The sequence below is a fragment of the Lepus europaeus genome, chromosome 9, assembly GCF_033115175.1.
Source record: "Lepus europaeus isolate LE1 chromosome 9, mLepTim1.pri, whole genome shotgun sequence".
Taxonomy (NCBI): Eukaryota; Metazoa; Chordata; class Mammalia; order Lagomorpha; family Leporidae; genus Lepus; species Lepus europaeus.
Genome location: NC_084835.1, coordinates 44,966,721 through 45,038,809, shown reverse-complemented (window position 1 = coordinate 45,038,809; position 72,089 = coordinate 44,966,721). Strand labels below are relative to the sequence as shown.

At 37.3% G+C, this 72,089-nt stretch overlaps 1 pseudogene; it reads right to left on the bottom strand.

The window, feature by feature from the left end:
• Positions 1-52,270: 52,270 nt before the first annotated feature.
• LOC133766524 (large ribosomal subunit protein uL30-like) lies at positions 52,271-53,007 on the bottom strand (annotated as a pseudogene).
• Between the last annotated feature and the right edge of the window lie 19,082 nt (positions 53,008-72,089).

The following is a 72,089-nucleotide window of genomic DNA, read 5'->3' as shown; positions in this document are numbered from 1 at the left end:
ATGTGACAGAGAATCTACGATCCGGGATAAGGCCAGTGTCAACTAACTGTGACATCCCATCAAATAGAGCATCCTTAATGTCACGGAGAGTTACTCTGTGCATGGGTGATAAAGTGTCGGTGTGCTGACAGGCTCCTGCTTAACTGTACTCATTGGCCTTGGTGTGTTCATGCCAATTCATTGTTTTATAACGGATTGGCTCACATGGAAAATGAGGATTCAATTTGAAATTTTATTGTTAACCTTTAAGGTCCTTGGAGGCATTGTTGGGCTCCTCTGCCGACAGGAGCTAACTGAAGTTTATGCTCCCATTTGTAGGTGTCTATCAACCATGATTTTACATTGACACATCTACATCCATCTTCCACTCTTTTCCAACAATGCTTTACATTAAAATTACTTATTTTCATATTTGAATAAAATTTGGGCCCTGGAATCCCATACTTGCTGTACTTTCTAATGGAGTTCATTTTTTGGATATCAAACCTATTTGACTTTCTTTTTATGCCCGATGACATTTTTCCCATTTCTTACTGTGACTTGCATCTGAACAGAAGCACAGCAAGGTCTTATGAAGGGTGACTTAGAATACCACTCCCAAGCCAATCATGGAAATAGCTGCCAAATTTCTTTTTTAGCATTAAAACCTACCAGTTCTGAGCTCCTTTGAATTTGTTAAAAATAAATGATTTCTGCACGTTTGAAATGAATCTCAGGAGAGAAGCGTAAGAAGAAGTAGGGTATACTTGATTTGAAGGAACATTATGAGCCATTGAACGTTGGACATGACCAGACTGTACCTATAACTGAAGCATTTATTTTAGGTCCAGAATTGCTTGCAATTTACTAGGCAACAATAGCATCAAGGCACCTCAGGAATGATAACAACTATTCCAGCCATATTTCAGAAACTCTGTAAAAGTTAAATTGGATGACACATGCAAAGCACTCTCAGTTTTTTGATGGAATGTTTTCTTTTGCTTTTTTAAAGTACTATAATGGGTACATGAGGTTCACTGGATAATTCCATTTTGCTTTATTTGTATTCTTTTTAGTGCAAGTAGATGGGCAAGGAAAGAGGACATTTTCCTATAAATGAGTGAACTCCTGAATAATAGTCTTGATGGTGTAAAAACCAATTCTGGTTACAGATTTTTTAAAAAAAATCTAAATGCAAATATTTTTAGTTTTTCATGTGTACAGTCTACATTTTTTAAGGCTTGGGCTGTTATCCAGGATAGCATCATGTATGCAAGGAGGTCTATTGTAGTCCATATTGGCAAAATCTTACTAAAGTGAAGATAAAAGGACGATGTCATGGAGCCAAATCTAGTGTCAATTCCCCAGCTTATTTCTGTTCCTCCTTTGGATTCCAACTACCTCCCAATCCCCATTTCTTGTATAAAGAACAAAACAAACGGCCTCTATTAGGAGTTTTAATTTTTTTTTTTTTTTTTTAGTATTGCTTGCTATAATGAGCAGTATCAATGATCATGATAGCCCAACATGCTCAGACTCTAAAATGCCACTTTTCACCAGAAGGCTGCATTTCATTACTGTGCAATCAAAAAGGTCAAGTACATAAAGTGTCAGAAACTTCACAACAGTGGCCCGGTGATGGGGTGCAGCAGGATAAGCTGCCACCTGAGACGCTGGCTTCACATATTGGAGCACTGGCTGTACTGCTTCTATTATTATTATTATTTATTTGAAAGTCAGAGTTACACAGAGACAGAAGGAGAGGCAGAGAGACAGAGATACCCGTTGGTTCACTCCCCAATTGGCCGTAACCGCCAGAGCTGCACCAATCTGAAGCCAGGAGCCAGGAGCTTCTTCCAGGTCTCTAATGCGGGTGCAGGGGCCCAAGGACTTGGGTCATCTTGTACTGCTTTCCCAGGCCGTAGCAGAGAGCTGGATTGGAAGTGGAGCAGCCAGGAATCAAACCTGTACCCATATGGGATGCCCGCACTGCAGGCGGTGGCTTTACCTGCTAGGCCACAGTGCCTGCCCCACTCTACCTCTGATCCAGCTCCCTGCTAATACACCTGAGAAAGCAGTGAAAGACAGTCCTGACACTTATTTGGCAGGCCCAGATGGAGTTTTTGGGGGAAGAACCAGTGGACAGAAGATCTCTTTCTGTGTCTCTCCCTCTCTGATACTCAGCTTTTCAAATCAATAAAATAAATCTAAAAAAAAGAAACTTCCTGGGTCAGCGTTGTGGCACAGTAAGTTAAGCTACTACCTGCAATGCCAGCACCCCGTATGGGAGCCAGTTTGGGTTCCAGCTGCTCCACTTCCAATCCAGCTTCCCGCTGATGGCCTGGGAAAGCAGTGAAAGATGGTCCAAGTGCTTGGGCCCCTTCACCTGTCTGGGAGATCTGGAAGAAGCTCCTGGCTCACGGTTTCAGATCAGCCCAGCTCTGGACCTTGTGGCCACTTGGGGAGTAAGCCAGTGGGTGGAAGACCTCTGTCTCTCCCTCTCTTTCTCTGTAACTCTGCCTCTCAAATAAATAAATAAATCTTAAAAAAAGAGAAGAAATAGAAAAGGAAACTTTACAACAATATACCTGCAAGTTTGGTATTATGATTACTTGCTGTATTACTAGGCTTTCAGTTGGCTTTTAGTCAGTGGGAAACAATAATGTGTCTGTTGATTAGCAGAAAGCGTACACTTTAAGTGTCTTTGAGCAACACAACAAGTTGATACATTCCAATCATCTCACAGCAGAGCAGAAAATTTTATTTTTGGGGGAAATCTCTAAAAATATTATGGACTGCCTCTCTGTAACTCTGCCTTTCAAATAAATAAATAAATCTTTTAAAAAATGGCATGTGTCTGAAATCTTCCATTTCTTTCTCCAGATTCACTCTTCATGCTTCTTCATGTGTTCTAGGAGGCTGAGTTGTTGACTTTTGATTAGATTCAATGAATGGAGTTTAGTGGAAGCGAGGAAAATGAAATCATATATTTATTTCCTGATTCCCTCCTTGTGAGTCACGTTGAGGTAGCCATATACCTTCTCAGAAGTTACTGCTTTTTCCATAGTGGTTGATTCTATACTATTCTCAACCTACATGTTTTGGTAATCACTTTTTCTACCGTTACTTCAGGGTTAGAGAAGGACTTGCTTAGATACTACCAGCCCTCATTATGGTTCTTCCCACACTCACATCTTAGAAAATTTCCTTTGTAAATAAACTTTTTTTAAATTATCCTATGTTGAGTACTCATCTGTTTCCTATCTGTACATGTTTGATGATACATGAAACAATACGAAATTGGAAAGATGGTAAACGTATATCAGAGAAATCAGAAATAATATGATCAGAAGTGAACCTACTCCAAGAATGACTTGGGGGGGGGGCGAGGGTGAGGAGTAGGTGCAAGTACAACTGGTACCATTACAAGTACAACTTGATCATTAGATAAAATAAAATAAAACTAAGAAAAGATAATAAGTATCTTCAAATATCTGAGGGGCTTTTATATGGACTACAGATTACATAAGGTTATTTCATAAATGGGGGGACTGTCAGAATATAGGTGGGAATGAGGAAGCTAGATTTTGATTCAACATAATAAAGCATGTATAAGTTTCTAAGAAATGAAGCCGTCTGTCTCACAGGGAATGCATATTTTACTATACAGCCTATTCAAGTGGTGGTTGGGGATTCTATTTTGAGATGGCAAAGAATAAATTCATGCCTTGGTAGAGATACTGGACTGAATATTTTTATGATTGTTACCAACTCTAATATTTGGTATTGTTATGGTCTTAAAGTAACCCAAAGAAAATATAGGGCTTCCTATGGCTCAGTTTGGGACAACACTAAAGAAATAGAGATAGGCTGGTGCTGCAGCTCACTTGGTTAATCCTCCGCCTGTGGCGCCGGCACACCGGGTTCTAGTCCCGGTTGGGGCACCAGAGTCTGTCCCGGTTGCTCCTCTTCCAGTCCAGCTCTCTGCTGTGGCCCGAGAAGGCAGTGGAGGATGGCCCAAGTGCTCGGGCCCTGCACCCACATGGGAGACCAGGAGGAATCACCTGGCTCCTGGCTTCGGATTGGCACAGTGTACCGGCCATGGTGGCCATTTGGGTGGTGAACCAATGGAAAGGAAGACCTTTCTCTCTGTCTCTGTCTCTCTCACTGTCTAACTCTGCCTGTCAAAAAAAAAAAAAAAAAGAAAAAAGAAAAAAAGAAATCATAAATTGCAACAACCCAAGTTAAAAGCAACTATAATCATTTTTTTAAAAATTACTTAAGGAATCATAATAAGAGATTTAATCAATTACCTACAGTAAAGATTACTTAAATTCTCCATTCTCCACATCTTTGTTTTCTTTTCTCTCTGTCAAAGCTGTTACTATTCATTCTCTTCTTTTCTCTCAACTATTTCCTTCAGTATTTTCCTAGCTACCACGTTTACTAAAGTATTGTCTTCCAACTCCCAGGCTCAACTTTTGCTCTGCATTTTTTCTTACCTACTGAGAGATTATTTCCTACACCTTCTTGATTTTTCTCTCTACTGACTACTCATAGATACACAATGAGGATGATATAGTGATGAAAAGTGCCATGTTGGCAATGTGTAGATGGTCAGGAAGAGGGTGGTAGTATTTGATAGACAGGAAGGACAGGAAGTTTGAGTCATTAATAATTTTTTTCTTATCACATAATCGCATTTGAAGCAAGTGCATCACCTAGAATATAAACATAGAACTTTTAACATATCATGCTTATGTAAGAATATGTTTAGGCAGATTTTTGAACATAAGATTATTGATAAAACTGGAATGTACACAGATTCTGGTTGAATGGTGGCAACTTCATATGAACAGACATCCTATCATTTTATATACTGTTTTATATCATTTTATATACTATTGAGCAACTCAATTTTTCCCTATTTCTAAATTCCCCTATCTAAATAATAGTGATAATAATAGTATCTATTTCAAGGGACATTTCATGAAGTTTAAATTATATACAAGAGTACTTCAAAAAGTTAATAGGAAATGGAATTAAAAGATAAGTTTAGGGGCTAGCATTGTGGTAAAGCAGGTTAAGTTGATGCCTGTGATAACAGCATCCCATCAGAGCATTGGTTCAAGTCCAGATTGCTGCACTTCCAATATAGCTCCTTGCTAATGTGCCTGGGAAAGCAGCAGATGATGGCCCAAGTACTTGGACCCCTGCCATCCATGTGGAAGACCCAGATAAAGCTCTAGGCTTCTGGTTTGGACTGGCCTAACCCTGGCCATTGTGGCCATTTTTGGGGAATGAACCCATGGATAGAAGATTCTCTCTGTCTCTGATTCTCCCTCTCTGTAATTATGCCTTTAAAATAAATAAATAAATAATTTTAAAAAGATAAGTTTATTTTGGAACAGTTATTGAAATCCATGTATACTTCTTTTTTTAAATATGAGACTGGCTGACTCTTTTTTCTTTTTAAAGATTTATTTGTTTATTTGAACCGAGTTACAGAGAGGCCAAGGCAGAGACGGAGAGAAGTCTTCCATCTATTGGTTCACTCTCCAAATGGCTGCAATGATCGGAGTTGCACCAATCTGAAGCAGAAGCCAGGAGCTTCTTCCAGTTCTCCCATGTGGTGTAGAGTCCCAATAACTTGGGCCATCTTCTACTGCCTTCTCAGGCCATAGCAGATAGCTAGATAGGAAGTGGAGATCCAGGTCTCAAACTGGTGCCCATACAAGATGCTGGCACTGCAGGTGGCGGCTTTACCTTCTACGCCCCAGTGCTGGCCCCCAAGCATACTTTTTAAAAGCATACTTTTCAAGAGCTATTTGAAGACACTTTTATACATTGATTCAAAACATTTTTGCAACAGTATAAACTTATTTTTTAATTTCATCTTTCCATGAACTTTTTCATGTACTCTTATATCTATACATGGCTCTTAGCACACTGTGTTGCATACAGTAATCAAGGTTCACCATTATTATTGTTATTACTATTCTAATTTTTATTGTAGTATATATTACTCTAAAGATACATATTATATAGATACTAATTTTTAGCTCAAAAATTTTGAGAGAAACAAGGTTAATGCAAGATTTTACTACATTTATGGTAAAGACTGGCTATGTGGACATCCAGCTAATTTTTTCTTCCTAGACTGTATTTTCCAGTTTCACATAAGTTAGGTATGGCCATACATCTGTCCAGTGGAATGAGACTGGAAATTATATGTAGTGCTTCCAGGGATGACATGCAAAAATCGATGACTGCCATCCTTCTATGACATAATGAACCTACGATGGCAGCCTTGGAAGTCATGTCTTAAAGATGACAGAACCACAAAATGGAAGGATCATTAGGTCCTCGAGTCATTACTTGGAAAAAAGTCTCTTGCTAATCTCAGATTCCCTGAATTTCACATGAGCATGAAATAGATTTCTATCATATTCGCATCCATTTTTTTATCTGTTTGTTTGCTGTAACAAATAAGGTTACCTAGCTAATACAATAACATGCTGAGCAGACTGAGTATTCTGTCTGCTATAAATATCTTGTGACACTTCTCACCAAAATAATCTTATTGGAGTAAAATGTTCCTGAAATGATTCAATTAAAAAGTCAGGAGCAGGCATTTGGCCTAGCTGTTAAGCATCCAGTTGCTTGTCTTCATCCTTAATTGGAGAGCTTGGGTTTAAGTCCCAGCTCTGCTGCTGACTCCAGCTTCTTGCTAATGTGCGCCCTAGAAGGCAGCAGGTCATGGTTCAGGTAGTCTTGTTCCTGATGTGGGAGACCCAGACTGAGTTTTCATCCCCTGGTTTTGGTGTGCCTCAGCCCTGGCTTTTGCAGGTATTGGGGGAATGAACCAGTATACTGGAGCACTCTTTCCCTCTCTGTTGATCTTCTTTTCTCTTTCTGTGTGTTCTCTCTCTCTCAAAACAAAAACCAAACAAATGCTTTTTTTGGTTTTCAATCATATGTTTTCTTTATATCTTAAATATTTCTTTTAACAAAATTTTCCAAGTTTCCTGTTTTTTTTTTCCAAATATGTTAACCCTTTGTTTGAATAATGTGTCAGTATTTTACTTCTACAAGACCTACAGCTGTTGTCTTTCTTTTTTCTTTTCCTTTCTGTATAAATCCTTGCAGATGGTAGTTGTATTTGCTGTTCAATGTAAAGTCTTAGAGATAATTATCAAATAAATTTTGTTACTAATAATGAAAAGGAGAAAGTAAGTGGAAAATAATCACAGAAAATTTGCCACAAAGTCTATAAACTCAGTGGGAAGCACTAGTGAAAACTGTTTTGGTATTATATAGATGGAAAGACTGTGCTTTGATGAAATTTTTTTCATTTCATTTTGACAGAATTTTATATATTTAATTCCTCTTTTCCAGTGCTGAGTTAGAATCCAAGAAAGAGTATCTAATCAAATCAGCATAGTAATGATATGACTGTCTCTGAAAGCAAACCTGCTATAGATGAAGAGAAATCAGGGCAATGATAATATTCATTAGGCTGTCTGGGAACATGGAAGGACCTTCTTATGCAGATAAAATTCCTTTAATTGCCGAGTAGTTTGGTGGAGATGCTAAGAAAGGGTGAAGAAAAAAAGATGGTAGGTGGCATTGTATTGGTGAATTTGTACTTTTGGTTATAAATGCATATTTCCATGTTGAATACCAGTAATAACATCATCAACAACAATAGCAAGAATGCTTCCATGACATATTAGAGTTGGGAAAATAATTTCACATTAGCTTACTTAATAATGTAGTACTTATACCATTTTATGAACATGGTTCATATTGTTAGTTGTCTCGGCTTTTGTGTTTAAAGAACTCTCATTTTGGGGCTGGCGCTGTGGTGTAGCAGGTGAAGCCACCACCTGTGGTGCCAGTATCCCTAATGGGCACCAGTTTGAGTCCTCACTGCTTCACTTCCAATCCAGCTCTCTGCTGTGGCCTGGGAGAGCACCATTTCATCCTTCCTGGAATGGACACTTAGCCTAGATACAAGTTTGCCTTCCCTGACTCAATGCTTCTGCCACTGCTATGATCTGTGAATTCACAAAATGCCTTATCCACCATCATGAAATTCCACATGGCATTGCTTCTGACCAGGGAACTCAATAGATAAGTGAGGCAGTAGGCACATGCTCATGAAATTCACTGGTGTTACCATGTTTCCCAACATTCCAAAGCAGCTGCCCTGACAGCATTAAGGGACAGCCTTTTGAAGACTCAATTACGGTGCCTGCTGTATGGTAGTACCTTGCATGGCCTGCAAAAGGGTCTGTAGAGGCTGTATATTTTCTGAATCACTGTCCAATATATGGTACTATTTCTCTAGGAGAGAAGAGGGTGGAAATGAATGTGGTATCACTAGTAACTACTGATAATAACCCCAAGTACAATGTCTGTTTCTTGTTCTCTTGACTTTATCCTCTGCTAGCTGAGGGGTCTTTAATAAGAGGGAGAAGTGCTTCTACCAGGAGATTCAACAATGATTCTACTGAACTGGAAGTTAGGACTACTATTCAGTCACTTTGGAATCCTTGTGTCTCTGAGTGAACAGATCAAGAAAGGAGTTATGTTGTTGACTGGGGTGACTGATCCAGATTACTAAGAAGAAACTGGACCACTACTCCATAATGGAGGATTGTTTCTGAAATACAGGAGATTCCCTTAAGGCATCTCTTAATGTTACTATGCCTTATGATTAAGGTCAGTGGAAAACTATAATAACTCAATCCATACAGGATCATGAAAGGTTCAGGCTCTTTAGGAATGAAGGTCTGGGTCACTCCACCAGATAAAGAACCATGACCAGATGATGTTTTTGCTGGAGGCAAAAGAATACAGAATGGGTAGTAGCAGAAGGTAATTATAAATGCCAGCTATGGCCTGCGCCGTGGCTTAACAGGCTGACCCTCCGGGCGCCGGCACACCGGGTTCTAGTCCCGGTCGGGGCACCGGATTCTATCCCGGTTGCCCCTCTTCCAGGCCAGCTCTCTGCTATGGCCCGGGAAGGCAGTGGAGGATGGCCCAAGTGCTTGGGCCCTGCACCCGCATGGGAGACCAGGAGAGGCACCTGGCTCCTGGCTTCGGATCAGTGCGATGAGCCGGCCGCAGTGGCCATTGGAGGGTGAACCAACGGCAAAAAGGAAGACCTTTCTCTCTGTCTCTCTCTCACTGTCCACTCTGCCGTCAAAAAAAAAAAAAAAATGCCAGCTATGGCCACTTGAGTAGTTATAGACTTGAAGATTGTAACTCTCATCAATATTTCTTCATTTTGCTATGACATGTTTTTGTGTATATGTACATGTATTATGCAAATATCCTTATTGCTCTGTTATATAATAATGATGTAATGAATTAATATCAGTATTTAAATATTATTAATTTTATTTTATGGCATGCAAGTTATGGAACACTCTATTGGTTCTGTTTTTGTGGAATCCTGCCTAATAGAAAGGGTTAATGCTGGCTGACGCTGTGGCTCACTAGGCTAATCTGCCTGCAGTGCCAGCACTCTGGGTTCTGGTCCCCGTTGGGGCGCCAGTTCTGTACTGGTTGCTCCTCTTCCTGTCCAGCTCTCTGCTGTGGCCCGGGAAGACAGTGGAGGATGGCCCAAGTGCTTAGGCCCTGCACCCACATGGGAGACCAGGAAGAAGCACCTGGCTCCTGGCTGCGCACTGGCACAGCGCGCCGGCTGTAGCAGCCATTTGAGGGGTGAACCAATGGAAAGGAAGACCTTTCTCTCTGTCTCTCTTCTCTCACTGTCTAACTCTGCCTATCCAAAAAAAGAAAGAAAGGAAGGAAGGAAGGAAGGAAGGAAGGAAGGAAGGAAGGAAGGAAGGAAGGGTTAATGCTGAAAACATATAAGAAATTCAAGACACTCTGGCAAAAAAAAAAAAAAAAAAAAAAAAAAAAACAAACCTAAATGAAAGATCTCTGCTAGTGAGATCCCAGTAGAAAGAACGGGCCATGAAAGGAGGAGGTATCTTTCTCTGAAGAGAGGAGAGAACTTCCATTTTGACTATGACATTGTCTAAATAAGATCGAAGTTAGCAAACTCAAGAGGCTTCCATAGCCTTGGAAACTCACGACTAGAGCCTAGGGAGATTACTGACGCCATAAACAAGAGTGTCAAATTGTTAAGTCAACAACAGGAGTCACTGTGCACTTACTCCTCATGTAGGATCTCTGTCCTTAATGTGTTGTCCAGTGTGAATTAATGCTATAACTAGTATTCAAACAGTATTTTACACTTTATGTTCTGTGTGGGTGCAAACTGATGAAATCTTTACTTAATATATACTAAATTGATCTTCTATATATAAAGATAATTGAAAATGAATCTTGATGTGAATGGAAGGGAGAGGGAGCAGGAGATGGAAGGGTGCAGGTGGGAGGGAAGTTATGGGGGGGGGGAAGCCATTTAATCCATAAACTGTACTTTGGAAAATTATATTTACTAAATAAAAGTTAAAAAAAAGGAAATTCAAACAACTCAGTAACAGAAAAAAGTTAATTTAAAAATGGGCAAAGAACCTAAATAAATATTTTTCCAAAGGTATACATACATATGGCCAATGAAAACATGCTCAAAATCACTATTCATGAAGGAAACACAAATCAAAATCATGATAAGATATCACCTCCTACCTTTAGGATGGCTACTAAAAAATTGAAAATGTTGTGAAGGATGTAGACAAAAGAGAACACTACCTAATACACTGTCAAGAACATAAATTCATAGAGCCATACGAAGTATGGAAGATCCTAAAACAATTAAGAATGAACAAGCTTTTGATTCAGAGATTCTATGCTTTTGAGTATGTATCCGAAGGAAATAAGGTCACCATCTTGCAGAGATCTCTGCACACTTGGGCTCACCGCAGCACTATTCACAGTGCCCAAGATACAGAAGCAACTTACGTGTCAGCCAAAAGATGAACAGATAAAGAGTACACACACACACACACACAGGAATATTACTCAGCCTTAAATAGGAAGAAAATACTTCCATTTGTAACAACATGGATGAACTTGGAGGGCATATGCTAAATGACGTACACCAAATGCAGAAAGACAAACACTGTTTATCACTTACATGTGGGAATGAAAAATAGTAAGCTGAACTCAGAGGGACAGAGAGTAGAATGTGGTTATTAGGGTCTGAGATGTAGAGAAATGGAGAGACATTACTCAAGGGTACAAACTTTAAGTTATAAGATAAAAAAATTCTGGAGACCTAATGCACAGTATGGTGATTCTAGTTAAAAATAATGTATTGTAAACTTGGCGTTGGTGCTGAGGCGTAGTAGGCTAAGCCTCTGCCTGTGGCTCTAGCTCTCAATATGGGCACCAGTTCATGTCCCTGCTGTTCCTCTTCCAAACAGCTCTTTGTTAATGGCTTGGGAAAATGGTGGAAGATGGCTCAAGTGTTTGAGACCAGGCAAAGCTCCTTGCTACTGGCTTTGAATCAGCCCAGTTCTGGTTGTTACAGCCATTTGGGCAGTGAACCAGCAAATGGAAGACTTTTCTCTCTGTCTCTCTGTCTCTAACTCTGTCTCGCAAATAAAAAATAAAATCTTAAAAAAATGTATTATAAATTTGAGATTTGTTGACTGAATAGATTTCAAGTGTACCACTTCCCCCCCAACCAAACACAAACAAAAGATAAGTAACTAGGTGAGTTGATGGATATGTTTGTTGGCAAGGTTATGCTAATAAATTCACAATAAATACAATGAAAACATGTTGTATACCTTAAATATACACAATTTTATTTATCAATCATATCTCAATAATATTGGGGAAAAAGAGAATATATTCAGAAGAGTAAATAATTACTATATTTTTCTAAGGATATCTTTTATATAAAAATATACTTGTGTCAAAAGAATTTCATTTTCATATAGCTAACATTTTTTCTCTATTAAGAAGTTAAACAGGGCTGGCACCATGGTATAGTAGGCTAAGCCTCTGACTGCAGCACTGGCATCCCATATGCACTGTAGTTTGTGTCCCGGATGCTCCTTTTCCAATCCAGCTCTCTGATGTGGCCTGGGAAAGCAACAGAAAATGGCCCAAGTGCTTGGGCCTCCGCACCTGCATGATAGGTAGACCTGGAAGTAGCTCCTGGCTCCTGGCTTCTGATTGCCCCAGCTCCAGCCGCAGTGGCTATTTGGGGAGTGAATGAGAGGATGGAAGACATTTCTCGTTGTCTCTCCATCTCTCTGTCTGTAACTCTACCTCTCAACTAAATAAAATAGTAAAAAAAAAGTTTAACATGCTTAACATTTTTGTGTGTCTTCTTTTACTGTTTTCTTATATAATGTTATTTAAAGGAATATGCTCCAAGTCACAGGAACTAATGAGTTCACAGTAATTAGAAAAGAAAAGATTGTTGATGAGTTTTTAAGTTTTTATTTATTTTCCTTTCATTGGAGAGAAAGAGGAAGAGGGAGGAGAAGGAGAGGGAGAGATTGATTTTCCATCACTGGTTCATTCCCTAAATGGGGCTGGGCCAGGTCAAAGCCAGGAGGCAGGAACTTAATTCTGGTCTCCCACATGATCAGGAGGAATCTGGTCATTTGAGCTATCACTTGCTGCCTCCCAGGGTGTGCATTAGCAGGAAACTGGAGTTGGAAGCAGAGCGGAGGTGCAGCTGAGGCAATCCAATATAGGATACAGGCATTCCAAATTGTGTCCTAACCACTGAGCCTGCTTCTGTTGATGATTTTTTAAAAAATACTGAAACATTCTACTACATGATGAATAAGGTATTATGAAAGTTACCTGACTTAAATCACATAATTTCAGCCTAAACAAGATAATTTGTTTTTTATGTGATATTTTGTAGGAAAAGCCTCATGGCTTCAATTTCCTGCAGCTCAAAAACACTTCTAAGATTTAATATATTTTAAACTGTATGTCAGATTGGAAAGAATAAGAAATGTGGGTAGGGAAGGGGAAAGGATTTGTTTCCACTTTGCAGTTGGGGAAAGCAAGACAGACAAAAGTGAATCAACGTGACTCAAGTACATGTAGAAATCACAAAGCAAAGCTCTGAAGAAATTGTGCCACACTTTTCTATTAAATAACACTAACTCTCTGAAGCTGCACACAAAGACACCTATTTTCAGAAAGAAAAGATGTTCTTGTCTATAGAATTTTAAGATGAGCATCAGCTTTAGTATGAAGTCATTAATATTTTTGAAGATGCCATTGTTCAGAAAAACCCCAGTGGAGTATCTATCTAGTTTAGTTTACTTAGTTAAATCAGTAGCATTTATTGTTGCTGTAGCATCAAGTAATATACTGATTACTTTTGTATCCTACCTCCAGCATAAATAAATGCCCATTATTTTCACTTACATAGCTTTCTACAAACTCATCCTCAATTTTCCCCAATACTTCCACCAAATCTGTTATATGTATTAGATTATCTTACATGTTAGCATTCAGAATAAACTATGATTTCCATTACTTGACCACTATCCCCAGTGGAATCCTCACTCCCAAAGTGCTCTGCCCTCTTTCTTCAAATAGGATTCTTACCTTCTGGGCTTGCAGTTCCAATTGTGTAATTTTACATAAAAATTATACTGCAAAAGAAGATTATTTCTGTGAAGCATAAGAAAAAAAAGTGTTACCGTAACAGCTGTAAAACTTAACACTTTGCCTTTCTTTGTGGCTATACAATGCCAAACATCCAGATGCAACATGAGCATTTCAAACAATCATCTGGATGTCTCCAAACCCAAAGAGTTTGGTAGCTGCTAAACAAAGCAGACTGACTGAGTGGCTTTTTTCCTTTGCATCTGGATATTTTGACAGTATCCAGACATAGCCTTTATCATAACATGACCAAAAATGAATGTGAGACACTTGGTCCAATGATAGAAGTTAGCTACAATGTATAAAATTATTCTCCTTTTACTATAATTCCTCTACATTTTTATTATAATTTCTTGCAAAATCAATAACAATTAAAACATGCTGACATATTAAACATTCTTTTATTCTATTATTTTATTTCTTGACAAGTAAAAATTATATGCAATTATGGCATACAACATAATGTTGTGGTTTTTTTTTTTTTTTTTTTTTTTTGACAGGCAGAGTGGACAGTGAGAGAAAGAGACGGAGAGAAAGGTCTTCCGTTTCCACCCCACAATGGCTGCTGCAGCCTGCACACTGCGACTGGTGCACCGCGCTGATCTGAAGCCAGGAGCCAGGTGCTTCTCCTGGTCTCCCATGGGGTGCAGGGCCCATGCACTTGGGCCATCCTCCACTGCACTCCCAGGCCACAGCAGAGAGCTGGCCTGGAAGAGGGGCAACCGGGACAGAATCCGGCACCCCGACCGGGACTAGAACCCGGTGTGCCAGCGCCGCAGGCGGAGGATTAGCCTATTGAGCTGCGACGCTGGCCAACGTAATGTTTTAATACATGTATTTAATGTGGAATGGCTAAATCAAGGTATTTAACATATGCATTACCTTACATATCATATTCTTTGTGGTGAAAAAAAGTAAAACCTTCTCTCAGCAGTTCTCAAGTTTGTAGCATATTGTTATTAATTGTGGTCACCTTGGATGTTACAAAAGATTTCTTGAACTTACTGCTCCCATGAATCACATTTTCTGTTCCTGTTTTTTTTTTCCCAAAAAATTATTTATTTAAAGTGCAGAGAAACAGAAACAGAGATCTCTCATCTGTTGGTTCACTCCCCAAGTGTCTGCAGTACCCACTGTCCAAGCCAAAGCACGTTGCAGAGAGGGCAATTTCATGTCTCAGGAGGGTGGCAGGGACCCAGCCACTTGGCTATCACTTGCTGCCTCCCAGGGTATGCATTAGCAAGAAACTGGAATGTGGAGTGGAGCTGAGACTTAAATGCAGTCACTGTGATGTGGGATGCAGGCATCTCTCCTAGTATCTTAACTGCATCAAGTGCTAGTTTTACTATTTTACTCTTTGGTTCTATGAATTCAAATTTGTTACACTCTATATACAAATAAGATCCTGCAGCATTTGTCTTTCTGTGCCTGGCCTAGTTTATGTATTATGTAGCCAAATGTACTCCAAGTTTATCTATGTTGTGGCAAGTGGAAGGATTTCTTTCTTCTATGTGCTTTTTATCTAATCATCTGTTGAAGGGCACTACGGTTGATGGGTTGATGGGTCGATGCTCTATCTTGGCTATTCTGAATCATGTTACAATGAACGTGGGGATCTGCTCAACTGACTTCACATCCCGTGGATATGTGCTTAGTCATGGGCCTGCTGGGACACACAGTAATAACATTTTAAAATCTTGAGGATCCTTCACACTGTTTTCCATAGTGGCTGTACTCATGCGCATTCTTAACAACAATGTTCAAAGGGTCCCTTTCTCCTTACCCTCACCAGTATTTGTCTTTCATCATTTACATAACGGCCATTCTAAGATGTGACATGATGTCTTATGTAGTTTTATTTATTTGAAAGGGAGAGAGAAAGAGAGAAAGGGAGAGAATGAATCTTCCATCTGCTTTTCTCACTCCCTAAATGGATGCAACAGCTAGCTCTGGCTATGTTGAAGCCAGGAACCAAGAACTCCATCCTAGTCTCTCATGTGGGTGGCAGGAGCCCAAGTAGTTGGACCATCTTTGGCTATCTTTTCAGACACCCTAGAAGGAAACTGGATTGGAACTGAAATAGCTGTAACTTGAACCAGATGCCAGAACTGCAAAGGTAGCTTAATCCTCTGCACCACAACACTGGCCCCAGTATTGTAGTTTAAACTTACATTTCCCTGATGATTAGTGATGTGAAGAGTATTTTAACAACTGTGGGCCAACTGTAAATCTTCTTTTCAGAAATGTGTATTCAGGTCTTTTGCCTAGTTTTAAATACAGGTATTCATTTTCTTGCTATTGAGTTGTTTGAGTTTCTTATATATTTTGGATATGAACCCCTTGTCAGATGTATACTTTGAAAATTGTTTCTCTCATTCCATAGGTTATCTCTTACTCTGTTGTTTGTGTAACGGGTTAAGCTACCACCTGCATGGCAGGCATCCAATATGAACACTCATTCATATCCCAGCTCCTCCACTTCCAATCCAGCTACCTGCTAATGTTTCTGGGAAAGCATCAGATATGGCTCAGGTCCTTGGGCCTCTGCCACTCATAGAGGGGACCAGGATGCAGTTCCAGGTTCCTGGCGTTGGCTTCGCCCAACCCTGACCTTTGTGGCCATTTGGGGTGTGAATCAGTGGATAGAAGATATCCCTCTTTGTGTCTCTCCTTGTCTCTCTGTAATTCTGACTTCCAAATAAATAAATAAATAAATAAATCTTTAAAAAGATTAGGTGTCATATTTTATTGGGAAAATCCACCATTCTACTAAAAACTACAAGAACTGCTTTTGTTCTAATTTATCCCTATCTCAATACTCTGTTTGTTGGCATGTAGACAGAGGCTGAATAAAGTATATTATATTTACAATCTTAGTGAACTTTAAGCACACTCTTTGTCAATGCTTTAAACAGTAAAAAATGCAATTTGAAAAGCAATTCAACTTGGTCAAACTTCTCTTTCCTTGTGGTAACCTCAAAGCAGTGAGAGATTGGCTCTGTCCATTTGTAATGGGAAATACAGGGGTGGCGCTGTGGCACCGTGGGTTAATTCTCTGCCTGTGGTGCTAACATCCCATATGGGCGCCGGTTCTAGTCCCAGCTGCTCCTCTTTCAATCCGACTCTCTGCTGTGGCCTGGGAAAGCAGTAGAAGATGGCCCAAGTCCTTGGGCCCCCGCACCCAAGTGGGAGACTTGGAAGAAGCTCCTGGCTCCTGGCTTGGGATGGGTGAAGCTCTGGCCATTGCAGCCATTGAAGAGTGAACCAGCGGATGGAAGACCTTTCTTTCTGCCTCTGCCTCTCACTGTCTGTAATTCAACCTCTCAAATAAATAAATAAAATCTTTAAAAAAAATGGGAAATGCAGGACTGTGATTTGTGCTTCAGAGAAAGACAAGGGCCAGATCAGGATTAATGAAACAGCTCTTCAAAAAGAATTTCCTAGTGTCAAGATTCTAGTTTTATAATATCAGATGGAATTATGTTCTGCCCCATTTTGGGGGCAGTTTTCCTTGAAGCAACTACTCTGACGTACTTGTGCTTTGTCAGTTGAACACTCAGGAGAGGCCATTTTTATTGTTTCCTTAGCCTGTGATGCACCTAGATGATGGTCAAAGAGGACTTTAGTTTCCAGTAATCTTAACCCTTTTATGAGTGCAAATTGATCACTTAACATTTTTAAAAAGTCCATTTGGTATCTGACCTGTTAACCTTCATATGACGCCATGACATCTTAAAATCAGAGAAACTATTAGAAAAATTATGTCTTAAATATGGGCCTTTGTATCTTTTACCACATTCTCTTCTCTGGTGGTTATTACCTAATAATTTTTGACACTGGTGATTAAACATAAAGTTTTACATTTTATGATTCTCTTTCAAATACACAATTGCTAACATATATATCAAGGCAAAAATTAAGCATTCTTAAAGAGTCTGTAATTATATTTACACATTAAAATGTCAAGTGGGTGAAATGAATAACTTCAAACAATATTTTAATCTAATTGTTTTAAAGCAAAACAATTAATCAGTATTTTATTATCACTCTTAAATAATCTCATGTTTAAAAAATAGAATGGGACCCTGATGTCCCTTGTTATTAATTTGAGAGGTGATTCTGGTTAGGAAATTTCAGTCACTGATTTGATATTTTCATATTTTCTAGAGTAGAGAAGAATCTCTAGTCCTCCATAACTTGATTACTAAAATATCAGTTATTCCTGAATCTTCAGTATATGGCCCTCTCTTCTAGAGGTTAACTCTGTGTTAAAGACCTCATCTCTTAAAAAAAAAAAACACATTTCCTTCAGTTTGTTGCATATACCAGGAGTCTTGTGTTTGTGTTCAGTTCTGAAGGTTAAGACGGTGTCCTTGTGTAAACATAAACCTTGTTTTACTCAGAGCAAGAGCTCTTTGGGCACAATTTATCTTCCAGAATACCCAGGCTACATCTTCTGTGCTTGCTTTCTTTTAAAAAGTTTTTAAGAAGATTTATTTATTTTTATTTATTTGAAAGATAGAACACCTGAGAGGAAGAGAGGGTACAAGAGATATAGGGGGAGGGAGGTGGTTAAAGAAAGACAGAGAGAGATGGTTCACTCCCCTAATGGCACAACAATGGCTGGATCAGGCCAAGGTCAGAAGCCAGGACTCTATCTTGATCTCCCACACAGGTGGCAAAGGCCCAAGAACCTAGGCCATTGTCCGCTGCCTTCCCAGGCACATTGGTAGGGTAGTACTGGACTTGAAGCAGAGGTGCCAGGACTTGAGCCAGCACTCTATATGGGATGCTACATCACAACTGGTGGCTTAACCTGCTGTACCACAATGCCAATCTCTCTTTCCTTCTGGAGAATAAGTAACTTTCACATGTTCTCAGTCTTCTTTCTGTTCCATCTTTGTTTTGTTTTGCTGTACCTTGGGCTACTCCAATGAAAGCATCTAATTAATTCATACTAGATGCAAATGGCTAATATTAAAAAGTCACCGCTTGGGGCCGGCGCTGTGGTGCAGTGGGTTAATGCCCTGGCCTGAAGTGCCGGCATCCCATGTGGCTGCTGGTTCTAGTCCTGGCTGCTCCACTTCTGATCCAGCTTTCTGCTATGACCTGGGAAAGCAGTAGAAGATGGCCCAAGTCCTTGGGCCCCTGCACCCACGTGGGAGACCCAGAAGAAGATCCTGGCTTCTGGCTTCGGATTGGCGCAGCTCCAGCCGTTGCGGTCATCTGGGGAGTGAACGATCAGATGGAAGACTTCTCTCTCTCTCTCTGCCTCTCCTCTTTCTGTGTAACTCTGACTTTCAAATAAATAAATAAATCTTTAAAAAAAAAGGTCTCTGCTTTCCTTTTGGGCAAATTTTATGCATGTAAAGATATTCTTGTATTACCAACTCTGAATGGACAGAATAAGATCTTGATCTGGACTTCAAGGATCTTGCAATCTATTTAGACTGATGAAACAGAAAAATAAATGAGATTAGCTGTTTCATCATTCTTTGCAAGGCCTTTGCCTGATGAGTAGCTCAGAAACTCCTCCTATAAGATGGGGTTTGCACAGTATAGTTACAGTGTAAATATCCATCAGTTTACTTAATGAATTATACTTACAGCAAAAGTCTGAAAAGCATAGATAATAAAGTTATATTTTTATTAAAATATAGTTTACATTATCCCTTTAAAAGATTTTACATGCCTTTAGGAGTATGTATTGAATACCACAAGAACAACTATTACTATCACTAGCAGTATTACTATTACTGCTACTACTTCCACCACCGCTTCCAAAATGTAATCATCCACATCCAACTGTACTACCTCACTGCTCAGATAATTTAACAAAGCAACAGTGAGTTTAATTTTCAAATTTTATTTATGGAAGACTTGAGGGCTGGTAGAAATTAATCCCTGAGGTGATAAGATTCCAGAGGATAACTCATTCCCAAGTCCCTTCTCACTACTCTTTCCTCCTTCCCTGGAGCAGTGACTGCTAGCTGTCTACTCCACATTGACTCTTCCTTTTCACTGTAGTGGCCTCATTCCTGCTAAGTTAAAATATCACATTGCAACTAGGATGCCATATTTGTAAGATTTGCTCAGTGAGATGCAGGTAGAAATTTTGTGTAAGACAGTGTAAAAATCTCCTTAGACAGGTGAGGGCTTGCTTATCTTCTCTTTCTCCCTCTTACTACTCAGTTTTGTCATGACCACCAGGCATCAAGCAGCCATGTTTTGTAATACTACATGTAGGGATATTAGAGCAGGAGGTCTAGATGATTTGGGGGAAACTGCTGTTCTAGTCCAAGACTGGCAAAAGAAATAAACTTTCATCTTTTTTGTGTCATGATTATTCTAGATTTTAGTTTTGTTTTGTTATACGTAGCCTGTAGCTAATCTTTCCTAATATCTCCTATCTTAAAAATTAGCAAATACTAAGTATGTATATGAAATGTATATATATATATATATATATGTGTGTGTGTGTGTATATATGTATGTAAGTATATATATGAAAATAATGTCTTACTTCCTTTAGGTCTAGGTACATTTTAGCAACACTGCCAAACTTCCTTATGCTCTAATTCAGGTTTCTTTCTCTTCATACACTTTTCCAAGAAAGTGGAACATGCCTCATGTTTTCTTTGAAAAGAGATAAAGATACAATGCATGTGAAATTGATGTATAAATGCTGTGGTGGCATACAAAATTCCCTTTGCCCTCATATTGAAGCTTGAAGACATCCAACTAAACTCCCAAGTCTTGCCAACGTCTAGAGGGAGATGAGTTAGATGTAGTATTGGGGCCAGATCTCTCATTTGCACCTCATGAAATGTGGAAAAGACAGAAGAGTTCTAGTCAAATTATATTCAAGCTCTAATGGAAACCAAAAATCTTTTCTATCAGTTTATGATTTTACTTATTTATAATCTGTGTACCCAAAGGCTACACAAGAAAGTCTTTTTTTTTTTTTAGTTTACAAAATGAGCAAGTGCAATGGAGCTTTAGTTAATATTTTATAATTTATTAAACAACAATATAAACAAAGTTTTGGCTATCTTGAAGGTCTATAAATAGGAAATGTGCATTTGTGTGTGTGTATGTGGCAAATCATAAACATTTTTTTGCAAATTTTAGAGATAACTCATTTTTAAATTTTCTTTAGAAAATTCCTTAGTTCACAGGACATTTTGAATTATTATAGAACATAGAAGGGGTGGAAAGAAAAGAAGCAAGGAAAGAAAGCAGCAGCCCAGGCTATAAGAAGAAAGAAAGAGAAGATACAATATAATTTCTAAGAAGATATAAAAAATACAATTACAAATATGAAGGAAGAATAAAAAGTAATGCAGTATATATTTTGGACAATAGCAGATAAATGATTTCTAACCGACTACTATTTACACAGTTTTGTGTTTACATCTTACACCCTTGGGATGAAAAACAAAGGCAACAATTACATTTCTACATGTTATTGTACTCATCTAGCAGTATTTAAAGGTTTAATGTCAAAGCAGAAAGAACAAAAGACTCTACCAGATGCTAATTAGGTGTAGGTGGAAAAAAAGAATGGAGAATGAGAGACAATGTCTGCAAGAACAAACATAAAATTTTTCTCCATTACTTATCATTACATATTCTTTATGGAGCTAATGCTTTCAGGACTTATTGATTTACTACTGGTAATTACAGTAACATCGACCTGCATTTTCCTTGCCTGCATAAATGTTGAATCTGTATGAAAACTGAATGTGGACAGGTAACCGGAATGCCTCAGTGAAACACAGTGTACATATGGAAGCCCTACTATGTGCCAGGACCAGCGTTGGCACTGGGAATACAAGGAACACCATCAAGAAAGTAAAAAAAGACAATCTATAGTATGACAGAGAACATTTGCAGATCACTTATCTAATAAGGAACTTGTATTCAGAATATATTTTGCAAATCACTTATCTAATAAGGAACTTACATCCAGAATATATTAAAAAAAAAAAAAACTCTCACAATTCAACAATAGCCAAAGAAAATTAACAAAGGATTTAAATTGACTTTCTCCAATGAATATGTGCAAATGACAAATAAACAGATGAAAAATGAGCAACATCATTAGCCATCAGGAAAACAGATAAAAATGCTAATGATTTACCCCTTCAAACTTACTAGGTTAAGTAAAATAGATAGTAACAAGTGTTGGCAAAGATAAGAAAACTTAGAACTCGCTTACATTGTTCACAGGCTATTAAATGGTATAGGTGCTTTGAAAAATAGTTGACACTTTTTAACACTGTTAAAAACATACACGACTCAGCAATGCCACTTGTATGTATATAGATAAGAGATGAAAACTTATGCTCGTGCAAAAATTTATACATTAATATTAATAGCAGTATTATTTATAAAAGGTAAAATCTAGAAGCATGCTAAATTTATATTGACTGATGAACATATAAACAAAATATATATCCATATAAGTGAATATTTATATTCAGTCATAAAAAACACAAAGTACTGATACATGATACAACATGGAAGAATCTTTGAAGCATTATTCTAAAGGAAAGAAGAAGTAAAAAAAAAAGACTACATATTCTATGAGTAAATTTATATGAAACACCCAAAATATGCAAGTCCACAGAGATAAAACATAGATTAACGGTTGTCAGGAGCTGGAGGAATAGGTACTATTCCTAAAATTAGCAACTACTAATGGGTATGGAGTTTCATTTGCAGGTGATGAAAAATTTTAAGTAAGAGTGATGGTTTCATGACTCTGAATATACTAAAACCATTGAATTGTATACTTTAGAGTTTCATTTATTTGTTTTTATTTTATTTGAAAGGGCAACAGAGATAGAGACAATCTATCTTCTGGTTTACTCCCCAAATGCCTGAAACATCCAGAGTTGGGTCAGCTGAAGTCAGGAGCCAGGGATTCCATCCAGATCTCCCATTTAGGTGGCAGGCACTCAAGTACTTGAGTCTTCATGTGCTGCCTCCCAGGACGCACATTATCAAGAAGCTGGATTGGAAGTGGAACTAAGGACTTGATCCCAGGCACTCCAACATGGGATGCAGCCATCCCAAGTGGTGGGGCTTATCCCACTGCACCACAATGCCTTCTCTTGAACTGCATACTTTAAATGGGTGAATTTTATGGCATGTGAAATTTATCTCAAAAAGCTAAAGCTTTTATTAAAAACAAAAACCATGCTGATGTCACTGTTACTTAAAAGCCTTTTAATGGGTCCTCACTGTCTACAGCTGGGCGTCTATTGCTACAGCAAGTGTACTGCCAACAGGATGAAATCTAAACTGCATTAGCATGGTGTAAAAAGCCCTTACTGTTATTTCCTGCCTACAGTTCCTTTATTATTCCTGGTATGCTTTTATCCACATATTCTTTATTCTAGCTACATAGTACTACTTGTATCAGGCTCTGCCTTGCTTTTCTGACTTTGACTATCTGTTGCCCTTGGCTGCATGTTCATCCCTCCTCAAATCACACATCAAACTCTTTTATTAAAGATTTTATTTATTTTTTTGACAGGTAGAGCTATAGAAAGTGAGAGGGAAAGATAGAGAGAGAGGTCCTCCCTCCATTGGTTCACTCCCCAAATGGCCGCCATGGCCAGAGCTGTGCCGATCTGAAGCCAGGAGCCAGGTGCCCCTTCCTGGTCTCCCACGTGGGCGCAGGGGCTCAAGGACTTGGGCCATCCTCCACTGCTGTCCCAGTCCACAGCAGAGAGCCAGGCCGGAAGAGGAGCAGCTGGGACCAGAACCAGCGCACACATGGGATTCACATGGGATTCCGGAGCTGCAGGCGGAAGATAAACCTACTGTGCCATGGCACCGGCCCTCACATATCAAACTCTTACTCATCCTTTGAGACATACATTGCTCATTATCTTTCCCAGCATATCAGCTATCATTGTTGGTCTGCACAAATGACATGAATAACTTGGACAATAAAATGAATCTTTTTAAACAGATACAGCATAGCTCATGGAACAAAATCATAAGTTGAACATCTAATCCATAAACAAGAAAAATTCAAGGATCTAGATTGTAGAAATTAATGAATAACTTCTTTTCATGGACAAGACCCTTTGGATGAACAGACTATGGTTTTGCACCCTATGAAATTCAGTTAAGATTCAAGAGTTAAAGGAAAAAAATCATCTGATTGTCCTAGCTTGAGTAACATATCCATGTCTCAAACCTGAGCTGGTGGAAAAAGTTCATGGATAGTCCCACAAGACTGGATGGTTTCACTTGTTCTCCCATATCTCTAAGCCTTCGTGAAGTTTTAGATGAGATCAAATGACTAATTCTAACCTGAAAGCTACAGGAGAACATGACATGTCTAAGTTAATACAAAGTAAGGCCACTTCAAACCCTCTAGTTGTGCCCCAGCTGGTGTAACTAAAGAATGCTGAACATTCATCAGCCTTGGTCCCTGAGACCCTGTGGCCAAATGAAGACCCCTCTTGCCCTGTGTAAGACACATAGCATGAATAAGAACATGTGTGGGGGCCAGCACTGTGGTGTAGCAGGTAAAACTTTCTGCAGTGCCGACATCCTATACGGGTGCCAGTTTGAGACCTGGTTGCTCCACTTCGGATCCAGTTCGCTGCTATGGCCTGGGAAAGCAGTGGAAGATGGCCCAAGTGCTTTGGCCCCTGCACCCATGTGAGAGACTCAGAAGAAGCTCCTGGCTCCTTGCTTTGGATTGGCCCAACTCTGGCCATTGCAGCCCTTTAGGGAGTGAACCAGCTGATGGTTGCTACATCTGCCTCTGCCTCTCTGTAACTGCCTTTCAAATAAATAAGTCTTAAAAAAAAAGAACATGTAGTGTGGGCAAAAAAATTAAATTTTGAGGTTGCTTTTACTAACCTATTCTGATGAAAATATTCCACAAATTAAAATTGAGTCAACATCAACAGAAAAAAAGGGGGAATGGAGGCCGAACAAGCAAAGCCAACAGTGATCCACTAAATCCAGTGCCTCTCTGAGCTCCCTGGGGAAAGCAACACAGTATGTTCTGAGTAGTTTGGTATATACCTCAACCAGCGCATATTAAGTAGCTGTGGTTATCTGATTACACACCCTTTTCTCCCTGCAGCTGCTGAGCATGAGATCAAGAAGACAACAGGAAATATCTTACATGACAGAGTGCATAAATGAGCCACGAAGAATGAAGTGAAAGAAGGACCAAGCTGGTAATTAAGTGGTCATCTCTGTTACACACAAACAAGTCACACGGTAGGTTTTTTTTTTTTTTAATCTTAATGGTTCTTTCTCTTGTGTTTATTTGCATATTGTTTCACTCTTTGGTACATAACAGATACTCCAATCAAAATGGGAAGGTTTAAGCCTGCTGGTCTACCTAACCTGCAAATTTATTTTACTGCTTCCTAATCTGATCAGCATCTGAAATATTTTCATTTACTTGCCTTTTTTTATATTTAGGAAAATTAACTCAAAGATCTGGAGTTACAATTTCTCTTTAAAAAACTGGAACAGCTGTTAACAGTGTGTCCCAATCCTCTTACTGAGAAAATTCTCAGGGGCTGAGGTGCTTTTCTTTCCCACATATAGAGAATGTCCGTCCCCTGGGCACAGTGTCCACCCAACTTGCCTCTCCATTCAAGTTACCTGCTTAGCTGTGGTGGGAGGTTTTTCCTTCCCTAGGATCCTTGTAAACCTTTTAGGAAACCACAGTGGATTTAAAAGCTCTTTTATGGGACAACAAGACTAACGACTGCTCTGTTGGTTGGTGGAAGAATTCCCCTTTAAAGCTGAGAATTGATCTCTGACTTCATATATCATGACTAGAGTGCTAAAGTTTTAAAAACTATCTGGGTAAAGCATTTGTTATACATTATTCTGTAATGGTCACTGTCTACTAAAGATGCAGGCGATTAACTTTTACTTGGTGATTTCTTCAATTTTAGGGAAACATTTTTGATTTGGTCTTGATGTAGTTTAAATGCATTGTATGAACTTCCTTTTTTTCTGAAAGAGTATAATTTGGTTCATAAATTGCAGATGGTAGAATCATGCTAAATGAATATCCTTATTGCTCAGAAAATTAATTCTTTTGACAGAATCATTCACTTAAAAATGGAGTGAATATTTAACTTTATACATTAAGAGGTTTGAATGAAGTATCAGTGCCTTCATTTTCACATGCTGCCTCCCTCAATAATTTCATAGTTCATTTCCTTTTTATGGAAGTTAGGGGTATTCGAGTCATATTTGTATGTTCCCGTTGCCAAATGTTTTTCTTTCATTCATTCTCTATTTTTTCTTCCTTGTATATTGTCTCTGGTTCCCTTACATTTTCTATCAAGTGGGAATGTGCATAATCCATAAATGTAACTTCAACAACTGATCTTAAACTGTGCAAGATAGCAATTAAGAGCAGGAGCCTAGAATCAGACTGGCCAGGATTAAATCCAGGAGTCTCCATCTTCTGCTATGTGACCTTGGGCAATCTGCGGAACAACTCTGATAAACCTCAGTTTCTTCGAATATAGGAGGGCAATAATAATGAATTGCCCTAAAGAATGAATCATACACACACACACACACATATGCACATGCACACACTTAGCCACTAACATTAGGATGAAACCACAAATTCTATATGTTACTGCCAGCTTCTATTTTAAAGTCCTTACACATATTCAAACGTAATGCCCTCCTACCATAAATGCCCACAAACTGGAATCCAGCTATTTTTCTACTTAGGGTCTTCCACATACTTGCCCTAAACTGCCTAATTGATTCTTTTCTACTTACTCCAGGCTCACTTTTTTTTTTCCTTAATTTCTCATCATTCTATCCACCTTCCTATATCTTTGCCATTCTCCATGTTGATAATTTCCTATTCCTGATACTTATCAGAATTCCACTTTCCCTGAAGGCCTAGCTCAAATAATGCCCTCACTCAGACTCCTTTTCTCAAATGCAGCAATCTTCATTTTGAAACCATATATTTGGCATTTGTATATCATTTATCTTTTTTATTGTTTCTGCTAATGGAATAAAATGAGATGTGTGGGGTTAGAAATAGATCACCTAAAATTTGCTGCAAAGAAAACAAATACATTTTAAACACACAGGATCCTATTAACCATGGTTTGCATATCCCTGGGAATTCTATAATTTAAAGCAGATCTTGGTTGTATATAGCAGGTGGAGGCAGGCCGTAAGGCAGAGCTCTCTTGGAGTGAGAATGTCACAGTGAGTTGGATGCAGGGTAAGGTAGAGGAAGCAGCAAAGTAGGTAAATTTTCAGCAGAGAAAATGGAAAAATTGAATATTATCTGGGTTTTTGTTGACTTTTAACCTTGGTTCATTGTGTAACCAACTCCCAAGTAACTTAGAGGGGACGGCAAACATCTGAAAAGGCCCGGTAAGTAAATATTTTCTATGCGGCAACTACTCATCTATGTCATTTTGACACAGAAATACCCACACTCATACACTATTTGAAATAAACAGGTACGGCTGTATTCTTTATAAAACTTCATTTACATAACAGAAGGAGTCCAGATTTGGGCTATAATTGGTTTACTGCTTGAATTAGAATCTTTATCAAAATATAGACCTTTGAGGATGGGGTTATGTTTCTTATCTACACCTCTAACTGCCAGTACTGTTCAGGTATGTTTTTGATGTTTAATAAACATGTATTATTGATTCATGAGGGGTAAAAATTATTTGCAGCATAACACATCTCACTTCTAATATATATTTGTTAATTTACTGTGTTACCTGGAACATTTTCTTCCTATGCCATATTTGTGTTGACATTTACTATTTTAGAGGTGACAATTTTACTTCCTAAATATGCTCTCCATAGTAACTTTTATGAATTTTAATTAGTTAATATAGTTTTTTTGAGTTTCATAAATTGCTTCTACTGATTTTGACTTCTAAAAACTGAAAAATAAACATTATTTATTAATTTCTAAGAGGAACAAAAAAGACTATCAATTTATATACCAGGTACCTCCAACTGATTGATACTTGTCTATAATTTTCTGATAACATGAATTTGCTGACATAATATGAAACTGAGAGTCCCAGGGAGTGGGAAGCAGTAATTGATGGATGTTGTCTGCTATGGCTGGAGGTGAGGGAGTGAACAAGGTAGTATTCTTAACATTGAGATCACATATCTGAAATTCTTTATACAAATAATATAAAAAGTCTAACAAGTATATACATTCCATGAATGTGTGTTTATGTTTTAAAGACACCAAATTAATAACTGGCTTATCTAGGTATCACAGTGATAGATTTTATTTTTCTTCCTGATTTGAGCTTTTAGGGATTTTTCCAAAATTTTTAAATTGAAAATATTACTTTTGGGATTTCTGCTTCTAGTACTATGGAAGTGATACTTCTAGAATATACTCTAGAATAGGTCTTAGCTAATACAACAAATGTATTTTTTTTTTTTTTAGTATATGTGCTGCCGAAGCAAGCACCAAATGTATGTTTTTTTTTAAAAAAAAAAACATTTTTGTTTATTTGAGAGAGAGACAGAGACAGTTCTTACATACTTACTGGTTCACTTGCCAATGTCCACAATGGCCAGGGCTTGGCCAGGCTAAGTCAGGAGCTGGGAACTCAATCTAGGTCTTCCATGTAGGTGGCAAGGACTAAGTACTAGAGTAATCACTGTTTCCTCCTGGAGTCTGAATTAGCAACAATCTGGAGTTAGAAGTCAGCAACAGACAGGGCTGGTGCGGACACTATGACTCAGTGGGTTAAGCCATGATGCGCAGTGTCAGCATCCCATATGGGTGCCAGTTTATGACCTGGCTGTTCCACTGCAGATCCAGTTCCCTGCTAATATGCCTGGGAAAGCAGCAGAAGGTGGCCCAAGTCCTTGGGCCCCTGTACCCATGTGGGAGACCCAGAAGAAGTCCAGGCTCCTGGCTTCTGCCTGGTCCAATCCTGGCTGTTACAGCCACTAGGGGAGTGAATAGGCAGATGTATATGCATATATATATATATAACTCTGCCTTTCAAATAAAAAATAAATCTTAAAAAAAAATGAAGTCAAGGATGGATATGGAACTCAGGCACTCTGATGCAGGGCATGAGCATCTTAACCACTATTTTAATCACCAGGTCAAATGCCCACACCTATCAAATATATTTTTGTTGCATTTCTAGACTATCAGTAATATTAGGGAAATAAACTAATTAATAAATTATTTGATCCCATGAACACCAGTGAAGTCCTAGAAGTAAGTGCCAACTGGGATCAAGAGATGAATCTGGTGACTACTACACAATGAAGATGGACCTCTGTTTTTCACATCAAACTGTAAATTTGCAAGTGCAGAGGTGGTCCTGTGACAAGACAGCAAATACAGGCCAGAATAAGAAATCCCAAATGATGCAATTGTAGTCCTACAGGTGAAATTCTACAAAACAGAGTCCATAATAAAAAGGAGATCATCAGCCTACACTGGGGCTCAATAGGCTAATCCTCTGCCTGAGGCGCTGGCACCCCGGGTTCTAGTCCCAGTTGGGGCACCGGATTCTGTCCCGGTTGCTCCTCTTCCAGTCCTGCTCTCTGCTGCGGCCCGGGAAGGCAGTGGAGGATGGCCCAGGTCTTTGGAACCTGCGCCCGCACCTGGCTCCTGGCTTTGGATCAGTGCAGTGCGCCGGCTGCAACTCGCAGGCCGTAGCAGAGATTATACACTAGATTAGCCATTTTTGAGGTGAGAACTAGAGACCAAAAAGATCCAAAGAAAGTACCCAGATGCAGTGTAATGAGACAAAGATGCAAAATGAGAGAACTTAAAATATATGGAGAACAAGAAAAAGAAGAGCAAGTATAGTCCCAACTGAAGTCCAAAAAAGTCAGACTATATATAATGGTGGTGACGAGAAAATGTCTGAGACTTTACCGCAATCCATAAGAGACATGGGTCCATAAGTAAAAAATCACAGTGCACAAAATACATTGGGAAAGTACCCCATCGTGAATCTACAAAACACCAAAGTCAAAAGACAAGATCTTAAAAGGAAGTCAAGAGAAAGACTGATCAACTGAACATCAGTTAGACTCAATGAGGGAACAAGGTAAATATTTTGAATTTTGAGAGAAGATGATTGTGAAACTAGAATTATCAATAGGACAAATGTATCTTTCAAGGAAAGGGTGAAATATGAACAGACTTATTCTCTGGGAGGAGTTTGATTAAAATTTTATTTCTTCTTTAAATAAAACTGATGCTCCATTTTGGAATGCAGCTTTCTCCGATGGAAGTTTTCATTTGTAAATTTAATCTTCAAAATAGATATAGGCCTTTGGTTTCTTTCTGTGTAATAGCAAAACAACTATGTTCTTCTGAGGATTTTAAAATTTCATCTAAAGTTTCAAATTTATGAGTGCATAGTTATCTAAAATATTGTTATTATTCTTTTTCTAACATTCTTTTAAGATGCTATTCTTTTTCTAAATTCTTGAGATGGGTGATTAGGTTGGATTCACAAACTTTCTGATTTTCTAACATTTAGCTCAGCAGTTCTGAAAGTCTGCCCACATAACAGTATCATCATCCAGGAATTTGTTAGAAATGCAATTTTGGGAGGCCCAATCTCAAATCTATTAAAACCCAACTTCTGAGTGGTGATACTAAGCAATTTGTATTCTGTTTCAATTTATTAACAAATGATTTTCATAACAGTTAACTAAATTAAAAATTAGCAACTCAGTTAAAACTAGTCTAAAATGTGTATTTGCCGATTAAAGAGCTCTTTTTCTATCAGATAAAAATATTATTGAATCTAAAATGAACTATGTTTGGTTAAGAATACTCTGGCAATATTGATACCAAAAACCCAACCAGACCATAACACAAAATTCCCACTGAAGTAGAATGGCTGAATGCTCTAATAATTTACAGAAAGATTCATAAGTCAATCATGGGGTTTGGGGGATTTTAGTTCATTCTTGTTTTCTTGTATCAAATGACCTTCTTTCCAAACAATATTGGAAACACTTTGGCAGCCCATGCTGGGGATTTTAAATGACATCAAAATTCTTTTCCTCATAATTAGTAATCAAGTTCCTGAAGGGTAAGACTGAAAGAAGCAAGTTGTTGGCTTGTTTTGCTATTTTACAAATCTAAGAAAGAATAATTTTGGGGTGGGTGTTTGTTACAGAAATTAAGATGCCACTTTGGATGCCCTTATCACATGTCAGAGTGCTTGGGTTCAAGTCTTGGCTTTGCTTCCAATTCAAGCATCCTCTTGATGTACACACTGGGAGGCAACAGGTGACGGCTCAACTAGTTGGGTCCCTGTGTTTGAGACCTGGACTGAGTTCCTGGCCCATGGCTACAGCCTGGCCCAGACCCAGCTGTGGTGGACATTTGGAGAGTGAAGCAGTGGATAGAAGATCCCTGTCTGTCTCTCTTTGCTCTTTCAAATAAATAAAAAATAATAATAATTTTGACTTATCATTAACAAAAAGAAAGTGTTGCAAGTAACACTGTCTTCAAATATCGTTAGTTGGAATGCTAGTGCCTACAAGGTTCAGTAGCTCCTGAAAGAACATCTAAATCCATAAACATTATTAAGAAGAAAACAGACAAATCAGAAGCATTACTGAACTTCTTTATAGTTGATATAGATATTGCCCAATTTTCAAAAGAAATATCTGGGGCTGGCGCTATGGCGTAGCGGGTAAAGCAGCTGCCTGCAGTGCCGGCATCCCATATAGGTGCCAGTTTGAGTCCCAGCTGCTCCACTTCCAATCCAGCTCTCTGCTATGACCTGGGAAAGCAGTACAAGATGGCCCCAGTCCTTGGGCCCCTGCACCCAAGTGGGAGACCCAGAAGAAGCTCCAGGCTCCTGGCTTCAGATCAGCGTAGCTTCGGCCATTGCAACCAATTAGGGAGTGAACCAGTGGATGGAAGACCTCTCTCTCTCTGTCTCTGCCTCTCCTTCACTGTGTAACTCAGACTTTTAAATAAATAAATAAACCCTAAAAAAGAAATATCTACTATCAACAGTCAATTTTGTATTATTACTGGGTTTTATTGTCAGTCTTCATGGAGATAGTATGCTAGATCAGCAATACTAGTATGTAAAGACAAAAAATTTAGGTAATTTTAATTAAAACAAATTTTATTCATATTAAAAAGGACAGATTTCATAGGAACACTTTAATTTCAAAGAAGACATATCAGCAAGAAAAAACTATAGAGGAAATCCAAGTTTTCTATTAAAATTCAGGTAAAAAATCTGCAATTCATTTATTATCACTGTGCAATTCAAACAAATAGTTACTTGTTTGATTAGCAAGCTGTACCTTGATTATCAATAATTTTTATGAATCCACAACTTTCCTTTTTTTAAAAAAAAAACTTTTATTTAATAAATATAAATTTTGAAAGTACAACTTTTGGGTTATAGCGGTTTTTTCCCCCATAACCTCCCTCCCACTCACAACCATCCCATCTCTCACTCCCTCTCCCATCCCACCCCTCATTAAGATTCATTTTTAACTATCTTTATGTACAGAAGATCAACTTAGTATATACTAAGTAAATATTTCAACAGTTTGCACCCACACAGGAACACAAAGTATAAAATACTGTTTGAATACTAGTTTTACCGTTAATTTGCACAGTACAAAACATTAAGGACAGAGATCCTACATGGGGAGTAAGTGCACAGTGACTCCCGTTGTTGACTTAACAATTGACACTCTTACTTATTTATGATGTCAGTAATCACCCGAGGCTCTTGTCATGAGCTGCCAAGGCTATGGAAGCCTCTTGAGTTCACAAACTCCGACCTTATTTAGACAAGGTCATAATCAAAGTGGAAGTTCTCTCCTCCCTTCAGAGAAAGGTACCTCCTTCATTGATGGCCCGTTCTTTTCGCTGGGATCTCACTCACAGGGAGCTTTCATTTAGGTCATTTTTTTTTGCCAGAGTGTCTTGGCTTTCCATGCCCGAGAAACTCTCATGGGCTTTCCAGTCGGATCTGAATGCCTTAAGGGTTGATTCTGAGACCAGAGAGCTGTTTAGGATATCTGCCATTCTATGATTCTGCTATGTATCCTGCTTCCCATGTTGGATTGTTCTCTGCTTTTTAATTCTATCAGTTATTATTAGCAGACATTGGTCTTGTTTATGTGATCCCTTTGACATTTAATCCTATCTTTATGATCAATTACACCTTATACAAAAATCCATTCAACATGGATTAAAGATCTAAACCTACAACCCGACACCATCAAATTATTAGAAAACATTGGAGAAACCCTGCAAGATATAGGCATAAGCAAAGATTTATTGGAAAAGACCCCAGAGGCACAAGCAGTCAAAACCAGAATTAACAATTGGGATTACATCAAATTGATGCAAAAGAAACAGTCAGGAAAATGAAAAGGCAAACGACAGAATGGGAAAAAAATGCAAATTATGCAACTGATAAAGGATTAATAACCAGAATCCACAAAGAGATCAAGAAACTCTACAACAAAACAAACAACCCACTTAAGAGATGAGCCAAGGATCTAAATAGACGTTTTTCAAAAGAGGAAAGCCAACAGACACAGGAAAAAATGTTCAGGATCACTAGCAATCAGGGAAATGCAAATCAAAACCACAATGAAGTTTCACCTCACCCCAGTTAGAATGGCTCACATACAGAAATCAACTAACAACAGATTCTGGTGAGGATGTGGGGAAAAAGCACACTAATTCACTGTTGGTCGGAATGCAAACTGGTAAAGCCACTATGGAAGTCAGTTTGGAGATTCCTCAGAAACCTGAATATAGCCCTACCACATGACCCAGCCATCCCACTCCTTGGATATTACCCAAAGGAAATTAAATTGGCAAAGAAAAGAGCTGTCTGCACCTCAATGTTTATTGCAGCTCAATTCACAATAGCTACGACTTGGAATCAACCTAAATGCCCATCAACAGAAAATTGGATAAAGAAATTATGGAATATGTGCTCTATACAATACTATACAGCAATAAAAAAAATGAAATCCGGTCATTTGCAACAAAATGGAGGAATCTGGAAAACATCATGCTGAGTGAAATAAGCTAGTCCCAAAAGGACAAATACCATATATTCTCCCTGATCTGTGACAACTAATTGAGCACTTAAAAGGAAACCTGTAGAAGTGAAATGGACACTATGAGAAACAATGACTTGATCAGCCCTTGTCATGATTGTTGAGGAACAACTTACTACTTTATTCCTTTTAGTAATTTTTTGTTCTATTTAATACCATTGGTTGAACTCTTTAATTAATTAACACACAATTATTCTTAGGTGCTTAAATTTAACTGAAAAGTGATCCCTGTTAAACATAAGAGTGGGAATAAGAGAGGGAGGAGATGTACAGTTCAGCACATGCTCATTTGGACTTACCCCTAAGGGTAGAGCTAGAAATGTGCCATGGTATTTTAAATCAATCCCATTAAGGTGGCATGTACCAATGCCATCTTACTAGTCAAAGTGAATTAACAACTTTCAAAGAAGATGTATTTGAAAGACAGTGGCAGAAAAGGCAAAACAGAGTGATAGGGAGGGGAGGGAGGGGTGAAGGAGGGGAGGGGGAAAGAGAAAGAGAGAGAGGGAGGGAGAGAGAAATATTTCTTCCAGCTGGTGTTTCACTTCCCAAATGCACTTGGACCATCATCCATTGCCTTCCTAGGCACATTAGGAGGAAGCTGAATTGGAAGTGTAAGAGTGAGGATGTGAACTGGCACACTGATACAGGATTGTAGCAGCTTAACCTGCTGTGCCAGAATGCCTGCCCCTGAACTCATAACTTTTGGACTTCTCGCCAAAATAAGTCGAACTTATACTGTGATATGGAAAAAAAAATGAATCAAAACATTAAATATAACAAATGACATTTTAATTTGTAAGCTAACATAGTGCAAAAAAAAATCCTAAATTAGCAAATTGTTCCTTGTTTTACTATAATTGTTGGAAGTTGTCAGTCAATTCAGAAAAAGATCTTTTTCTCCTTTCTTAATCAAATCTCTGAAGATTGAGTCATAATTCCCTTTTTGATTACTTCCTTTTTACAAATTTCCCTTAAAATAGCTCTGAGGCATTCAAAAGGGATAAATAATCAAAGAATAATACCCCAAATTATCAGGATGAACTAGAAAATGATAGCAAGTTTTGAATTTATACAGAAAAGTTTAAACTCCATAAATTCCAAATGTTAGTGATTACTAAGGAGATTATTAAAATAAAGATTCCATGTGGAAGAACTCTATGTTGTATCCAAATCAGTAACCATCACAATTTCAGTATACTAATACTTGACTATGTGTGACTGACAATGATAATTCTTCACTAGAGTCCACAGATACTTATTTTGATTATTTATACTGTAAAATAGGTATTTTATAAATTCATGCTATGTTTTATAGTCTATGCATATTTTGAAATAAAATAAAGGTATTTACCAAATGTCTTTGTTCATTTGTACATGTTATTGAATATGCCCAAAGTAGCTCTAAGTAAAAACTCTTATTCTTTTATTCATATATGATATGTTTATACGGCACATATTAGATTTTATTTGCTAATGTTCTGTAAAATAAAGAGATTCTTTGAAATATAACAATTAATACAACATATATTGTATCTAAAGAACACCTATAGATACTAAATGTGGGAATACAGTATAGAGACTGAATTAAATTATTACACCAAGAATAGTTTTTTCTAGGATAGAATTTTGGATGCTAAGAATACCAGCCTGCAAATTGTGTGTAAGCCATGTTAGATATTCAAGTATTAGCCTTTAGGGGGGCTATAAATCTGTTCCTAAATTTTGTGTTAAGTTTGACAAATGCAGACATGAATAAAACAGAAAGTAAACCAAGAATTTTAAATGGAACAGAAACAAAAATAATAATATAAGATATCAAGATAAACAAATGTAAGCAATAGCTATGGTGGACTGAACTGCCTTATTGTCTTACTCTCCTCCTTGTTCTTCATCGAGGTCATCAGGTAGATGAATATGTAGTTGCAAGCTGTTCGTTCATTGTAGAGGTGTATGAACAAGGCAGTTAATATGTCCCATGGCACGGATTAACTCTCAGCGGCTCTAGGCCAAGGATTTTATGCTCCAATGGAGACATTTATGTCAGGTACACATTCTTGGTGATATCATACTCTAAATGTTACTTTAAAAGCCTATCACACTCTATAGCATTTATTTTCCAATATGGACAACTGTGTTGGTAATTATCAATATGTTGTAAAAGAAGAACCTTGAAACATGGAATTTTAAAAATTTTATAAAATAATAAACAATAGCATGTTACAAAAGCTGCCAAGCTTCTTCTCTTTTAATCCATACATCTTATTTGTAACAAATAGAGACATATAGAATAATGAATTTTAAAAAACATTCAGTTTTGATAATAGAAAGTTGGCTAGATTTGGCATCAATGTAACTTTTATTTTTGGGAAAGTTTCTTTCACTTCCTGTCCTTTTAGATTCCTTATATGAAAAGCTGGAATAAGCAAATGAGGATATATGTAAAAATGTCTTAGGAACCATACACAGATATAAAAGTAAAAGTTATCTTTATTATACTATGTCAAGTTTTTCTTGGCATTTAATGTATTTTTTAGGGGCTGGTGTTGTGACATAGTGAGGTAAGCTCCCACTTGTAATCCCAACATCCTATATGGGTGCTGGTTCTAATCCCAGCTGCTCTGCTTCTGATCCAGCTTCCTGCTAATGTGCCCAGGAAAGCAACGGAAGATGGCTCAAGTACTTGGGCCCTTGCACTCATGAGGGAGACCCAGAAGAAGCTCATGGCTTCTGGTTTTGGCCTGGCCCAGCCCTAGCTATTGCAGCCATTTGAGGATTGAACCAGCCGATGGAAGAGCTCTCTCTTTCTCTCTTTAAACTACTTTCTAAAATATTATTTAAATATTCATTATCAGTAATATTTCACTTGAAAACTAGCTATATGTCAAAACTTTAAAAATTATCTATTTATTTTTGATACTTACTGATCACAAATACGATAATTTTTATTTGATTAATTAAATATGAGTTAAAGAGAATTAAGAGAAAAAATCCTAACAAAGTCATACGTTTTCAACTTCTATTAATAAATTTTCTATTTTAAAAATAAATAACAACATTCTTTTTTGTATAGTTTTAAAGGCCAGAAAATCCACAATCAAGGCAAGATGAAGAATTGTCCTCTGGTTCATAGATGGCACCTTCTCCAAGCATCTTCACATGGTAGAAAGATAATAACTCCAAAAAATAGTTTAGGTTCCCTCAAATGTTTTTGAGAGATGACTGTGCCAAAGGTAGCTAAAAATCTTAAAGACAAAGTGATGGCTATGAAATGGTTCCCACACTTGTGGACTCCTGGAGGAAATAAACATGAAAGCATAATGACCACAAGAACTCACAATAGAAAACTAATGGGAAAGGAGCTAATTTTGTTGTCTAATGGACAGCAGGTAAAGAATGTTTGAACTATTTATTTGCTTACTCTACACAAATTACCTTACTATGTGCTTACTCCATGGAAGATATGGCTTTCCTAATGGATACATACAGTAGCAGCTGTCAGTATTAGGATATGAGACTTGTAGAAAAATTTTGTTTTGGCATAACTAACATTTAAACATTATTCAATGTTTAATTATTATTCAATGACATGCTTTATGTCAACTAACTTTATATAATTTATTCATATTCCTTTAAATATTCAGAGTTTTTAAAAAATAAAATAAATTGAATCACTCTTTAACAGATGATATATAGGTAAAGCTTCCTGTTTTGGATGGATTAGGACATAAAAGTTATTTTATTTAAAATTTTTTTTTTTTTTTACTTTTTTGACAGGCAGAGTGGACAGTGAGAGAGAGAGACAGAGAGAAAGGTCTTCCTTTTGCCGTTGGTTCACCCTCCAATGGCCGCCGCGGCTGGCGCGCTGCGGCCGGCGCACTGCGCTGTTCCGAAGGCAGGAGCCAGGTGCTTCTCCTGGTCTCCTATGGGGTGCAGGACCCAACCACTTGGGCCATCCTCCACTGCACTCCCTGGCCACAGCAGAGAGCTGGCCTGGAAGCGGGGCAACCAGGACAGAATCCGGCGCCCCGACCGGGACTAGAACCTGATGTGCCAGCACCGCAAGGTGGACGATTAGCCTGTTGAGCCACGGTGCCGGCCCATAAAAGTTATTTTATCATAATTTTAAAAATATGTTTTGGATAACAATCCATTCTGGTGGAAAAAAACAAATAATTTAGAAGTGGTATTTTATTTAAATTTTAAAATTTTTAAAAATTATCTAAATTTTACTAAATATTGGTAAAATAATATTGATTTTATGGGCATTACTCTGCACAGTTCTTTGTATAGTAAATGATATGCTGATCACTTATTTGGAATGATGTGGACAAAAATAGGTACTGAAAAAACATCTTAGCTCATTGCATATATAAACAATAAAAACAGTATGTTCAAAGATTAAACAATATTCTATGTATGCAAAAACTATTTTTAATCATGTTATGACATTAGGAGAGAAAAAAATGTTTTGATTTAAAAATCTGTCAGCTATCATGTAATTTAATATGTAGTGACATATACTGCTAAAAGGTATATATTAACATTGAAGACCCAAACTCCAATGATTAATATTATAGTGATGACAGAATGAGAGTGCCTAATTTTAATCCACTGTTTATCTATGGGGTAATTTATAGATCACTCGACATGTTTTAATAGTAGACACAAATGATATCCTCTAATACCCACTTGCTTTCAAGATCTGACATTTGCAATTACAAATACAGAGAAATATCAGGGGTTGCCTTCATTGGATATGTATACAAATAGCTAGTCATCCTACACATAGTTTATAAAAGTGATCTATTAACAACAAAACTTCTGCAAAGACTCAGGGTCTCTTAATATTCTAGTTGAATATCAAGAGGTTGACTTAAAATGAGGGCAGAAACACAGAGTGGTCAACACATTGATTTGCCTGCCAAATATAGTTTTACCATCATAAATCTCAGGCTGACAACTACACAAAGCTTTCTTCACCCAAACACTGCCAAGGAAGGGCGTTTATTCACTGATTAGCTGATAGTCCCCATGACAACTGATGCTACAATTAGACAAGTACAATCCTACTTTCAAACGTGCAGATAATTCATTAATTCAGCAGGACTATTCTGGTAATACTTTATGAGGGAAATATTTAATACAGAGACTGATACACTTGCCTCTTATCAAGAGTAAAATACATTACAAGAAGTGATGAAAACAACCATTTAATTAAACTAAATTAAGTTTGAAAAGGAACTGTAAATTTGTGTTTTTTTAAAAAATTTCATAGGTATCTCATTATAAAAATGAAATAATTATTGAGTTGGTCTTCAAGTTTTCTTCTTATGGGCCATTTCAAAAAATGGTTGGAAAGAATATGAGTTTAATTTGCTCCATACTAAATAAGATAGCAACAAATATTTCTCTGGCACTTGAGAGGAAATAATTTTACTCAATGTTGAGTGATTGTTGAATTTAATAGATATTCATCTGTACAGACCCCAACAAAAATTGCAGAAGGAGTCATTAGCTTATCCTTTGTCTACAAAGGAGTCATATTTGCCAGATATTTCCCAAGACTGACTGTGTATACTCAGAAGCTAAGATTAATAAGGAGGCACATAATGAGAAGTCTAATACAAGTAAACATTGTATTTATCAAGTCTGACTCAATTTTAATGTGTAACTCTTATCATCCAAACAACTGAAATGATGTTATTTCTAAATTCATTTTTTCTCTTCATGCTCCAAAAGGTACACACAAATAAATTAAAGAATTAAAACCTTACATACTTGTTTATATTTGTAGCAACACAGAGCAAAACAGGGGGGTGGGAAACACATACATGTTAATGATGTTTACATCAGAGATGTGGGTTACTATACTAATTTATTGAATTACAGTATAATTTAATTTTTAATCTTAGGTACAAAATCCAGTGAAGTATTGAAAATAAAACTGTAATTTAAAAAATCTGGCATTAAAGTAGTATATTTAGTATAACTTTATAGATATGTATGTTTATGAGAATACTTCAAAAAAATCATGGAAAAATAAAATTAAAAGATGCTTGTTTTGATGTAAACTTTTTTTGAAAACCTAGTTTTTTATAATATGCGGTTTTCACGAGCTTTTTGAAAATCCTGGGATATGTGTTACATAAATCAGTGCACATCTGTGCTTGTAGTATGTGTATGTATGTAAAACAGAAAAATAAGATTAGAAGTTTGTATATTGTATATTTATTTGTAGTTGGTTATTCTTTGCAACGGTAGTGGGATTGTGGATAATTGTTTTCTTCTTCTTGCTTATTTGTATTGTTTACAATAATGAACATTTAATTTTTTTACTAAGAAGGGTTATAAGACAAGTGAATGAAACATTTGTTTCTTATCTTCTACATGTAATAGTCATTGTTAGGAACCAAAAGAGATGCAAAGATGTTAAAGAATCTCTGTGTTCAAGGTCAATGAAATTTCATGGGAAAACACAATCTATGAGGATGAAAAGTCAGAACACTCAGAATGGAGAATACAGATAATGTTTGTATAGTAGGTCAGAGTGTTCATCATATAACCTTTTAAAGATGTGAATTTTTCTTATTTACACTGCAATCCTTGGTAAAGTTTAAAGATCAAATTATTTGATTATATAGACTAAATAAGGTATTTTAAAAATAAACATCAAAATTTAATTTGTTTAGTCAATTAAAAGAAGAGTCATTTTGAATCATTTTGAAGTAGGACAACAATAAAGAATTTAAACCTTTCCCTTTTAAAAAATGATATTGCTTAAATGGGCCAAGTTTAGAAACATCCCTTAGAACACAAAATGTCTGTCTTATCTTATTCTCTGAGTATAACCCAGAAGTTCACTTAAAAGTAGTCTCAGCCTTTAAAGACACTGTACAAATTAACAGCCATATTTACTATCACTTTAACATTCTTCTTTCCTAAGAATATCTCACATGATTTTCCCAATTGCTCGAGGGCTCCTATTATACTGCAAATAATTTCCTTTTCTTTACAGAAATATTTTTCATATTTGTTTGCCTAATTTATTCTGTATGTAATAGTTTACTTTATATGAGAGCTATTGGAAATATTAATGGAATATGTGCAGTATCTTTTAATTTCATTTTTCCACTAACTTTTTTGAAGTTTTCTCACATTTAATTTGGATTTACTAGAAGAATCAGCCCACATAAATGTAAATGATAGTGAAGCTAAAATCTAAACTTTACATATTCTGAAATAAGTTCAAATTCTCCATAGGCCACTGGTGAAATACCTGAAATCAATGGTTGTTGGAGTCTAAGATATTTATGCTATCTCTTGCCTATAGTCCCTTGATGAAAACTGTGTTTTAGCCTTAATTCTCCTCAGAAAACAAAACTTGAGACAAGAACCTGCAAGAAGGGAGTGAAGGTTATGGGGGGAGAAACAAAGAAGGAAGGAAAGTTGGTCTGAGAGTACATTCAATTGGTCACCAGCATCACCACTAGCTGGTGCTTAATCCCACTAGGATCTTCCAAAAAGCTATGGAGAATGCATCTGAGAAGGTTTGCCTGAGGGATGGAAGAGAAAACCAAGTATCGATTGGCTCCAGATGTTAACTCTCTTGTCCTTTCAGGTTTTGCAAGTAGGAGCTTTCCTGAAGTTATCACATACCAATGCATCATAATGCTCTGTAGCAGAAGTGGGGATATCAAAAGCTGTCACAGGCTGTAACAGCATAAAACTAGTTACTTCAATCATAGCTGAAGTAGAAGGTGGACTGAGAAGCTGTGAAGCAGGAGACAAAGAAAGATACTTGGTCATAAGACTGCCTTGTACTTTCCCTAAATCTAGCCAATGGAAGGGGCATCTATCTGACTCAGACTCAACTGCACTGTTCAAGCTGGACTCAGATTGGACTCATCCTATCCAATCTGAAAAATGAATACTGGGATAAAATGCTCTTATTCCAAATTGATTGTTAATATGAATATGGGCTTCCAGTGGCTTTCTTATGTGTATCACCAGGAGTGTTTCTTATTGTGATGCTGCCAAGCCAACAGAGGGAAGCAAAACCATGAACTTCTAGCTCTCACACTAGATATTAGACATTCTGAGCTGCTCCAAGTACCCTTCTAGCTATGACAGTCAACAAATTGTGATTCCAATTTCATGTTTAAGTTAGTTTGAATCATTTTTCAGACACTTTCAACACAGTAGTCACCAATTCTTCCTCTGATATAGAATATGCATCCCTATGTGTGAAATGCTATGTTACTTAATTCTTTCTCTCTCGCTTGTTATCTCTCTTTGCTCTTTCTCTCTGTTGGAGTGCTACCAACTTACTCCTAGTTTTGTTTTTTTCAGGGTATATGTAGGCATATAGTTCAAAAAGTAAATAATTTCCCTTTTATTACTTAAGAAAGGCTTCTGGGGCTGGCATTGTGGCTTAACAGGTTAAACTTACACCTGCCACATTGGCATCCCATATGGGCACCAGTTGAGTCCCAGCAAGCAGCAGAAGATGGCCCAAGTTCTTGGGCCCCTGCACTCAAGTGGGAGATCCGGAGGAAGCTCCTGGATCCTGGCTTCAGCCTGGCCCAAACCCAGGTCATTGAGGCCATTAGGGGAGTGAACCAGCAGATGGAAGGTAACTCCACCCCCCCCCCCATTCTTTCCCTCTTATTTCCCTCCCTCTTCTCTTTCTGCATCTGTTTGCCTTTTCAAATAAATAAATATTTTTTTAAAAGTTTTCTACAAACACTCCCATTATTTTTTGATCTCCTCAAGGCAACAATTTCAGCTCTCCAAGCTATTTTTTTTTTAATTTACCTCCACGTCTTTAAAAAAGGATGCATATACTTCCTGATCTATCATGTCACTTTATCTCTTGTTACTATTGATAAACTTACTATATTACGGTTTTTGACCTTTCGCTATGACTTGATTTTTTTTTTCCTCTCTGGACATTTTTAGATTCTTCCTTTTATTCCCAGGGTTCTGTTTCTGTGCTAATGTACTTTGGAATAGTTCTATTTCATCCACATGCTGAGTAGGCTTTTTAACTTGGAATCTCATGACCCTCATTTCTGCAAAGATAATTTGGATTTTGAAAGTTCTCTAATTATCTATCCTCTTCCACCCATAGTCCAGCTCTTAAGCCTTTCTGACACATTTCTCAGACATTTTCTCAGTTCTTCTAAAGAAACTTTTATTTCTTCTATCTTACTTTTAATTGCTAAGAGCTTTATTTTTGTTATCTAAATGTCTCCTCTTGTTTCACTGATGTAATATGATGTCTTATCTCTATTGATACTAATGATATATATATATATATATATATATATATATATATATATATATATAGTCTCCTCCCAGCAGTTCACTGTGTTTTCTTCTTTGTATGTTTAGGCTATTGCCTTTCATGTGGGAGGCTTTGCTAAGATATCTGGCAGTCTTTGCTTGCTTGCATATGTTTTAAGAGTGGGAGACTAAAAAGTTATGGGAAGCTCCACGTGCAGATCAGTCATCTACCAACACTGCACCTCACTGTAACGAGACAGATCTAGGCTGGTTCACTGGGAAAATACGAGGGTCAGCATAACTAGGTTTCTGCTCTTGAGCTAGCCAGATCCACTAGAGAAGCATCCTCCCATCTCCTTCTTGAGAGGTAAACAAAAGATTGCCCACCATCTGCTGGCTAACTAGAGGAAGGGGTAAGGGGCAAGGGATGATGATCTCAACATTCAGAATTGTAGATCTTTATTTAACATCTGTATTCTTAAAGATAATTTTATTTATTTATTTGAGGGCTCCCTAAATGCCCTCAATAGCTGGGTCTGAGCCAGGTTGAAGCTGGGAGCTAGAACTCAATCCAGATCTCCCACATGGATAGCATGAACCCAGTTACATGAGACATTACCACTACCTTCCAAGCTCTGCATCATTAGGGAGCTGGACTCAGGAGCTGAAGCCAGAAATTCAACCCACATACTCCAATATGGGACATGGACATCTTAACTAACTCTTTAACTGCTAGGTTAAATGCTGGCCCTTAATTTCTATGTTTTTAAATAATGAAGCCCTCCTCCACCTGTGAAAAAAAAATCCTTTATTTTAATGTTTATTTTTAAGGAAACCACAAGTTATTTATAGTTTCAGACATTGCCAGATGCTATGGACCATAAAAGAATAGGTCTCTTTTCCTACTAATGAGGAATAAGCACACAAAACTGTAACCAACTGGAAGCTCCCCTCTAAGATCTTGAGTTCTGAACTAGTGACAGAGATGTAGGGATGCTTGCAGTCACATTTATGACTGTGATGCGTAGGTCTGTTTTTTCTTTGGATGAATATTTTCTTGCTGTAGGGTTACTCAGAGGGTTATAGATTTATGCCTGAATTCCAAGAATGCTACTACCAGACTTCTGTTAACTTATGTGAGACCATTACAACCCACCAGTACACTTTATTTTTGTCTAAGATTACCAGCATCAGTTTCTATCACTTGTAACCAAGAGTCCTAACCAAGAGTACCTCTCAAGAGGCAAGGATGATTAAGTTCCAAGTGGTTATGTAGTCATGTATTTCACCAAAATACATGTCTAAATATTATATTGTGGTGGAACAAGCATTTAGTCTAGCAGTTAAGATACCATGTTAAGCATTTAACCTAGCAGTTAAGACAGATGCCCCATCTCAGAGTACCTAGGTTTGATTTATGGCTCTGACTCTGGGGTCTTGGCTCTAGCTGCTGACTCCAACTTCTTGCCTGGGAGGCAGTGGAGATCATAACTAATTTGGTTTCTGTCACCAATGTGGGAAACCTGGATAGAGTTCCTGGCTCCTAGCTTTGCCTATGGCTCAATTCTTACCTTCGTGGGCATTTGGGCAGTGGATCTTTGGATGGGTACTCTCTCCCTGCCCTTCTGTACCTCTCAAATAGATAAGTAAAATTTGAAAACTTTACTATGTCTATGCAGAGTTTCTAATCAATAAAAAAGGAATGGAATCAATCAGGAATATAATCTCAAATTTCTTTTTCCAAGGTTGTGTGACATTTCTGCAATAGGAAGACTGAATAAGGGATGTCAAATTCAAAATAAGCAAAACATAATAGTCATTCACTGCAGACATTTTTATAACTTTTTCCCTGAAATAATCAATTTATAAGAAGTAGTTACCTTGTTTGCAATGAGCACTTTTGGGTAATAAAGGTGAAAAAAACCTTTGCACTGAAGGTACATGCAACAGTCACCTTAGTTGATTTATGGCATCTTGAAAATAGGAGGGACTTCAAAAGTTCCTGGGAAGTCAAATTAAAAGATAAGCTCATTTTGATACAAAAACTGTGAAATCCACACATCATTTTTTCATAACATATTTTTCATGAACTTCTTGAAGACTCTACATATGCATTGATTTCACAATTTTTTTCGGACAAAATAAACTTATTTTTTAATTGTTTCCAGCAAACTTTTGAAGTATTTTCATATTGTCTCAAAAATATTACCAGTCCTCTGCATACAGGCTACCTACTTCTTTCTACCACCTTAGATTTAAGTTCATGAATATTTAATATAATCTGAGCCAACAGTCAGAAAAAAACAGTCCTTATACTCATCATCTTTTCTTTCTCCTGCTAAACATTTATTCTGGTCCAGAACTGGAGTGTCTTAGACATCATGTAAAACAGGATACCAGCCTTTTTGTTGATGCCTTATGGTGGTACCAAGAAATAGTGAAGAGAATTAGACAATAACCTCCACTTTACTTTCTTTCATTTTGCCTTATGTGGACCTCACTTCACACAAACATGTTTTTGTTCAAACCCTCTAATTCAAAAGCAAAACAAAACAAAGCAAAAGCACTACTAACTGGTTTAATTTTTGACTATTTACTGATATTTTTCTGAGCCTCACTTGTCTCATTTTCAAATAGGGAAATAATACCTGTTCTTTCCTAACTCAAAAGGTTGTTGTAGGACTCTAGTGAGGCAATTATGTATGTGACCAGCACTTTATAAATTGGAAAGCATGTTTTTTATAAAGCTGATGTTCAAATAGGCATAGGCAACATTGTATAGGGCCACCCTTTCCTGTAGCAATTTAGCAATTCCCACAAAGCAAATGCTTACATGGAAAAATAATCATCCTCTCAAGGAATAAAAGAAATGCACTTTTCAGACAACAAAGAGATACTTTTTCTTTAACCTATTAAAAGAAATGTTTAGAAAATAAGGTTACCCAATGAAACGGAGTTGAAATCAGGACTCACTCAGTGCAGGTAAGATGGTAATAATAATTCTGTCAAACAATTTGACAACATGCTTGTTGAGTCTTAACATTTCATACCTTTTTCTCACTTATTTCATTCATCAATAATCACTATAAAAGCTTTGCAATGTAGTTATTTATAGTAGCAAAAAATGAAAACCAACTAAATGACCAAAAGTAGGAGAGATGTTCAGAAAATTTTATTATGTTGGCACAATGAATATGCACACAATGATGTCATTAAATTATACTTTTCAACAAGCAAGGGAAAATGGCATTGATACATGTTACTGTCTAGGGGATATACACACTTGTGTGTCTGTGCTTGTGTGTGTGCTATGCTACTATCTAAAAGGTACAGGTTATAATATTTACAATGATATGGTAAAATATGAAACATTTTAAGTGTGTAAAAAATCACCTCACTAAAAACTAACATACATTAAAATTTAATAGAGTTTGTTTCTAGATATTGGCATTATGAGTGCTTTATTTGCTATTTCTCTATATTTTTTAGATTTTTTTTTATAGTAAGTGTGCTGTGACTTTTTGTAATCAGAAATTTAGAAATAGTACTCTATATCATGATATATAATCAGGGTAAGACAATATTGCTTCAAGCCTTAAATCTCTGGCTTACTTAAGAAAAGCAATGATAGTTTAAGGACTCTGAAATGTAGATGCATCCAATCAGCTTCCACACGATTGGCTTTATGCCTGACTGCCCATTACTCAACACACTCACAGAGCATACAGAATTTTCATGCTGGCATTGAGCTTTGCGACAGTGCAAAGGATACTGCTTTTATGGAAGTCTTAGGAAATGCCATACTTCTTTAAGAGTAGGTCTGGAAAAGTTCCTAGCTTATACATCTTTGTATCTAATTTATATTGCAGAGGACACTATCTAACAGTAAGCTACTCCAAGCTACTCAGGAAACTCTCTGCTTTCATGTCTCCCAAAGGGAAGGGAAAGGGTCTACCTCAGAGATACGGGTATTTTTAAGAGATTACACCATTATAGTTTAGCCCTTTAATGTAAATTGTCCCTTTTAGTCCTTCCACATTCAGTCCTCAGGGGAACAACAGTCGCTAGCTACCAACTGACATGACATTATAGACAAAGAAAACCAAGAGACAGAGAGACACAAAAGTGGTGCAAGAAGAAACCTTTTATCTATTTGTGACATATGTAAACTAGTACTCAGGAATAGATTCCTCATGATATTCACTGATTGATATTCACACAATTTTACTAAATTCAGGCTGGGTATTTTATTTTTCTATTTTAGGTTTGAAGGAGAGTAGAAATGTGTCAGCATGTCTTCCAAAAATATAAAGATTACATTTAAATTAATTTATGGTCTATTCTGTAGAATATACACATTCAAAAAAAGAGTGACACATTGATCATACTAAGAATCTCTTCATCAAATATGTTTAAATGGTAAAATAATTAAAAGAAGTCTACCAAGAAGAATTGTGATTCTCTACTTAACACTACTAACCAATTTAAATCTATATAAATCATAATATTGGAAAACGGGTCACATTAGTAAATGGAATACATATTTATTTCTATTCTTGATGCTCATTCAAACATTACCATGATGCTTTGTTGGTTAGTTGTGTGTGTTTTTCTTTCCAACTAAGGAAACGGTGGCAATAAAGGGCAAGCTCAGCTCCAAAACTCTAAGAGAGCAATAACTGAAAAAGTCATGTTGGACTGCAGGAACAGAGAGTAGGAAAACATGTCCATTTTGGGTGGACAACTGCAAATCATTGGAAGTGAGGTTTAATGAAGAAATCTGAATGTGATAGTATAATTGGGTTTACAAGAATCAAGTAAGATGCACATGATAGGAAAGAATAATAAAACAAATGGGGCCAATAAAATAGGACTGATAACTTGTCTAATGTAGCTTTAAGGATGGAGGAGAATTTTTAAAAAAAGGTTTGAATCAGATATCTAACTGTTGGCAGAATAAAAATTAGATGGTGGAGGTGGCAGACAGTGAGAAATTTATGTAAATTTTCTAGTGAACTTGGAATGCAGCAAAAAGGCCTTCCTGTACTACTCTATTAAATTTCATTCCAAATGTTTAAAGTAGGGGCTGCAAACCACAAATCTAATGGGAACCAGGTGAGGATGTAAGCAAGAGATGCAGCCCATTGGTCTGCAGTGTTGTAGCTGTGGAAAGCATCGCAAACTGGAGAGGTGGGCTGTGTCCTTCAACTACAGGACCAGTCACTACTGGTTACTGCCAGCTGTCACCACACAAGCATCACCAGACTTAATTTTTAAGAGAAGCTGGAAATTAGGAATGTATATGAAATGTCTTGCTCTTTTAAAATAGTGTATTGTCAGCCACATTTTGGAACTTCTGACCTAAAGATAGAAAAGACACTTTGAATATCATTTTAGTCATTAAAAAAGAGATAACTGGTATGAAAGAATGCCTGTAATATATTATTGAATCATAAAAATTAGATGTAAGGCAAAATGTATTGAATAATGCCGTATTGTAATAAACTTTGAGTATATACAATTATAGAGGATACAGATTATTTATAGATTTCCAATGTGAATGGAGAATACTTTCATGTGTGTGTGTTTGCTTTCCTCCAACATACGTAAATCTATTATTACCAAATTTCTTTTTTTTTTTTTTTTTTTGACAGGCAGAGTGGACAGTGAGAGAGAGAGACAGAGAGAAAGGTCTTCCTTTGCCGTTGGTTCACCCTCCAATGGCCGCCGCGGCTGGCGTGCTGCGGCCGGCGCACCGCGCTGATCCGATGGCAGGAGCCAGGTGCTTCTCCTGGTCTCCCATGGGGTGCAGGACCCAATGACTTGGGCCATCCTCCACTGCACTCCCTGGCCACAGCAGAGAGCTGGCCTGGAAGAGGGGCAACCGGGACAGAATCCGGTGCCCCGACCGGGACTAGAACCCCGTGTGCCGGCGCCGCAAGGCGGAGGATTAGCCTGTTGAGCCACGGCGCCGGCCTATTACCAAATTTCTTAAAAATGTTCATGGAAAAATTCATATTAAGAAAAGTTATACATATATTACAAAAAAATTTTGGAACAAAAATGAACATGTAATCCCAATTTCCATGAACTTTTTGAAGTACCCATGTATATTTTTCCTGTATTTCTCAAAATTGAAATTTTTTCCTATATAGTCAGAACAGTCAGAATTATAATTCACAATGTTACAAAAAATAGTGTTGGTTTATATAGGCAATTCATCTCGAATCAATGCAATATATTAGTTCAAAAAATTAAAAGCAAAAGGAATTAAAAGGAAAACATTTAAATCGACTTCTTTGACATCTGAGGTCTGAAGAAAATAACCTGGTACTTATGTTGCTTATATTTTATACTCATATACATATATAAACATAAAAATATTCAGACAGAAACTGAAAATTCAGTGACTCTGTTGGTTAACTGCATCACAATCCCAAATTTCTCTGTATTGGAAAGCATCTGAATTATTTCACTTCTCTCTCTTTTTTTTTTTTAAAGATTTATTTATTTATTTGAAAGTCAGAGTTACATCACTTTTTATTTTAATGATTGAAAGGTCAAGCATCAAAAACCAAAATCTTCATGTAACCCACTCATAATCTCAAGAGTAGATTTTGAGATACTTAAAAATTCCTGCTTCTGGCCGGCACCGTGGCTCAACAGGCTAATCCTCTGCCTTGCGGCGCTGGCACACCAGGTTCTAGTCCCAGTCAGGGCGCCAGATTCTGTCCCGGTTACCCGTCTTCCAGGCCAGCTCTCTGCTGTGGCCAGGGAGTGCAGTGGAGGATGGCCCAAGTCATTGGGTCCTGCACCCCATGGGAGACCAGGAGAAGCACCTGGCTCCTGCCTTGGGATCAGCGCTGTGCGCCGGCCGCAGCGCGCTGGCCGCAGTGGCCATTGGAAGGTGAACCAACGGCAAAGGAAGACCTTTCTCTCTGTCTCTCTCTCTCTCACTGTCCACTCTGCCTGTCAAAAATAAATTTAAAAAAATTCCTGCTTCTAGGGGCTGGCACCTTGGCTCACTTGGTTAATCCTCCACCTGTGGTGCCGCCATCCCATATGGGCACTGGGTTCTAGTCCCGGTTGCTCCTCTTCCAGTCCAGCTCTCTGCTGTGGCCTGGGAGGGCAGTGGAGGATGCCCAAGTGCTTGGGCCCCTGTACCCGCATGGAGGCCAGAAAGCACTTGGCTCCTGGCTTTGGATCGGCACAGAGCTGGCCATAGCGGCCATTTGGGAGTGAACCAACAGAAGGAAGACCTTTCTCTCTGTCTCTCTCTCTCACTGTCTATAAGTCTACCTGTCAAATAAAAAAAAAAAATTCCTGCTCCTAAATATGTCTGCTATAGTTCATTTAGACATGGTTTAACTGTGCTTCTGCAAGGATTCATGTAATTGCTCCCAATATTGCTATCTGCCTAAACTACGATGCCTAAACTACTTACTTCATAAGCAGCCCATGCCCAGTAGTTCATTATGGTGACAAAAGCTGACTAATACATGGGCCAAATTGTTAAAGACTAAATTTCTAGAATCTGCTCTTTCCCTAGAAAGCAAAACAATCTTCATTGAGGGTTTTATATCAGAGGTATAACTCTTGTATATGGCTAACATGCATTACAAAGCTGTGCAGTTCCGTTCAGCACCAGCTAAAGCAACTAAAAGGTCTAGGGCCTGTAATATTATTAAATTAAATTATGAATAATTCCAAGGAAATACTTAATGAATAATTCCACCCCCACATATGTACTGTTATGGCCTAGACCCTAAAGAAATTTCTAATAAAAATATATTATATTCTCTTTTCTTCATTAACACCAATAATATGTATGTCATTGATGTCAGGGGAGTTCAGTATAAACTTACAATCAAGAATTTTGTGCAAAGTACCACAACAGCAAATATTAAAATACAACACACCCAGATCTAGTGATGAGATGTATTTTTTTATGCTATAGACCATGAAATTATAGAATCTCCCATAGTTCTGATATATTATTTCTCCTCTTAAATCATTGTAATCACCAGACCCATCTCATGCCTCAATCTCTAAATGATAATGGAAGCAGAATCACAGTATAATCAAGGAAGCTCTCAAGATTCATTTTTCAGAAAAATACGATGCTCACTCTCACTAAGTAGAATTCTTCATTAATTAATAGTATCACCGATGGCATTATGTTACCCACCACCAAGTTTCTGAAAATCTTACTTTATGACGCCATAAAAATCAGAATCTGTGGAAAGTACTATATGAATAAATAGTCATATTATAGTCAAATAAGAACAATGGTCTGAAGAGACTCTTTAAAAATCCCTCAATTCTCCTTATTTTCAGGAAGTGATTTATTCTCCTGTGAGCTGAACGCATGGGCTGAATTTTGTCCTCCAGATCGTCATCTAATGCTGCCAAGGAGGATCTTTTAAGAGGGACACGTTCACTAAACATGAGACGAGGCATACTGGATGAACATTAGCCTCCCTTTCTCCTGCATTTCCAAGATAGCTATTTTAGTTCAGGCTGTCTAATCAGCTTGTATCCTAACTGGAACTTGAACCACAATGAAACAACTTCTTATTGTGCTTCTACATTAACCATAGAGCAAGAATGAGACTAAAAAATCTAGAAAAGGGATGTTTTGCCATAGTAGGCACACTGTACACTAAATAATGAAGTTTAAACATTGCAAACATAATATGGGAGAGATGGAGACACAAAATAAAGTAAATGTCTTATCGATGGTCTCTCACTCCATCCCATAATCTCTCTTCTTTACAGGCACTGTTCCCAAGCATGTGTACAATTGTGACTGTTTCCAATACACACACACAAACGAGGGGATAGGTGTACATCTCATCCCATAGCCTACTTTCATGTTCATAAAAAAAGTTACTTACATCAATACACAGAGATCTGCTTCACTGACTACAATGATTATTTATCACTTCTATGTAAGAACATATTATTTAATATGTTCTATATTATTTATCCAATTCCCTAATGAGGTTATGGCAGTTGATTGCAATATTGGACTATCAAAAACAGTGCTCTAATATGCAACTTTGCATATGACAATGTTTACTTTCACTGCCATTCCATCTTTATTAGCCCTCCCCCTTTTTTCCTAAATATCTATATTCTGCCCAGCTTTGAGGAAGCTTTCTTTTTTTTTTTTTCAATTTAATAGTAGTTGCTGTTTATTACCTGATCCAATTACAAAAATATCATGGTAGACAGCTTAGTTCATCCTTCTAATAATCCTGTTAATTGGTCTTCCCTGTTGCTAGCATCTCCACCTTCTACAAAATGTGTGGTCTTTTTCTACATCCCATTGCCTGGAGAAGATAATTTGAAGGGCCACAAGGAGTTATTTGCTTCCTTGACATTTTTTCCAATGATATAGATTCCATAAATCAGATCTTCCATGCAGACGATAACTTATTTACAAAGAGATTGGGCAATCAGACTGTTATCTGTCAAGGCAATTCACTTCTTAATGCTTTTGCCATAGTCACACTTGTAAATTAGTTCATTAACTGACTTCAGATTTGGATACCCCTATGCAATATATGGTTTGTTTGAAAATTCTCAGCACAGCTTTTGTTGAGCTTAACAAAGGTACCATTGCAGATCTGGAGAAGGCAAAGATACTGTAACACTTTTTGGACTCTGGGGTTCACACCATAAATAGCTCAGATCCTGATGACAAATGCCAATTTGGGTTCTGTAAGTACCTAGACGTTGCCAGCTTTTCTTGCCGTCCTCGCCATTTCAATTTCAGTTCTGTACGTCTGCCTGTTTTCCTTGTGACAGTGCTTAGTTTCTTCATAGATAAGCTTCCTCCTTGCCTTTTGAAACATCTTTTGGGCAGACTTCTTTCTCAGGCACTTGATCTTCAGCTCTGCAAAATTCCTGTTTTTTCTTAAGAGTTTGTGGCACAGGAGGAATCCTCTTCTTCTCTTCAGCACCCTCCATGGTTCCAGCCAAAAAAGAGCAAGCTATACTTTCTTATGATTGCTCCAGGAGAGTCATTCACAGTGGAAAAGAGTTTGGTTTTGGAATAAGACACATGTATTGCTGACGCTGTGTGTCTGCTACTTGGTACCTGCGCAGCCAAACTTCCTTGAGCGTGATATCCAAACTCATCATGCTGTTTGAGGATTAAAGAAATTCTTCCAAAGTGTTTAGTACAGTGTCTGACATGTAGAAATTCTCTACACTGAAAAGACTGGCATTATTGACAAAACTACAAAATGTCCTTTTAGGTGACCTGATGGAATGGTAGCCTAGAGTAAAATATTTCCTTAATGAAACAGGAATCAATCTTGCCTAACAATAGTACCAAGGGAGAACATATAACCCAATGAATCCACATGAAAATACCCCATGTTATACTATGACTGAAGCAGGTATTATTATAGAATGAGTACATTTTAATTATGTACTTTTTATAAAATATTATTTGTTTATTTATTTGAAAGGCAGAATTCTAGAGAGAGAGGAGAGACAGAGAAAGAGAGAGAGAATCTTTCATCTGCTGGTTCACTCCCCAAATGGCCACATGGCTAAGGCTGGGCTAGACTAAAGCCAGGAGCCAGGAGCTTCTTCCACATGGGTGCAGATGCCCAAGGAGTTGGGTCATCTTCCACTGCTTTCCCAGGCACATTAGTAGAAAGCTGGATTGGAAGTGGAGCAGCCAGGACTTGAACCGGCACCTTATGGGATGCCAACGTTTCAGGTGATTGCTTTACCTGCTATGCTTTAATGCTGACCCCTAGTTATGTACTTTTATCCATAATTATTTACTTTTATTCTACTTTGCAGTCCAAGAAAATGAGAGTCATTGAAGTTTGAATTCATGTCTGCCAACCTGTTTCCTACTTCATCAAGTTACACAATGAAAATATTTTACCAAAAATGTTAAAAATTCAAATATTATATTCAAAAATGTAAAATGATTATTGCATTGTAACAGCTTTATTGAGGTGTGATCCATATTAATGTACCATTTTCTAATTTGGTATTATATAAATTTCCTGTTGAGCAGGTAACTAACTTTATAGTTTGGCTCATTCTTTAATGCATATTTATTGATAGCCCACTATAGAGCAGCTCCTTTTCTGGACCCTAGGGACAAGGTTAAATGCTATAAATCAGAATTTGTAAACTTCAGTACCATTAATGTTTTAGGCTAACGAGTTCTTTCATGTTGAGGGGGGCTACTCTGTGCTTTGTAGGACACTGTGTAACACTGCGGTGTCTACCTACCTGCCCTTTTGCCCAGCTGTATTTGATAATGCCTCCAGATATTTCCAACTGTGCCCTTAGGGGCAAAATCATCCTTGTTGAAAACAGTCACTCTAAATCACTTAATCAAGCTGCACCAGGTCTGAGAAAACTTTCCTCATCTTGCTTTGACATAATGCCATGTATGTATGTGTGTGTGTGTGTATATATATATATATGTGTGTGTGTGTGTGTGTATGTGTATATATAAATCTCACTGCATCCATCAGAGCACCAAAGGCAACAATTCATCCAGTCCATGAGTACTTAAATATTTACTGATTCAAATGGTATTTTGGTTTTGTGGTCAGTTTTCAGTAGTGGTTCAAATTACTGCTTTATAAGACAATCCAAAGTATATGTGTTAGATAATATATTCAAAGTCCATGATAATCTCACAAGTGAGAAAAATTAAACTTTGTGATTTGCACAGTTTGTGCTATGTCCCATACCAGTGAATTTCTTTATAAACATACATTTTAAATATATGTGTGAGGATATGTCTGGGGCTTCAGTATTCAGCATTCATGCAGAAGAAACAACAAATGATTCAATAATTCAAAAAATAAATGCTACTTTGCTTGGATAAATTTTCTTGTCCATATGCTGGGTGGCACTGATTGATGCCTACCTGCTGGCACTGTTTAGACAGCTCAAAATTTAAGGCCAGTTTGTGGTCTCTGCAATGTCATTCCTGGTTCTAAATTCTTGAAAGGATGCCATTTCACTTACAAGGTTGGGTCCCCAGTCTTTAGAGCCCTCCACTTCCTTTAATCAGAGACAATTCATGCTCATCTTATGATTTTCCTGACTAGAAATTGTTGCTATGTCCCTTTTTAACTCAAGACTGAATTATAAATGTCAAGAAGGAAAACTCCCTTTAAAATATGCCAGGGGAGGGGCCGGTGTTGTGGTTTGGCAGCTGGGGTTGCCTGCAACACCAGCATCCCTTATGGCCGCCTGCTTGTGTCCTGGTTGCTCCACTTCTGATCCAGCTCCCTGCTAATGGCCTGGGAAAGGCAGTGCAACACGGCCCAGGTGTTTGGGCCCCTGCCATCAATGTGAGATACCTGGAGGAAGCTCTTGGCTCCTTGGCTTGGCCCAGCCCAGGCTGTTGCTGCCATTTGGGGAGCGAATCAGCAGATGGAAGATCTCTTCCCCCAACTCCTACTCCCTTTTCCCCTTTTCCTCTCCATCTCCCTCTCTGCAACTCTGACTTTCAAATGAATGGATGAATCTTAAAAAAAAAAAAGGTATGGCAAGGGAAAATTATACTATTCCTTACTGCCTACCTGGAAATGTCCCTTGTGGCATTTTGAGAACTTAGATAATAGTACATCAAGCATATGGGATTCTTACTTGACGTACTTGATAATAATTTCTATCTAGAAATTACAGAAGAGCTAAAATGAGACACCACTACTAAATAGCTACTTTCCCAAATGATTACATTAGTGAGGTGTAAATCAATAAATGATGATTTGATGAGGTTATATTTTGTTTGTGCTAATTCAGTGATACTCAATAAAGTTATGTTGCTTATAGTAGTTAAAACAGAAACACAACCATAAAATGTTTCTTTTCTTCTTTCATTTTTGCCTATTTATTTGAGTCATTTTGCCATAGCAACTCAAAGAGGCAAGGAGTAATGATTATCAAAAGGAGGCATGCGCAACACTGAAATCATACTGTGGTCCCACATTATAATCAAATATGTAAGGATATAAGAAATAAAGAAACCTAGCTTTACTGAGCACTTGCTATGTGCCCAAGCAGTATGCAAAGAGTTTCCCAAGAATTACATCTTTCAATTTTCACAAGTCATAATAAAACATGTGAAAGGTATTGAACTGCATTAGCCATTAAGGAAGAGAAAATTAAAATCACAAGCCAATATCCTGACTTGCCAGAAGAGTTGACATAAAACAATGATTATAGCATTGTTTATGAAAATGCATTGTTTATGAAAATGCATATCATTTGCAGGAGCATAATCTGGTAAACTGGAATGCTGTTTGGTAGATCTGCTAATGCTGAATAGGTACATACTCATTCTGTATGACTCACCACTTCCTGTCCTAAGTATATATCCCATGGAAATGTGTACATATGAGGGCACATCAAAAAGTTTGTGGAAAATGGAATTTAAAAATACATTTTTTGGGGGGGGCCGGCACTGTGGCGCCATGGGTTAAAGCCCCAGCCTACAGCACCAGCATCTCATATGGACACCAGTTCAAGTCCTGACTGCTCGACTTCTGATTCAGTTCCCTGCTAATGAGCCTAGGAAAGCAGCGGAGTATGCCCCAAGTTCTTGGGCCCCTGCATCCACGTGGGAGACCCAAGGAAGCTCCTGGTTCCTGACTTCAGATTGGCTCAGCTCCAGCCATTGTGGGGATTTGGGGAGTGAATCAGCGGATGGAAGACCTGTTTGTGTGTGTGTGTGTGTGTCTACCTCTTTCTTAATTTTTTTAAAGATTTATTTATGTATCTGAAAGCAGAGTTACACAGAGAGAGAAGGAGAGGCAGAGAGAGAGAGAGAGAGAGAGAGAGAGAGAGAGAGGTCTTCCATCTGCTGGTTCACTCCCCAATTGTCTGCAACGGCTGGAGCTGTGCAGATCCAAAGCCAGGAACCAGGAGTCTCCTCTGGGTCTTCCACATGGGTGCCGGGGTCCAGGGACTTGGGCCATCTTGTACTGCTTTCCCAGGCCATAGCAGAGAGCTGGATTGGAAATAGAGCAGCTGGGACTTGAACTGGCGCCATGTGGGATGTCAGCACTGCAGGTAGCGGCTTTACCCACTATAGTGGCCACAGCACCTGCCCCTGTGCCTACCTCTCATAGTAACTGTCTGTCAAATAAGTAAAATGAATACTTAAAAAATACATTTATTTTAATTTAAAACTTTTTTGAAATCCATGCATAGTTTTTCCATAATACACATTTTCCATGAACTTTTTAGAAAACCCTCATATTTACTAAAAGACATGTTTACATATTTACTATAAGACTATCTGTGGCAAAATGTTTAAATAGCTACAGATTAAAAACTAAACAAGACAAAATAGTAAAAAACAATTGTGACATATTGACAGAAGGGAATACTGTGCAACTGTGATAATGAGCACACTGTAAGTAGAGGCAACAATAAGGATGATCCTCCCAAACTTAACACTGAGAGAAAGATGCCAAATACAAAAGAATCCATAGGATTTTATAGAAGGGGGCAAAGTTTTTAGGAAAATGGAATTAAAAGATAAGTTTATTCTTGGTGCCAAAAATTCTGTAATCCATGCATAGTTTTCATAACGTGTATTTCCATAAACTTTTTGAAGACCACATGCATGTAGAGATAAAGTAACAAATATGCAAAACTCATCTACAATGATAGAGGTCATGAAAGTAAACATTGGTGAGAGGCTACTGACTAGAAGAAGCTAAGAGCATAGGATTTTGTTTCTTGGTTTGAGTGCCGTGTACACAAGTGTGTTCAACTTATAAAAAAGCCCATTATTGTTTTTGTGAATTATGCACATTTATGTATGTGTTATACTTAAGTAAAAACAGTTTGCTGAGACATGATGAGGTATCAAAGATTATTATTTTCACCCATTGTATAGATACAAACACAGAGGGTTGATGAAATGATAGTAACCTGGCCGAAGTCATGAAGAGAAAATTTGAAACTGGGCAGTTTGTACACAAATGTCTTGCTCACTTTTGTTTTTCTAGAATACAACTTTTACATTACTAAACTTTACGTACAAATAAACGAAAAAGTTTATATGATTTCAAATAAACAGTTAATATAAAAATAAACATTCTTTTAAAACTATTTTTTTACATCTACTGTACCATTCAAATGCTTTATCATCTTACATGATTTCTTCAAAACCTGTTATCAAGGGTACATATAGAATATCTTGCTCTTAAAGGTTATTCTTGATACTGAACAATATAGGGTAAGTTTTGTTCCTGTCTTCAATGCACATCCTTTGCCTTAGACTGTCCAGGGATAAAATAAATGCAGAAGATTAGGTTTCCTGGGGACCTTCCCATACTGGGCCTTGAGTTCTCCCACTTGGTAAGGCCTTGGAAAAGACCTAACTCCAACGACAGTGATAACATAATGACCAGGAGGGAGCATGACAAGCCACTGTGCTTTCAGTTGGTGAGTGATGCGTCTAATTGGAAGGAACATGTTTCTCTCCCAGCTAGATTCCAAGGGGAAAAAAAATCAAAGGTAAAGACCTGTAAACAGGTATAGTTAAGTCCTGGGATATGGAATAAATATAGAAACTGGAAGAGCATTTATTGAGAGCTGCAGAGTGGAACAAGTGTAACTAATGAGAGGATATCTGAACAACAATATAGGCTTGAGAGAAGAAGGGCTTAAAACAAGACCAAGCTCCTTAACAGCACTGAAGGAGAAAGCTGCTATGGGCATTTTTAAAGAAAATCGAAATAATGCACCTTCAAATGAACAGGAAAAGTCAGTGGTGACACCATCCTATGCTATTATTATAAAGTAGTCATTGGGTAATTGTGCTTGGCTATAGCACACCTCAATGCACATTAAAAATGCAGATTTGGGGGCCTACTCCTAGTGATCCCAATCTGAGGTAGAATCTAAATATGTGAATGCATTTAAGAATTTAACTTAGGGGGCCGGCGCTGTGGTGTAGTGGGTTAATGCCCTGGCCTGAAGTGCCGGCATCCCATATGGGCAACGGTTCTAGTCCCGGCTGCTCCTTTTCCAATCCAGCTCTCTGCTATGGCCTGGAAAAGCAGTAGAAGATGGCCCAAGTCCTTGGGCCCCTGCACCCACATGGGAGACCCAGAAGAAGCTCCTGGCTCCTAGCTTCGGATTGGTGCAACTCCGGCCATTGCGGCCATCTGGGGGTGAACCATCGGATGGAAGACGTCTCGCTCTCTCTGCCTCTCCTCTCTCTGTGTATACCTCTGACTTTCAAATAAATAAATAAATCTTTTAAAAAAAGAATTTAACTTAGATAACTTCGATGCAGCCAGGAAACACTGGTATAGTAAAAAGCTGTCTGAAAGTACATGCAAACGATGGGTCATATTGCTTGTTACAGGCCCAAGAATTAATGGGCATAAGAAAAATAGAATGGCAGAGGGAGTTCATTCATTTCTCAAGCAACCTTTTCATAGGTTAAATTTAATCTAGTTTTAAACTACTTTACAAATATTATTCTGGTTAAAATACAACAAAATAGAGAACAATAGAAAGAATAAAATAAAATCCAAGTAATGTGAAGTATGCAAAGCAAACTTATTTCTTAAATACACCTGTAAACACATATACACAATTTCTTAAGCCCTAAAGGTATTCTAAAAATTTTATGATGGATATCCTCGAGTTAATTGAAGAAATAATTTGAAATGAGTTTGATATATTCTAGGAGTTAAAAAATGATAGCACCACCAGTGGCTTAGAGCATAACACAAATTATACTTCTTATATTTTATATATACAACAGTAGAAGTTGCTACTTTTTTCTTCAGTATACTTCTTATGGTTACTGTATAGTTATTTTTCATAGCCTATAAAGTTGGCATCTAATTTAATCTAATTTTATCCTATATGATTATTCTTACTTTAAAAATCCCAAAATGTTAGAGCTGGAATTGTGGCTTGGAGGGTTAATCTGCTGCCTGTGACACTGGGATCCCATATGGGTGCCAGTTTAAGTCCTGGCTGCTCCACTTCCAATCTTGCTCCCTGCTAATGGCCTGGAAAAGCAGTGAAAGATGATTCAAGTGGTTGGGTACCTACCTCCCATGTGACCCAGAATTCACATTTGGGGAGTGAACCAGCAGGCGCTTTGTAGCTCTGCTTTTCAAATAAATAAATAAACCTTTAAAGAAAATTATGAAATATTTATGTGTTTTACAGAATTCTATATTTCTTGGCTAAAGATAACAACTAATTGTATCTACTAGTTGTATATCCACAACTAAATTTTAGTCTTAATTACAGTGTATTTGTCAATGGCATATTATCCTATAGAATCAGAGAATATGCCATGCTTTCTTTTTTTTAATATTTATTTATTTTCAAGGCAGAGCAACAGATAGAAACAGATAGGGAGAGGGAGAATCAGAGAGCGAGAGAGAGAAATCATCCATCCATTGTTTACTTCCCAGATGGCCACAACAGCTTGGTTTGGGCCAAGATGCAGCCAGCAGCCTGGAACTCTACCCTGGCCTCCTAAGTAGGTGGCAGGGGCCCAAGTACTTTGGCCATGTTCTGCTGCCTTCACAGGTGCATTAGCAGGAAGCTGGATTGGATGAGATGTCAGTGTTGCAGGTGGTGGCTTAATATGCTGTGTCACAACACTGGCTCCTGTGCCATGTTGTTACGAACAATTTGGAGGAAAACCTCGAAACATCTGCTAATGTATAATAAAGTACATCCATTCAAATTTAAAGATTTCCTAATGTTGCTTAGACTTTAAGTTGCTCAAAAATCTAAAATCGGTGCAGCAAGTTAAGCCACCATGTGCAATGCGGCATCCCTTGTTGGAGTGCTGGTTTGACTCCTGCTGCTCTGCTTCTGATCCAGCTTCATGCTCACGCACCTGAGAAGGCAGCGACGATGGCGCAAGTTCTTGGGCCCACACCGCACATGTGGGAGACCAGGATGGGGTTCCTGACTCTTGATTTCAGACTGGCCCAGACTTGGCTGTTGAAGCCATTTGCAGAGTGATTTAGTGCATGGAAGATCTCTGTTCTGCCTCTCTCTGCCTTTCAAGAAAATAAATAAATGGATCTTTTAAAAAATCTAAATTATGTATTTCTGTTACTGAATAAGGTATACTGTTACTGCAAATTAATATTTTCACTGAAATTACACAAAGCTAGATAAATTGTAAAAGTCGTATTTTTAGAAGTCTCAGGAAAACCAGACAGAATAAACTTCAGTGGAGAGGTGAACTGATAGGTGATAAGCTGATAAACTGATGAGAAGTATTTTTTCCCTGGGAATACTCTTAGTGTAAGGACAAAGTTGTTATAGGAAAGAGAAAAAGCAAAGTTTCTAGTGGGCAAATGAAGCCACAGTGATAATATTTGTAGCTCTGAGGGCTTTCAAACAGGCCATTTCCAGGAATTGATGAATCTAAGGATGTATGATAGCTTAAATAATTGGCCAAAGGAATCTTGAAAGGAGAATGAAAAATTCCAGTCTTGAAGACATAGAAAATGGAGATCTTTTGTGGGAGAATGTATGAAAACAACTGAGCAACAGATAAGAACCCTAAAATGAGAACTGATGTTACCTGGGCTACATCAGATGCAGCTAAAGCTGACAATCTAGAAGGGACAGGGAACTATCTTATATTTTAGTATCTGTGTGGTCTGACAAACAAAATTGTTATTGTAGGGGCCCTCCGATATATTTAATACATGGCCTTAATACATTACTAAATTTTAAATTTGGATAAAGTAAAATGTCAAAGAGCTAAGCTAAAAAATGTTTTTGAAGGGCAGAACTGAATCTTCCACAAAGACAAGACTAGGAATGCTACAGCCCAGGACTGATAAGCTCCATTTCTGTTTTATTCAGCTGATCAGCCTCTCACACTACCTGCCTATCTAGGGGAAAGAAGAACTTTCTTCTCTGGAAGTTAGTATCATTTAAAGACTCTGCATCTTTTTTTAAAATATACAATGTCTTGCATACAGTCAAAAATGATTATACATGAGAAGAATAGCCATAACAACAACCAAGAGAAAAAATAGATAATAGAAACAAACCCACAGATAGTCCAGATACTAACATTAGCTAAAGTTTTAAAAATAATTATAATCCATGTTTCCAAGGAAATAGAGAAAAAGATGAACATATATACTTGAATGTAAAAAAAAAATTCAACTGGGTAGTTTAGAACTAAAAGTACAGTATCTGAGCCCTGGAACTCAGCAGATGGATACAGCAGCAAATTGGACACAGTGGACCATAGGATTAGGAAAAAAAAAAAAAAAACTATTCAAATTAAAACACAACAAGAAAAAAATATTGGAAGAGATGGGTAACATTGTCAAAAATTCCATTATATGTGGAATTAGAATCTCAGAAGGGGAGATGAAAGACATTAATGCTACCAGATAATTAAAAGACATAAGCTCATTCAGTTTTCAAGAAACTAAAAGAATCCTATGCATATTTTTATAGGAAATTCATAGACTGTGAGAATCAGAAAGGGATAAGATCACACTTTTGCCAACTTTGTATTTTATGACACTGGGAGGGGGGAACAAGCACTGAAAAGATGCTTAATAAATCTTTTTTGAAGTAATTATTCCCTGCACAGCCTCCTACCACACCACTATTTCGGCAAATGTTTCTGCAGAAATTTCACAACATGATTAAACCTGTGAATCAATTACCTCCTAGAATTGTGGAATGTTCTTATGAAAAGCGACCTTAGGAATCCTCTAGTAAAATAGTTTTAAATTGAACTTTGTTCATTCCTGGGGCTTTGATTTTGTTCCATTGAAGAGGGCCATGATGGGAAAGAAAGACACTGTGCAGCCAGGCTCTGGGGCACTTATCCGTTTTAGACAAAGTTACTCTGCTTTCATGTGTTTTACTGTTTGCACTCACATTTCATTTGAAAACAGTGTTCTTCAGATAAAAATGTGATTATGGAATTATGAATCTATTGCACATCCCCCTCCCCTTATATTACAGACAATATAATTGAGGCCTGAAGACACAATGTGACCTTCTCAAGGTTACATTGCTAATTAATGACAGAACAGAGACCAGACTAAATGTCTCCTGAATTCAGGTTCATGGCCTTTTCTAATACATCATGCCGCTTTTCCTCATCTAAGAATTTATGCAAAAAAGAGGTACTTCTGCAACATAATCATTAAGAATATGGTACTTTACACCATGTTATTTGAATACTTGTTCTGAACTCCTATAAACCCATTATCTTGCTTTCACTGCAAACCAGACATAATCGAATGTCATTCTTCCTTCTATCTTTTTTCTCTATTTCCATAATCTCCACCTCTTTTTTTCCCTCTCCCTATCTCAAAATTGCTTGAATGATGTGGCCATTAGCTTGCACCATCAGGGTATGATTATGCCCTTCTTAGATCATGGTAATACTTTCTGAGCACATTTTTAGGTTCACATCTATCTCAAGGCCTATTTCTAAACCTTCTGAATGACATCACAGGGTGGTCATTTGTCACTTAAAATTTCCCAAGTAGTTATTTGCATAATTTTTATACTTGCCTTTCTATTGTTTCAAAACTAATACTTATCTTTTAAAAACTTATTAAAGAGATTCAATAAATGCTTAGCCAAAACTCAAACTATATGAAAGGCTATGATATGATAAGTAAGTTGTTATCTCAGTCTTGTCCTCCAGACATAAATTCTTCTCTTGAGAGATGTCCAATTTTTGTAGGATTCCTCTAGAGATAGTCTGTACATATGGTAGTATATATATATTACCTTGTAAAATCACAAGTGAAAATATACCATAATACTCTTCTTCATCTTACTGTTTTAACAACAGTCTCAAGGCACAATTCCTTATTTGTACCACAGACCTGCATCTTTCTTCTAATAGCTGCATAGTATTTCATTACATGGAAATAGATTTAACTTGTTTCTTATTAACTAACATTTAGGTTGCTTGCAATATTTTTATATAGCAAACAGGCTTTAAGAAACTTAGTTTGGGGGCCGGTGCTGTGCCTTAGTGGGTAAAGCCACTGCCTGCAGTGCCAGCATCCCAGATGGGCGCTGGATTGATTCTCAGCTGCTCCACTTCCGACCCAGCTCTCTGCTATGGCCTGGGAAAGCAGCAGAAAATGTCTCAAGTCCTTGGGCCTCTGTACCCGTGTGGGAGACCCGGAAAAAGCTCCTGTCTCCTAGCTTCAGATCGGCACAGCTCTGGCCTTTGTGGCCATCTGGGGAGTGAACCAGTGGATGGAAGACCTCTTTCTTTCTCTGTCTCTTTGTAACTCTGCCTTTCAAATAGATAAATAAATATTTTTAAAAAAATAAGAAACCTAGTTTGCCCATATTGTGAGAATGTCCTAGAAAAAAAATGTTACATGCATTTTGGGGGCTAGATATTACTAAATCATTCTCCAAGGAGGTTTTAACAAATTATGTTTTCATTCTCATAATGCTTATAACAATTTACTCACACCCTTGCTAACATGTTGATTATAGAACTTTTTTAGTTTAACCAATATGCTAGGTGAAAACAGTGTTGAATTAATTTACATTTATCTTAGAAGAGTGTAGATGAGCATTTTTTCAAATGTGTATTTGAAAAGTGTTTTTCAAATGCACCAACTGTATTTTCTTTTTGTCTATTTTCCTATTACATTGTATATATTTTTCTTATTGACTTACTTGACTATTATAGATGTAAAAAATCAGACCTTTATTGTAAGATGAGTAACAAAATATTTTCCAATTTGTTGTTTGTTTTTTGGTGCTTTTATGTCATTCTTTTGCCATCTGAATATTTTTCATGATTATGCAACAAAATTTATCATCTTTTAATTGTATTAGAGCTTGTGGTAGAATGTAAGAAAGCCTTCTACTCTCTAACACTAAGATGATATAAGTATTTTAACTGGTCTATGACTTCATTTTGCAAGTTGTTTGATCAATCTGAATATTATTTTCTAAAAGCTAAGAAGTAGTGATATACAGTTTTGTTTTCCAGACATTATAACTAATTTTAAGTGTTGTTTTTTAATTTTATTGTTATGCTTATTCCATTAGGCTGCAACTTAAGGTCAGAGAGCATATACATATATTATATATTATATAGTATTAGCATATATGTAGCTAGCACGACAGTAAGATAAAGCCAGTTCTCAATAAATGTTTACTGAACTGAAATGATGCAGATCACATAATATTACCATTTTTTACCTTCAACAGTTTTTATCCTCAGTTTCACCTGGTTTTCAAGCTCAAATGAACTTAATTGATCCAATTTCTTTTTTGCTCTCCAACTAACATTGTTAGAATAGGTATTTTCATAAATAAATTCTCTGCATACATACACATATTTATTTACATTTGTTATTTTTTCATCAGTAGTTTCTATGTTTTAAACAGAGAACATAAATCATTGTCCATAGCTTGCAAATTAGTCAAAAAAGCAAATCTCATATACTTCCTTAAAACATTTTTTGTTTCTATGCTTATGTCATTTCCTCAGCACTCCTTCCAATATGTATATCACAAGACTGGGTGTAAAAATTACATTTTAAAAGCAAACTTTGTGTATTAGATGAAAAAATAAAGAAATCATAGCAAAAGCAACGCTGCAATTAGAAAAATGGCTACTGGAATTTAAAAGAGACAATAGTGACCATAAGTCACTAGAGTCCCCGGACAGCACACCCACCACCCATCAATATTTTATGCATGTTTTATTTGCCTATTTATTCCGCAGTTCAATAAAAACTACATGTTGCCATGGAAACATGAAAAATCACAGATATCTGCTCAACTCAGAGGTATGGCATTTCACTTTCTTAATGAAACCCACACATCATAGAGGCTTAAGCCTTGTATTTGGTCATAACTTTTACAAAGTAAAATTGTTATAGAGTGATCAGTTAGTTACTTTTGGTATTTGTACTGATTTAGCAAAAGTGCTAGAAGTAGTACATAAAAAATAAAACATTAAAAAAGCATAAATCTAAAACAAAATAAGTAATATTTTTATCTTCCCCAAAGTATGAAGATATTCTTTTATGCTTTAAAAATAGCTTCTAGGATAAGGCCCAACTGTGGGTAACATAAGCTTCTTTTAAAAATGAAAAGACTGTTTATTTGCTTTTTTATCACAGAGATGACCAGAAAGATTTCATGAAACATAAAGTCCCCACCCTCCCTGAGCAGATATGTTTGGACTCTCCTGTGTTTTCAAAATCCATTCCAAGGGGACTCAAAAATTCCACACCAAGATTTCCTGGTGCTCACCACTGGTGCAAACATTACCTAGTGATGTCTGCACAAGTGTCAGAGAGGTGGAGAAAGTCTTCAAATCTGTTAAATGTGGAATAAAGAGGAGAATAACTTGAATTAAATTCCTGTCCCCACTTGAAATAGACTCTGACTGTGCCTCTGTACCTGGCCCTGATTTTTGCATGAAAATATTCCTTTTGTCCCTATCTGGTGCTAGCCTTCAAAAAGGAATAGGGTTTAAAAAGCAGGAAATAATGTGAGATTTTAAGCAAACAGTTCAATATTCTTTTAGAATGCTCTCTGTATTCAAAAGCACTTTGATTTATATCTTTAGGAGTCTTTGAAACTGTACCTCTTTTAAAAGACCATCCCTGATTTTGGGTCTTTGTTCCTTTATGAGCTTTGTCCCTGATTTCTAATATAGAGACCCAAGAGGTATGTTGTTAAAGGAAGGAAAAATAATTTTTTACAAAGCCCAGCAAACTGTGTTAAATATGCTTTTGAAAATTAAGTTTAATATAAAGCTCAGTATAACCATCACCATTGAAAGCATTGTCTGTGCTAAATAACTCTTCCAATAAAAATATCCTTTGTTTTCTTGTAATGTAATTAAAAGTGAACCCAAAAGGGCAGCAAGAAATCAAGGTGCACAAAAGCAGGAAAATATTATAATTAATATTTAACATTAGTTTTGATTGCTTTTAGAGTAAGTATTAAAAATATCAATTAGAATATATATTCAAAGTTTTCTACCTTTCCCATTACACAGTGGAAGGGGCTATTTTTAATTCTGGATACTACAAACCAAATAATACATAGTCCCTAATTAAATACAAGGCTGCCATTGAATTGAGTTTCTGCTGATGTCATACATAATGAGAGCACAGCTCGAACTATGAATGAATGGCAGCTGAGCCCTGAGAGTGAATTACCATGTTAGCATTCAATCAGGGACTAGGTATTGTTATTTGTAATAGATGTAAAATGATTATTATTATTTTTAAATACAGACAAAGAGAAGGAAATTTGAATTCAAAAATCTGAGACTAGGAGGCAAAAGATTAGAAAGTATGTGATTAAAGTGAATACACTGTATTGGAAAATGAAATGTACAAATTTACCAGTGAATAATTGCTTTATATATTATATATAGATAAATAGCTAGGTAGAACCATATCCATATCTATGTGGGAATAGATGTGTGTAGAAAACCTCTAAAAAGAATAAGACTTTCAGTTTCCAGGCATTTATTTTAAAATATTAAAAAGGAACTTATGATATAATGAAAGGGTAAAATAGTATATATTTAACTTATCGAAGATCCTGCACAAAATGCTGTGTTTTGCAGCCTCTATCAGAATATATAAAAGGCTCTCTCTGAATGTTATTTTCAGAGATGCATTTTAATCTCTACATATGGTGAATTAAATATGTAAATGCAATATGGCTAATTATTTGTTGTTGAATATTGACAATGCACTTGACTCAGCATAAGGCATGGAACATAATGAGTTTTCTACCCAGAGGGGTTTCAAGCTAAGGTAGACTACGCATGTCTTCACCTCTTTCTTCTTTCTTCCCTCTTCTTATCTCCTATGTCTGATCATCACTACAATACAGATGCTGGAGAAGCAGTTCCTGGGCTTCCATCTCTCCCTTTCCCAGACTTCTGATGGCCATTCCTTTTGTCTGATTGCCATACAAGGAAAAATAGACCATATTCAGTATATATATAATATATTCAACTCTAGAGTGGATGTGAAGAAATCGTATTTAAAGTGCCAAGATGGTAATTGTGGAAGTTTTGAGAGAAATGAGCAGAAGTATAGGGAGTTTTGAGGTAATGTTAGTAGATTGATTTCAAGACAATATGCTGATTGATAAAAATTAAGAAAAGTAACATAGCAAAGACATAATTATATAGGAAAATTCCATAATTCTACAGAATTAGTGTTTCCATACTCATATTACCAGGGCAACCACTTAGTGTTTAGTTTCTTGTTAAGGTCACCAACTTAGAACATAGCCAGAAATTAGGAAATAAGCATAGCTTCCTGAGTAGACAAATATTCTACTGTAATTAAGTAGTGAATTATATACTCTATGTCCTAAATTCTCATGTTAAAGTTTAACAGTTGTTGAGAACTGACCCCAGACTTTGGGTCTTCCTGGGTGTGTGACCCTGGATAAGTTCCCTATTCTCTATGTGTTTCAATGTCAGTAAAATGGATATCACAATACCTATATCTAGGATGATAAAGTTTCAATTGGTTAATAATATATGTAGAAGCTCACAACAGGGGTTAGTCCATGCCAATTATTAAATAAGTATTAATTACTTATTATTACTATGAGACAGGAAGAAATAAAGTGTGATCCTATTGATTTATTTCTGTTGCTTTTTATTTTGAAATCATTTCAGACTTACAAAATTGTTGTAAGAAAGTACAAAAAATTTACTATGTCCTTCAATCTTGTTTCTATTATATATTATATAACCATAGGACAATTATCAAAATAAGGAAGTTAACATGATCGAATGCTATTAACTAATGTGGAAACTTTGTTCAAATTTTCTAGTTGTCTGACATCTTTTTTTCTCACCCAGGATACCACATTGCATTTAGTTGTAATATCTCATTAGTCCTCCAGTCTCAGACAATTTTCCAATTTCTCAGGATTTTGATATTTTTGAAGAATACCAGCTAGTACTTTGTAGAACCCATCATACTGGTTTCCTTCTGATGCTATAAAAAATTACCAAAAATTTAGTGGCTTAAAACCATGCAAGGTAATTTTTTTTATTGTTCTAGAGTCCAGGAATCCAAAATGGATCCTAAAGGCTAAAATCAAGGTGCCAGAAGGGCTGCATTTCTTCTTAAGGCTTTAGGGAAGAATCGGTCTTGTCTTTCCCAGCTTCTGGAACTAGCTCACATCCTTTGGCTAGTGGGCCACATTTCTCTAACTCCTCCTTCTGTGATGGCATCTCCGTCTCTGGCTCTTAGCTGCTACATCCCTTTTACAGGGACTCATGTGATCACATTGGGCCAGGAGTAGTAATCAAACATAATCTTTCTATTTCAAGATACAAATCATAATCTTATCTTTGCATATTGTACCTCTGAAGAAGTGGCAGGTCCTTAACTTTTTATGTCTGAAAAGTCTCTTTGTCATATGAAGTAATACATTCACAATTTTCATGAAAGTAGTATGTAGATACTTGTAGGGGGTGTTTTCAAGATTCCAACTATCACTGTCTCCACTTGGATGTGCCCAATGGTTGCTCAAATATAAGTGATGCATGTTTTCAGTATAATAACAATGGAGGTGGTATTGTGTCCTCCATATTGCATTATGGTACTTTTTTTTTTAAAAAAAAAAACACATAGGGTTGAACATTAGGACTACCAGTGAGGACACATGTTAAGATGCCCACATCCCATATCAGAATACCTGGATTTTCCAGCTTCTAGAATCCACCCACATTCCTTGGTTTGTGGCCCCATATCCTGTCTTTTTTTTTTTTTATTTTATTTATTTGAAAGTCAGAATTACACAGAGAGAAGGAGATGCAGAGAAAGAGAGAGAGAAAGAGGTTTTCCATCTGCTGGTTCACTCTCCAATTGGTTGCAATGGCTGGAGCTGTGCTGATCCAAAGCCAGGAGCCAGGAGCTTCTTCTGGGGCTCCCACGTAGGTGCAAGGGCCCAAGGACTTGGGCCATCTTCCACTGCTTTCCCAGGCCATAGCAAAGAGCTGGATCAGAAGTGGAACAGCCAGAATTCGAACTGGTGCCCATAGAGGATGCCAGCACTGCAGGTTGTGGCTTTACCTGCTAAGCCACAGCGCTGTCCTCCCCATATCCATTTTTTTTTTATTTGACAGGTAGAGATATAGAAAGTGTGAGAGAGAGAGAGAAAGGTCTTCCTTCTGCTGGTTCACCCCCTCAAATGGCTGCCACGGCCAGCGCTGTGCCAATCCGAAGCCAGGAGCTAGGTGCTTCCTCCTGGTCTCCCATGCTGGTGCAGGAGCCTAAGCACCTGGGCCATCCTCCACTGCCCTCGTGGGCCACAGCAGAGAGCTGGACTGGAAGAGGAGCAACCGGGACTAGAATCCGGCATCCATATGGGATGCCGTCGCTGCAGGCAGAGGATTAACCAAGTGAGCCATGGCGCCGGCCCCTCCCCATATCCATTTAACCTCTCCTGTTAACACATTTTTTTTTCTCCACCTCTCAAATAATAAAAATAATTTTTAAAAGAGAAAAACAATTAAGAAAGATCTATAATCTTTTAATTTACTATTCTTTTTTTTTTTATTTATTTGACAGGTAGAGATATAAACAGTGAGAGAGAGAGAGAGAAAGGTCTTCCATCTGTTGGTTCATTCCCCAAATGGCCTCTATGACTGGAGCTACGCCGATCCGAAGCCAGGAGCCAGGTGCTTTCTCCTGGTCTACCATGAGGGTGCAGGGGCCCAAGCACTTGGGCCATCCTCCACTGCCCTCCTGGGCCACAGAGAGCTGGACTGGAAGAGGAGCAACCAGGACTAGAACCTGGTGCCCATATGGGAAGCTGGCGCCACAGGCACAGGATTAACTTAATGAGTCAAGGCGCCAGCCCCTTAATTTACTATTCTAAAATTAGAAAGTTTTGAAAATCCAATTTTTTTCCCTCTGTAGGTTTGACAAAACTCATTCGACATTAAAATATGAGTCGATATGAGTCCATTCATAATTCATATGTATTTCACTTGGTGGGAATACTCACACTTTTTCTTGCATTTTTTACTGTGTTTGATTATGAGGTGCTGTCCCTAGCCATGCTGAGGATGTTGCAGAGCTGTTATACAATGTATACTTTTTCTGTTGAATTACTTCTATAAAACATGAAAAATTCTAAAACATACATAAGAGTTCTCCAAAAAGTTTTGGAAAAAATTTTATTAAAAGATAAGTTTAAGCACTCTGGCCTCAGCATCAGCCCTTAAGGCATTCAGATCTGGCTGAAGAGCCCATGAGAGTATTTTAGGCATGGAAAGCCAAGACACTCTGTAAAAAAAAAAAAAAAAAAAAAAGACCTAAATGAAAGATCTCTGTGAGTGAGATCCCAGTGGAAAGAACAGGCCATCAAAGAAGGAGGTACCTTTCTCTGAAGGGAGGAGAGAACTTCCACTTTGACTATGACCTTGTCTAAATAATATCGGAGTTGGTGAACTCAAAAGGCTTCCATAGCCTTGGCAACTCATGACAAGAGCCTCGGGTGATTACTGACGTCATAAACAAGAGTGTCAATTGTTAAATCAACAACAGGAGTCACTGTACACTTACTCCCTATGTATGATCTCTGTCCTTAATGTGTTGTACTATGTGAATTAACAATATAACTAGTACTCAAACAGCACTTTACACTTAGTGTTCCTGTGTGGGTACAAACTGTTGAAATCTTTACTTAGTATATACTAAATTGATCTTCTGTATAGAAAGATAATTGAAAATGAATCTTGAGATAAATGGAATGGGAGAGGGAGCGGGAGATGGGAGGGTTGCTGGTGGGAGGGAAGTTATGGAGGGGAAAAAGCCACTGTAATCCAAAAGCTGTACTTTGGAAATTTATATTGATTAAATAAAAGGTAAAAAAAAGATAAGTTTATTAATATGCAGCATTTTTAAAACCCAAGCATAGCTTTTTAATATATGTATTTTTTCATGAAATTTCAGAAGAACACCTCATATTGACCCAAGGGTTTAATATATATATAGGATTATGAACTTGTATATTTT